This window comes from Acanthopagrus latus, chromosome 1 (assembly GCF_904848185.1).
Source record: "Acanthopagrus latus isolate v.2019 chromosome 1, fAcaLat1.1, whole genome shotgun sequence".
Lineage (NCBI taxonomy): Eukaryota > Metazoa > Chordata > Actinopteri > Spariformes > Sparidae > Acanthopagrus > Acanthopagrus latus.
This window is the reverse complement of record NC_051039.1, coordinates 27261059-27324816: the sequence shown is the minus strand read 5'-3', so window position 1 is coordinate 27324816 and position 63758 is coordinate 27261059. Positions and strand designations below refer to the sequence as shown.

At 41.8% G+C, this 63758-nt stretch overlaps 4 protein-coding genes and 2 non-coding genes across 9 annotated transcripts; 4 read left to right on the top strand and 2 right to left on the bottom strand.

The window, feature by feature from the left end:
- The first annotated feature begins 9457 nt into the window (after nucleotides 1-9457).
- Nucleotides 9458-27504, top strand: LOC119021443 (high affinity choline transporter 1-like). Of its 2 annotated transcripts, none has more exons than XM_037101748.1 (9): nucleotides 9458-9781; nucleotides 14967-15175; nucleotides 15367-15480; nucleotides 17126-17281; nucleotides 20810-20958; nucleotides 22278-22421; nucleotides 22948-23101; nucleotides 23299-23516; nucleotides 24171-27504. In XM_037101748.1, exons 2-9 carry the CDS (start codon nucleotides 14992-14994, stop codon nucleotides 24711-24713), a joined length of 1662 nt encoding a protein of 553 aa, XP_036957643.1. In that variant the 5' UTR covers nucleotides 9458-9781; nucleotides 14967-14991; the 3' UTR covers nucleotides 24714-27504. The 2 variants fall into 2 exon arrangements, with proteins under 2 accessions (XP_036957643.1, XP_036957651.1); XM_037101756.1 differs by lacking the exon at nucleotides 9458-9781 and adding an exon at nucleotides 13714-14376.
- Nucleotides 27505-36597: 9093 nt separating this feature from the next.
- On the top strand, nucleotides 36598-36671 carry trnai-aau. The gene has a single exon. It is a non-coding gene; the product is annotated as a tRNA-Ile (tRNA).
- A 311-nt stretch (nucleotides 36672-36982) lies between these two features.
- trnaq-cug lies at nucleotides 36983-37054 on the top strand. Its single transcript has one exon. It is a non-coding gene; the product is annotated as a tRNA-Gln (tRNA).
- Nucleotides 37055-37298: 244 nt separating this feature from the next.
- On the bottom strand, nucleotides 37299-42857 carry exosc9 (exosome component 9). The gene is made up of 12 exons (XM_037096460.1): nucleotides 42669-42857; nucleotides 42248-42342; nucleotides 41642-41761; nucleotides 41337-41439; nucleotides 41050-41187; nucleotides 40619-40701; nucleotides 39034-39166; nucleotides 38734-38822; nucleotides 38485-38631; nucleotides 38184-38362; nucleotides 37908-37986; nucleotides 37299-37772 (listed from the first exon to the last, which is right to left on the bottom strand). The coding sequence occupies exons 1-12, from the start codon at nucleotides 42732-42734 to the stop codon at nucleotides 37709-37711; spliced, it is 1296 nt and encodes a 431-aa protein (XP_036952355.1). The 5' UTR covers nucleotides 42735-42857; the 3' UTR covers nucleotides 37299-37708.
- Nucleotides 42858-43541: 684 nt separating this feature from the next.
- On the top strand, nucleotides 43542-53016 carry clgn (calmegin). 2 transcript variants are annotated; one of them, XM_037096438.1, is made up of 15 exons: nucleotides 43542-43760; nucleotides 46555-46827; nucleotides 46934-47007; nucleotides 47207-47265; nucleotides 47615-47756; nucleotides 47904-47985; nucleotides 48203-48395; nucleotides 48534-48723; nucleotides 48846-48959; nucleotides 49058-49214; nucleotides 49658-49873; nucleotides 50037-50153; nucleotides 50257-50407; nucleotides 50491-50651; nucleotides 51318-53016. In XM_037096438.1, the coding sequence occupies exons 2-15, from the start codon at nucleotides 46555-46557 to the stop codon at nucleotides 51390-51392; spliced, it is 2004 nt and encodes a 667-aa protein (XP_036952333.1). In that variant the 5' UTR covers nucleotides 43542-43760; the 3' UTR covers nucleotides 51393-53016. The 2 variants fall into 2 exon arrangements, with proteins under 2 accessions (XP_036952333.1, XP_036952342.1); XM_037096447.1 differs by having other exon boundaries at nucleotides 46473-46827.
- Nucleotides 53017-53106: 90 nt separating this feature from the next.
- scoca (short coiled-coil protein a) lies at nucleotides 53107-62864 on the bottom strand. Of its 2 annotated transcripts, none has more exons than XM_037096472.1 (4): nucleotides 62541-62864; nucleotides 56962-57033; nucleotides 56786-56866; nucleotides 53107-54893 (listed from the first exon to the last, which is right to left on the bottom strand). In XM_037096472.1, the coding sequence occupies exons 1-4, from the start codon at nucleotides 62602-62604 to the stop codon at nucleotides 54751-54753; spliced, it is 360 nt and encodes a 119-aa protein (XP_036952367.1). In that variant the 5' UTR covers nucleotides 62605-62864; the 3' UTR covers nucleotides 53107-54750. The 2 variants fall into 2 exon arrangements, with proteins under 2 accessions (XP_036952367.1, XP_036952376.1); XM_037096481.1 differs by lacking the exon at nucleotides 62541-62864 and adding an exon at nucleotides 58322-58600.
- Between the last annotated feature and the right edge of the window lie 894 nt (nucleotides 62865-63758).

The following is a 63758-nucleotide window of genomic DNA, read 5'->3' as shown; positions in this document are numbered from 1 at the left end:
CAAGGATGAAACCTACATACTTTGCTAACTTTTTCACAATGGGATTGATATTTTTTTTCTCTCTACTGGATGGATTACCAGGGATCATTCAAAAATTTGGGTCAACTATAGGATGAACTGTAATAAGTTTCGAAATCGTCTTATATTTCTGAAGCACCATTATCAGGCCAAAAATTGTCCAATATTGTGTGTTTAGTGCTGATGCTAACAAGGCAAACTGCAAATCTGAACATGATCAACATTATACCTGCCAAACACTGACGTGTCAGCATTGTCACTGTGACCATGTTAGAATATTGACGTTAGTATTCAGTTCAAAGGAAAGCCACTAGCATGGTTGTTAAGACCTTTCTTTTGGTTGTTTTCTTCAGTTTGACTATAGATTAAAAGCTAGATGAGCACACATTAGCTCAGTTGGTAGAGAAGGTGTCCGATGCACAGAGGCTTTGCCTTTGCCGCAGCAGCCTAGGGTTTCAAGTCTGGCCTGGGGCCATTTGCTGTGTGTCATCCCCCCTCTGTCTAATCCTGTTTCCTATCATCTCTCTGAGGCTGTCATATCAATAAAGCCATATAAAAGATTCAAAGGTAGAATCATTTGAGCAAAACAATAATTACACCATTGCATTTTGGAACAATTGGGTGGATACAGATTTTTTTTTTGCTTTTTCATTAACATTGAGAGATATTGCATTCCAGTTAATGGATGTCAAGTTCAATGGTGACAAAACATAGCTAAGACACAACACATGTCAATTCACAATCCACATTAATGGGTGCCAGTAATATACACTGTATATGTTTAATTTCATTTAATTCAATTATGTTTTAATTGAAATATTTGTGTGTTTAGCATGAGGGGGAACAACTAACACATTATGTAGAATCCTGTTTTGCAAAATAACAATAAATGAACCTCGATGTATGAGGGCGGCTGTAATAGAAGGAGTAAATGTGTCAGGTTGCCAGATTTTCATTCACAAGGACGCTCATTGTGTTTTTGTTGTGGTTTCAAATTCTACTGCCATGGAGATTAAATGTTGGATGACTTCTTAGGATTGCCAAGTACGTGCTGGTGCCATGTTATTGGGAATACACAGAGATGGCCATGTTAAAGCTACAGACTGCTTCATATCACTGGCTGACACGTACACATTTGTCCCCAATGTCAATAAAAGATCAGCCTCTCCAGGAAATAGCATTTAACAGTCTATTCAAGGTTAAAGAATTTTCACCACCATCTTCAAGCTAAATCTGATTGCAGCAGGTGCAGCTCATGTGTTGTTGCTGAACGTGTTGTTTCAATTTTTTGGATAGATAAATAATTAAATGATGAATAAAGGTTTTTTATGTTGATTTGGAGGAATGATGCGTAAATGACGCATCTTTTTATATTTTACAGATCTAGGAGTACTTCCATGAAGACTGCAGTCAACCATCGTGTACTTTGTGATATACGAAAAGGACTATGAATAATACTGTCACTATTATTCTAAAATGTAGAGTGGGCTTCATAATTATACAATAATTAAAATATATGATAATAAATAACTCCCAAAAGAGTGTAGTGTCAAAAACACACATGAAGTAGCAACTCAACATAGAACAGCGCTCAGAGGCCGCTCAGAGACCCTTAATCTCCTCAGAAATGCTTTGAGGTGTAATGATATTTGTATCTCTCGGTGGAGTGGATAAACAAGCTGAAACATCCTCTGTGGTGTGGTGCATCTTGTACATCTGATCTTGTTTCCCCTACATGTCAACAAACTTTGGCAGATACTGATCAGCATACCACACTCTAAATTTCTGCAGTAATCACCCTTCTCGACATTATTGCGTAACAACCCAGACGGCTCTCTCTGCATTCCCATCGTACTCTGAGGGCTGAAGAAAACATAGCTAGTCTTTCATATTTTCATAGTGGTTGCAGTGCATTGGTTATAGAGATATTTATATAAAGTATAGTCTAAACAACAATATATAGTCATATTTGGTGCTATCCTGTTAACATTTACTTTAAAATGTTGTAAATGTGGAATTTTAACAGAAAATAAGGGCCAGCTTATCTAATAAAGAGCTACATGGGACATGAAGTTGTATGCAGAAGTATAAGAGCCTTGCCTGTAGCTCCACTCAGGTCAGTGCTTGTATCCCCAACCATGTGAGTAAAATGCAAATATATCCCAGAGCTCCACCTTGTTATCATCTTAATCTAGAGTAACTGACAGATTTGCATGTTTCTAGCATTTCATGTTTCACATTTCTAGCTTCATATGGCTTGCCAGCAGGCAAGCAGAGTTATCCAAGTGGGATGCTTGTGCAGCCCACTGTACTAAATGAAAACCACGAGATCCTGGAAACTGTGGCACCACTTAGCATTGCTTCCAATTATGCCCACTCCTAAACATGGACTTCCCCGGAGGTCATGTGACCAACAGCTACATTGTAGAATCAGGTTAATTAACCTCTGAGTCACCTGAAGTACTACTTCAGTGTTCCAGTATGATGTCTGGAGGAACAAGGAAACAGATATCGTTGTCACCTACACAATCGGGGAAGAAACAGAAACTGGTTAACATGTTGGCTAATACTAGCATGGAACTCAATATGGAGGATGTTATCAGTTATCGGTTAGAGAAACAACAAAACGTGCTTAATTCTGTCGTGCACAAGGCGGTAAAATGAGCGCTATTCGAGATTAATAACTAGCTGTAGCATTTTCGCTCAGAACCTGGGACAGAGGGTAGCACTGTGCATGAGCTGGTATAATGGATGGACAAAATATAAAGGGAGAAACTTGGGAGATGAAAAAGTCAGTGCCTGTATCAGTGCCTACATAAAACTTGATCACAAGATGGCAGAAATGGAAGACAGATCTCTAATAATATACGCAACATCGGACTAACACAGGGCCGTGAGAGGAACGACCCAGTCTGCTTTCTCCTGTCATTGAAATAGACAGAGCTCACAGAATATATGGCAAAGGCACTAATCAGACCATGACTTCAGGTGGTCAAGGTACCAATACCGCCAGGCAATTCTTCAAGGTGCAAAAGAAGCACAGAAAAACTGACCAATCCAGGACACTTGGAGACTTCTACAGTTTAAAGTTGACTACAGCTCTTTCACCATACAGCGTCATCTGGCTTTTCTGGACGTACAGAGAGAGCTTGACGCCAAGGAAGTCCCAAAGGTTCTCATTGACCCTGCCACCCTAAAAGTGAACCACAAGGGAATGGTATTACATTCTTCAGAGATTAAGGCGCAGAAGCATTCTGCCAGGAGCTGTGTGATGCAAAGGTCAAGACCTCTGGACAATGACATGACACAGCACAACCAGACCTAGAACTGCAATCAGAGTCAGACCCACTGGAGTGACGGAGGAGAGGGATTTCATTTCTACATCCTACATCTTAATCACACTTTGCTCAATATGGTTTCAACTAATGGACTGCATTCAGAACTCTTCTCGATTGAATCAGTTAATTTGGCTGGTTGTACAGCCATGAAATCAATTGGACAAAGTCTTCTGTGCTTTTACTAATAATTGGATGGTAATCACATCCATGTGTGGTATGATACGGATCCAATTAAAAATGACTTTGGCATTACACCCCTCACTAAGCAAAATTATCAAAGATAACTCTGAGGCAATTCTAGCATTCAAAGTGACACTGCAGGTGGTCTACCCTCCCAGCATCACTACAAACAAGGATTTCTGTCATCAAATTCAATGTGTTTCCCTGCATTAACGTCCCCAGTGCAATGATCCCGCTGCCTCCACACATTACATTTTGGGAAAGGCTTGATTCACAGGTAAATATAGAACAATAAACAACCTAGGTTAAAATATTCCACTCTGCAATGCAACAAATGTAATGGTGGTCTGACGCTGCCTGACTTTTAAATGTATCACATGGCTTATCAGTTACACTCTTCATACCTTCGGGTAGCTACTCTGTATGAGTTTTGTACCTGTATTGAATGAATAGTGTCAATTACAAAACTGTATCACAAAAAAAGGACTTGCCCCATAGAACAACATCATAAAAGTGACTGAAACTGCTGACAGGATACTTCAAACAGCAAATAAGATCAATTAAGACACTTTCTGTTAAAAACCCTTTGAGCTTGGTCAGGGATGCCATCAAGTGTGGATGCCTTGCACAGAACAGTCCTGCAGTCCTATGCCTTTTGTACCTCCTCTGCTGGGTAGTTGCTACCTTCCCAGAGAGGAGCATGCACATGTTCAAGCATGTTACCACTGAACTAATGTAAACTGCTGCAGGTCTCCTGGCATTACTTTTGTCAGGTTACCTCCCAGGGTGTTGATCCCATGGATGAGTCATACAGCTCATCCAGGGCTTGATTGGTTTCAGCATGTGGGGGAATGCTTACTGCTGTGAGAGAGCCTTAAAAAAAGCATAAAATTGATCTCCAAAAATCTCATCGTTGACCATGAAGCTCACAGTTATGGAGTATGAGATTGAAGGATTGAGATTAATCTGTGGCAACAATAATAGTGTAGAGTACAGGGCAATAATGCACTCTTTTTTTCTCAATCATTCTTGAACAGCCTATGGAACTTATGTCAGATAGAACACATGCAACTGAGTGTTGAGGCTCATCCCTGTTCGACCATGCCTTACATTGTAACTCATATGTATGTCCCATCAGAGAAAATGTTTACCAAATGAGTGTAAAATAAAATAACTTTATTTAATTGTATTTTTCATTTTAGTTTTAACTCATCAGGATCCTGCCAACCACGCTGGACATTTCTTTTAACTACCCACAGCATGTACAAGTATTGACCTAACCTCCACCAACTGTTCAGGTGTGCAAGTGCGACAAATGCAGTTTTTGCCAAGTTGTCAGTGCATTAGAAGATGGCTGAATAAATAAAGCCTATCCCTGTAGAGTAGCAGCAGGGCCGTTTGCAGTGCATTTGTTTATTTGTGCTGTGTGTATTTGCAGTGCATTTCCTAAATGCTGTGCACATCATGTCATGTTGATGGGGATATTTTCCTAATTTGCTTGTGTTTTGTGTATTTGCATGTTTTTTCTTAAGTTGCAGCGCATTTGCCCCTTGTCAGCTACCATACTGAATCTGGTCACAATGGTTTGTCATGTAAAAAAATGTGGGTCACTAGAAAAAAAAAAAAAAAAGATTGGGAAATTGCTTTACAGGTAGCTATATGTATCGTTAATACTTTCATTCCACTGGAAACCAGTCCTGTCTGCAAGTATGAGGGATTAGACGGCAAGAGAAAGAGAAAGGCAGAGAGATAGAGTAGGACTGAACACACACACACACACACCCACACACACACACCCTCAAGACTTTCTGAGCTTTTATTGGTGCAGGACGACGACTCTAGAAGGAACAGCGTCCCAAATAAGATCTCAGTTAGAGCTCATTGCAAGTAAGGAAACTTAGAAGTCATTTCATAGTTGTAAAGTCTAAATACAATTTGTATGTAGTATTCTTTCCCCTGATAAAGTGATGGCTTGTACTGCAGAAAAAACAATGTCCTCTCACTCACTCAGCTTCAAACTGCTTAAGTTTCATCTCAACACTTTTGAGACTTTACTTACTTATTTCTTAAGTCACAGTTTTTGTTTGTGTGTGTTTCAGTTGTCCATGTCCCTCCTCCCCTTTCATCCACCAAGATGGAACAAAGTGGCGTAAGACATGAACAATGGGTTATACAATATCTAGTATTATGTGTCCACCATGGCGATACCGTCAACAGATACATGTCAGGTTGTGAACATCTTTAGCCTTCAGTAACCAACATGAGGTAGAGCCTTTGTAAAAGTAGAGCCCCTACACAGGAAAGAGTGTTGTCATCCGCAGACTTCAGGAGCCTGACGGACTGATTGCTGGAGGCGCAGCTGTTGGTGTACAGCAGAGGGCAAAGGATGTGGCCTTGGGGGAATCGGGTGTTGATGGTCTGGGTGTCTGACATTTTTCCCTGCCTCACACGCTGCCTCCTGTCAGACAAGACGTTGGTGATGATGGTTGAGGTTTTGAAGCATACATGTCACCACTGGGGTGTTAGAAATGTCTGTGAACACTGAAGACAGCTGATCAGCACAGTGCTTTAGTGTGGATTGAGAGACGGAGTCTGCCCGAGCTTCTTTGCAAGGGGTCGGCCTCGTAAAAACCATGTTAGTGTCCAGGATAGAGTGTCATTACCGTGGTAAAGCAGAATAGCGTGTTCACCCGGTTTGGCTTTGTACACCACACCCATCAATGCTGATGATCACTGTAGGACCGGCGTGTTTAACCTACTGTGGCAGAGACATGAACACAGGTAAGAGGCTGATTTCTCTGCGTAGCATTATGTGCGTCTTTTGTCCCAGTTTAGAACACACAGTAATGATTTGCACCGCATCCTGGTTGATTACTATTACTTCTGATACGTTGATGAGGACAAACAATCACTAGTATGTCCAGCATGCCAGTAGTGTAACAATAAAGCAGTTTGGTCACCAGGGATTCACAACACGTCATACACACACACACACACCACACAGTGACACTCCCACATCGCTGTAAAAGCCTGTCGTGTTTCGCCGCACCGCTGGATTTGGTCCGAACGCTGTGAGAAATGAGATAGTTTTCAATTCTGTGATCAATGTATGGTAGAGAACATAGGATGTGAGAGCAGAGGAGAAAGTGACATGAGGGGCAATTCCAATAAAACAGTGTCGTTTCTGGGCTTTCCTCCTCCAGTGAGTCGGCGTGTAGTTTAATGATAAAAGAATTCTGCGGAGGCAAGGCTGGGTGGAATGATAGAGCAGGCTTTACTGAAACAGAATCTTGAGCCCTGCGTCCGGATCAGAAGCGGCCGCTTTCTGATATTATCAAATTCATGGAAAAAGCTATCCCAAAATGCTTTGCCCTCACAACTCCTAGCCTTCGATCTTAGGAGACCTACCAAGTGCCACTCCCTCGTTCTTCCTGTGAGGCCTTTTTAGAGTCCCTTCTCCAGTACACACCCACTTCTTCTGATTGGTGCCTTTGCCAAATTATTCAATAGACTAAAAGAGGAGTTTGACCTGTGTTAGGCATCTTCCACCATTTGGCATGCTAGTCAACTTAGCTAAGCACTTTATCATCTGTTAACCTTTGAGTCCTTGCACTTGGAAGCCAACACCTGCACCTTCACTCACACAATGAAAATCAGTCAAAAAAATAAGTCATGATTGAATCCAAACTGAGTAAATCAGTCATGATTGAATCTAACCTAAGTAGCTCAGAATGTGTTGTCCTCTAGATACCTCAACAGCAAATGGTCACTGCCCTGGGAAAGGCAGTGTCAAAACAAACATCAGGTGGTCATCGTTTTGGGAAGGAGTAATTAACAACCATTGTAAAGTTTGTAACCACTGGGTTTACGTCAGAAACATTTAACAGAATGGGGAGAACACTTTGGGCTAAAATTCTTTGGAGAATTAGCAAATCTCCACCTCAACAAGGAGAATTTCCCTTACAGTGTACCATCATGGTGTCAGGTCTGTCTCTTTATCTCTTAAAGCTTTAGGTTTGTAAGCCCCTTCCAGACAGAACCAGAGTCACTGGCTGAGGACAGGTCTTGAAAAGTTTACAAGATATAAAATAACACGATTCCACTCCAGTAGAAGACTGATGCGGGATCACTGTCGCAACATTAATAAAGTTCTACGTCATGATTTACTATGGAGCCCACTGAACACACACTAACCCAGTTGCTGCATATTTGGTTATTTAGGTATATGCCTGTTTTCCTGAATATATTGATATTTACATCCGATTACGTGTTTAAGATTTTGAACATTGAAAATCCCACACAAAATCCAAAATGGCTGACTTCCTGTCAGGCAGACTTGGGTTGTTTGAGGAAAAGCAGTGAACACAGCCTTGACATATCACCTTTTTTATGTGTTGATATGGTGAACCTGATGTCAAGCATTTACGCATCAAACATTCCAGGACTTCCCAGTCATCATGGAGCTTACTGGTGGAAGACAGGGTGGTGATAACAGAATTCACTTGAGGACAACAATGTTTTGTTCTTTTCATCTATATAAAACAGGTTTCTGGTTTTTAATCTCATGAACTTTACCCACATATAAAACACCTGATAGATATATAGAGACACTGATCAGCCACAACATTATCGATCGATCCTCTTATTACAATGCAATTCTGCTTAGAAACCTTGGGCCCTGCCATTTACGTGGATGCCACTACACACACCACCCATTCAAATATGGTTGTATACCCCCTAATGGCAACAGCACTCCCTTACGGCAGTGCCTTGTTAGTTGTTGTTTTGTAGTCATTTAATTGCTCTCTATTCCTGCTACCAAGGTTTGTGTATTTGAGTTGAGCCGCCCTGAGAACATTGCTGTCTTGTTGCTCTGCTACGTTAGGCGGAGGCAAGAATTCACACATATGTCAGATTTCTTGAATGTGAAATGGCTCGGTCTTCCCCACCAGTGTGAGAATATGTGAAAACTGTCTGAAAGTATTTGGCACGAGGCCGTGTGTGACAAATATCTGGTATGTGGGTTCACCTGGCTCATACAAAGACGCCTTTATTGCAGTCCGTAGATCAAGGCAGCCTTTGACATCCTCATATGTTATATTTATATCGAGAAGGGAGCTCCTCTGCAAATAGTAGCACAACGCTTTTATATTTCTGTCTGTTTTTAACCAAACTCTTCTTCACTTCTGCCCCAATCTTTCTGCCTGGCTCTTCCCATGTCCCACTAAATGCTTGACACACTAAACCATATGGACAGAACAAGGAGAGCTTTGTGAAAGACCTGGGCAAGGAGTCAGTGGTGCGCACCCTCACAAGTACACACTCACAGAACTGAAGAAACAGAAAAACAGGCTCATATTTTTCTCCGTTGCAGGCATGGAAGGATCCTGGTGGCATCCGTCGTGCTGGCTGTACCGTCACTGTGAGGCACTGCAGGTATGTGTGACATAGAGCGCTGCGGTGAGTCCTGATAGCTGTTGAGTAGGCGTAGAGAAAAAGCAGAGTAGAGAAAAAAGTAGAGAAAAAGAGAGTTTTGATGGGAGCAGCAACAAAAAACACACACATAAAAAAAAAAAAAAGGGTAAGGAAGTTAAAGAGGAAAAAGGACAAAGAATGAGATGGTTGAGTTAGAGAGAGGCAGAGTTAGGGAGAGAAAGGGGGAGATGTTGATGAGCTGATCACGAGCAGCTGGGGTTGCCAGCACCGCCCCACAGTCAGTCATACTCATGTACACTGAGGCTAAACAGGGACTGGAACTGCCCCACATTCTGCACGCAGCTAATTGGCTGCAGACATCCCCACTGACACATTCCCCCAGCAGGTGGCACCAGTGCGGGGTGCCCGCTGCCATGTACCATACTAAACCCCTCCCACCCTTTGAGCTTTAAAAACCAGGCTACAGCTCAGGGCTGATTCTAGAGAGTTCCATCCTTCCTCATTTTACCTGCTTCGTTAGCGCTGAATCAACTCTGACTCCTCTACCTCTGCACTTTGTTAAAGACTTTTTAAAGAACACCTTTGAAATAGACACATTGGCCCTTTTGGTCTCAAGTTTGATTGACCAAGCGGTTGTTTTATTTCTCTTGCCATCCATCTCTTGGCAGTCTCTTTCACTCCCCAACACTGGATGAGTGTCGCATGCATCTCTCTCCTCCTGGACTGAATTTATCACCTGGCCTGTTCTGAATAGCCTCTATTGCCTCTTCACATCATCACTCAGAACTGATACGTACTGTTAACCCTAGGTATGTATTCAATCATTGAATATGCTCCTCTGCATCTACTGTGCTCAGTTTTTTTCTTTGTTGTCATTTGTTGTTTTTTTTTACTTGATATTCATCTTTTACTTAAAAGTACATAAGTGTTTCTATGTGTTTGCATTCATATTGTGTGTGTTTATTCTGTGAGAGCGCTGTTTTAAGGTTGTTCAGTCTGGGACACTAAGTGAGTGTCTAACTGCACACATGTCCTAGAAATAGCACTGAGGGGTACTGCTGTGGAGCCAAATGGCCACTTTTGGTTTATCTTTTGTGACTACAGCTGCCTATCTTTGTTTTCTGTATCATCCCTAGCAGTGGGGTTGATAAGCTGTAATTTTCCAATGCACGTGGTCAGAGAACAGAGAAGCAGTAGCGGCTGAGACAACTGTCAGGCGGAAGTTTTATTGTGATCGGACCAATGAAAACATCCTTTAATTGCATTATAATGATTAGATTTTACGTTAAAGAAAAAAAGAGTGTGGAAATGAGAAATCAGTTTCTATTAAGACTTATTGTAACATTGTATGACTGAATGGTCAGTGAGCGACTGTCCAATAAGGATTTTGTATGTTCTTCACAGGAGATAGGTAGTTCTGTATTCTGTCGGCTCTCAGTGATAAAAATGTGCTCAGCATTTGTTGCCGTGATTTCCTGGCAGTCCACATTACGTGGAATAAAAACCCTTGTGGTCAGAGAAAAAAAAAACTATGAAGTTACTTTTGTGCATTAGTGCCTGGAAGGCAGACCCACCTGGCTTCACCTTGACACCTCTTCATCACAGCCTCGCAGCTGCTCTTCTAAGAGATCAGCATTAATTTGTCCTCAAAGTGATTTGCCTTTGATGTCTATCTTGTGCACTTTGACAGGATTATTTGTTGCCCCTTCAGAATTAGAAATTGTGAAAGTCAATCTTTTTTGCTGTCTGTTATCCAACACTTGTGGCCACTAAGGCAGAAATCAAGTCATGATGATGTTTACTGAACTTTGCAGCAAGATTTTGTCGTAATTTTAAATATGCAGACTTTGCCAATATACGATGTTCTGAGTCCAGCGCCTTTCAAAACTCTCCTAGCAGCAGTAACTAATGCGTTGTGTACAGACTGCCATCTCGTAATTGCTGTTGTCCTGGTTGTTGTTCCATGTTTGGTTTCCCAGATATGTTGAACGTACCGTTGAGTTAATCTCTTAAGTGTTGCGGGACACAAAAGTCCAATTATCCACATTGAGACTAACAAAGAAGCAAATGACACAACCAGTTTTTTTTTTTTTTTTTTTTTTTTTTGAAAGTGCAAGACAACCTGCTCATATCTGGAGTGTAGCCAGGTCTACCTTAAGTCCTAAAGTATACGTGAGTGTACATGTGCACAGAGTTGTGTGTACATTTCTAGTGAAAGTACGCAGTTAAACCCAAGTCCGAGCTACCTGCAGGTGATAACATCCGCACTCCCCTCATCGCCAGATTACAGGGGGTTGGGATGGAGAAGAGGCAGGAGGCAAACAAACAGTTGTCAGTGGAGTCGGTATGAACGGAAAAGTACTGAGAGGCATGGAGATGAGGGGGTGTGTGAGAGGGTGAGTGTGTGAGAGCGGAAGGGGGGCGGGGGGTTCGTAGAAAGAGTGTTGTAGCAGTGCCAGTACGAAGACACACCTCTGCACTTGTATGAAAGAGAATACCACATGGACAGAGAGAGCGCTCATGTCCAAAGATACTGTGTCTGCTTTCTCACAGCCAAAGGTTACATTCAGTCCCTGACAGAAAGTCTTCAAATATCAACAGGTGGTGTCAAACCTGCAGCTACTGTCAGCTTTAGATCTATTCAAGCGTCATTGCACTGTGGGAGCACTCTCTCAGAGCTGGGTGCTGGGAATTAGTCCTTTAAATTCAGGGGACTGGAGTCTTTACATTGAGACTGCTTAAACATGAATAGGGTTCAAATAGTTTTGAAGCATTAGTTTATCATGTCATGCTGCTGATTAAGAACAATTATTATGTCGAATTGAAAACGAACCTTGAAGAACTGGCTGGGACATTGAAATCTTCCCCAACATAAGTAAAATACTGATGTTCGAATGCCATTTTTAAGTCAGAGGTGCATGCAAAAGGTTTCATAATTGTCTAAACTTCCACTTGAAAGAAACAGGAACAAGTTTTTGTAATCCACAGCTGGTCTGCTAGATTTGCTTGCTGACGTCTGCTGTCAAGCTGCTGCCAAAAGTTTTGATACGTAATATATGTAGACGATGAATTAGCTGCTCACCACACACTTAATGTTACATCATGCACACAGATATTTCTAAATCAAAAGCACCAAGAGTCTGACCCAGGCTTTAATAGGAACCGACCGGAGTCAAATCTAAACGATATTAGATGTTTGAATGACCTTGACTGCTGACGCCTGGGCAGCACCTGAGCTAACAGAAGTATAGTTTAGTTATATAGCCGTTCTTATCAAGTTGCCTAATTTTACTCCCATGCTTTTCATTTTGGTAGGATCATCCTGTTAGACATGAAATGAAAAAAAAAAGTAAAACTTAAGAGGGACTTAAGGTTTAGCCATGAATGGGATATTTTTTTGTCTTGTTTGTGGTATTTGTGTCGAAGGGGGTTTTCTGAGGGGGATTTTTTTTTCCTTTTGGTTTGCACCATGAAGAGAAAATCCTGTTGTCTCAGATGCAAATGTATTGCAAATATGTAGATATATTCAGACATGTCAGCCCCACCCTTGTGCGTGCTGTCTCAGTGACTGTGCTGTTCACACTTCAGGCTGTGTAGGAAGCGTGATGGAAAGTTACCAGGTGCTGAGTAAGCACATTTCCGAGGCGACATTCATAGAAACCTGATGCTGATACTTATAATTGGTTGCGTAATTCTTAAAGTGGCCCGGCTGATTAAAGTTGTTTTGAGTGTGCTTTCTATGAAAACCATGTTACTTGAGTGGCTTAGGTGGGAATAAACATTGAAGAAACCACATTTATTTGATTTTTTTTTTTTTTTTTAACCTTTTAGAACTTGACCTTTTAGAACTTGTGTATCAAATATTGTTTCAAGCCTCTTGTGTTCCCTTTGTCTAGTTCTATTCTGGTAAAATAATTATGATGCCAAAACATGATGATTATAGTTTTGGCTACAAAGGTGACTTAAGCTTGATTTATTTGGCCACACAAAATTCAGGCAAACCGAGCCCTGACTTGTACCTCTATTGTCACAAAAGTTTTTTTCTCAAGCATTACAGAAGCCGTCTTTAAACCCATTTTAAGAACTGTAGCTTAGTAATTTATTGATCTTGAATATGGCTCTGCTAGATGTTCCCTCCCCATCTGGCAGTGACAGTTAGTCCACTAAGCGCTGGTGGAGTAGCCTCTCCTTGGAGGTGAGTACTTTCAATTCCACTGGATATCAACTTAATATAGCTTCAACGGTGCTGCAGAAAAAACTGCATGATGCAAACAAGTTCATGTAAGTCACATCAGCCATAATAACGGAGCATATTTGATGTGTTCACTGCATTTAAAACCCACTTGTACGTGCCATCAGATCATTGTAGTCGAGATTATTTCCACTATCATGATGTTTTTCTCTCTCATTGTTCCCCTGTATGCTGCAGGACCACCTGCTATACGGTTTTTACAAAAAGCAGTTCTTTGTTTTTTCTCAACCCACATGGCTTGTGCCGCAAGATATCAGTCCTGTCATCTCACAAAAAAATGCAGCTTTAACAGCAATGTCTGGCATGTTAAGGTTGCACAATGTACATAAACACACGCTCACATATAGAACACAGATAAACGTGGGCCGCATGAGACACAGCCGGACAGGCTTTTGTCAACTTTGGCACAGAGCCGCCCCACCCCACCCCCCCCCCCCCCCCCCCCACCCCCCCATGCCTTCACATAAACACACACACACACACACACACATAAAAAAACACATTTGCCTCCTGCCAGTATTTTTCAGACCATTCCTTTCGCAAACACTTTCCTCTTCCTATTCTCCCAAGTGGATACACATACATTCTTTTTTTCCTCGAGTTTTATGAGTCGAGCCAAAGCCTCTTTTTTTCTTTTTTATAACATGTGTTTTTCACTCCATTCAGCAGGCGCCCTGTCTTTTTTTTCACCATGACAATGAAGGCTTTGTTTAAGATAAATGAGTTTCTGTCTATAATAAAGAAAACATTTCTCTAAGAAACTGCCCTACTGTGATATTTGAGATGGAAAACTTGTCTTGAGTCAATCACTTTTCCTTGACAGCAATAGCACAGTTGACACATATAGTCCATATATTCAATATTAGCCTTGTAAATGTGCAGAGTGGATGCAAGTAGGTGCAAACCAGCAGTTAAAGATTAACACTCAGTCAAAGGCTTTTCTCATCTTTTAATCCTTTTTTTAGAAACTCATCCGCCCAATGCACACTCACAGTAACCACACACACATAGACACACACATGTGTACGCACTAACGTGGCTCTGAGTTGTGTTCACTTCCCGATGTTTGGGGTCGAAACTAAGGCGGCCCAACCACTGAGGACGGGGGACAACATCTGTCCGCCATCTTTGTCAGTGCTGCCAAGTATTATGGTGAGACCCCTTTCGCCTCTCCGACTCTTCATCCTTCCATCCCTCACACCTTTGCCTTCTTTTTTCTTCCTCGCCCCTCCACTCCAGCTCTTCTCCTCACCCCATCGCCCCCGTCTGCCAAGCAAGCAGAGACAGGTCATCCGAGATGCTGCTGCTGCTCCTTTCTTTTATTTTTGTTCTTTCCACTGCAGCCTTTTCTTTTTTCACTTCACTTTCTTGAAGAAGACATACAGTTCCTACCTCTTCCACCCCTCTCAGCCTCCTCTGTTTATTGATCTGAATACATGCTACTGTTTTCTATCCATTTTTTTTTTATATATATATAATTTGCGCTTATAGCTTTCTGCGCATGTTGAACACTCTTTTTTTTTTGTGAGAACCACCTTAGATGACACTTAAAATTTGTGCAAACCTGCCTCCCCATCCCTCTTGTCCTGCAGTTCTACAAGTATTTTTTGCACAAAAAGTAAAGGAGATTGTATTGACATGTGATTCTGCATTCTGAACTATTGCAAACAGCATTTGCATATTTAATTTTCCAGCCGTTCGCACCTACAATCTTGATGGTTCTTAATTCTGTCTCTCAACAGGAAAGGCAAACAGACATAATTCAGGATGGCTCTCAATGTGCCGGGTCTGGTGGTGATGGCCGGATTCTACCTGGTGATCTTGGGCACGGGCATCTGGGCGTCTATGCGCTCCAAGAAGGAGGAGAAGAAGTGCAACGGAGACGGCATGGAGATAACATTACTGGCAGGACGCAACATCAACCTTCTAGTTGGCATCTTCACTCTCACTGGTAAAGCAGTCAGAGAGGTTCTGTCCTTTCTTTGAGCCCCTCTGTTGCATGTACATACGTGTTCTTGAAAAAGGCCGCAAGTGATAACAGACATATAGTGGTGTTTTGCTTGGAGAGGTCAGTGGAATGCACAAGCTAAACTGAGCTCCGCATCATGTTTCTAATGTGCATATGTGTTTATCTCCCCGCAGCTACATGGGTGGGTGGAGGCTTCATCCTCGGGATAGCTGAGGCAACATACAACCCCACACTAGGCGCTGTGTGGGCTCTCATGCCTGTGCCCTATGTCCTGACCTTCTTCTTAGGTAAGTCACACCAATGGACCCCAAGCTTTAGACTCTATTTTTTACAGAAAATCATTTAATTCCCACAAAGTTGTGTCAATTTCATCCCAATCGAATATATCTATTTTTCAAGGTATTGGTCTGAAGTTAGAAATTCCAGGATTGTGACCCTAACCCTAACAATAATTTAGAGACATATAATGCTCATTTTCAGGTTGATGATATTTTTGGGTTATTAATAGAACAGGTTTACATGCTTCATCAGTTTTGTCAGACTGTCCCGCACTGTATTCCCCCTCTGCCCCAAACACTCTGTTTTAACTCCTGTTTCTGTGACCTGTAACTTTTAAGAACCTGTACATGCGCAGGAACATATATAACACACTGAAGGAAAGGAAAAAACAAAAAAGCATAACAGGTCTCTTTTAGATAGACACACATGAGAGAGGCAACATTACATTTTGGGGCAGCTTGTCCCCATGTTGAGTGATCTTGTATTCAGGGCCTGAAATGAACACCAGTAAAAACAGGAATAAATAACTGTTGACAGGAAGATTAACTTGCCACACAAGCCGGTAACATTCAGACGCTGGAGAGCCCAAATACAGACTGAGGTTTTTTTTCCTGAAATCTTGTGAAGTGTAGTAAGTGTAGCAATAATGTCCTTTGCTTTACAAGTATTTCATTAATTTATGAAAGCACCTGTAGGATTAATGCTTTCATCATAACAGGATACAAGAATTTTTTTACAGTTGCTCAGTTCCAGGCAGTGCAACAGGAACCATTAATCATGGCAACAATGCACACAGAGAGGAAACACATTGATGGCAGAATATGTGCAGTGAATAGATATATATGATGTGAATAGTTCTGAGGTTGCAGGTCTGAGTTCTGTCCAGTGCATTAGGAGCATTCAGTTCAGTATAGGAGCTCTTATGGCAACAGGGGTGACCCGGGCCTGTTAAATGTTTTGACCGCTGTAGGATTATGAATCAAGTTATTCAAGGTTATTTTAGCTGCCCGGCTGAAGGTGTACTGAATCCATAATCAAAATGAGCTTCACAGACTTAAGTCTCAAACTTAAACGTTGTTGACCAGTAAGGTAGCTCCCACACCCCCAAGCCACATCTGACTCCACGCACCAGTAAAAGTGTCGCTCATGTTAAAAATAGGTCCATGAGAAATCAGTTCAGGATTGTAACTTGACGGAACAGGTGCAAAGGGTTCAGCCAGGACTGTGATTGCCTAGTCCTGAATTCACCAAACTGACCAACTCAGTGGTCCGTCTGTAAACATTTGCAACAGGTGAAATCAGAAGCTCATGATGTCACAATGTCCTGCATGGAGTGAGAGTAATGGGAACTGGAAACACCAAAGTCCCTCGTCAGGAAATATAACATTCCCCGCTCTGTTCGTGGCCATTGTTGGCCAAGTGAACACATGACTTCAGCTGGACGTGTTTATTGTGTTATCTGGAGGGAACACTTGTTTTTCATTTTGTTCACACGCACTTCTTCTTTCTCGCTCACCCTCTTCCCCTTCTCTCTTTTCCTTCTCTCTTGCGGTTTTCAAATGACAGAAATATAGCCACGTTTTGAAATTAATAACTTAATCGTTTCCAGATAGAGGTTCCGATCTGATCCCAATCCCTTCCCTCCTGCTCCAGGTGGCTTTTTCTTTGCCAAGCCTATGAGAGAGAACAGGTATGTGACCATGATGGACCCCTTCCAACAGAAGTATGGGAATGTTCTGAGCAGTGCGCTGATCTTCCCGGCACTAGTTGCTGATGTCCTGTGGGTGGCACGCACACTCGTCAGCCTGGGTGAGTAACATAACACTATAAAAGTGTCTGGCACTATAATGTGTGCCCACCCATTCTTGTCTAATCATGCAAGCTCCCACAGATCTGGGGACACAATGTGCACAATCTCTAGATTAGAAAGACAGCTGGTTGTTGATTGTCAGCACTTTTTTGGCGCCAACTCAGCTGTGTCAGCACTGTAGACTACTGCAAGAAAGCAGGTGAAAATAATTAAAGGGAAAACATTACGGCAACACAAACTACAGCTTTATAAGCAAACACTTTCTGACCATTTTCACACTATTTATAACCAAGCCATTATATTAGATTACATTTTATTTTCAGGTGGATCTGTTATTTTGCGCACACATTTCATTTTCCACAGTTCCTGTAGTTTAGTATATGAACGGTTACATAACAAGAAGTATATGAATATGAAGCAACAAGCAGAAAAACATGAAATTCACACAATATTTGTGAAAATGATTGACTATCAGCTAGTCCCCTCTTTTGAGTAGCTATTTTCCAAACACTGCACAACAAACGTAATCAGGCATGGCTGGACTGTCAAGCTTTGGAATTACACAAATGTGGAAGCATAGTCTATGTGGTGACATCAGAGAGATACTCTGTATATAAAGGATTATTTAAACCTTTGTTTTTTGGGTTTTTTTTTTGTTTTTTAAAAAGTGCAGTTAGCATGTCTGGCTAACTGCTAGCGAAAGTAATAACATCTAAAAGCCAAGGGGCGCATCTTCAAGCATATACATTCTGTAGAAGCTACTACACTTGACACTAGAAATACCATTATTTCTTTAACCTGTGAGTTTAATTGTGTGTGTGTGTGTGTGTGTGCAAGAGAGAGCATGGGCACTTTGATAGTGGATGCAAGTGTGCATGTGCTCTTCGGTGTAAATGTACGTTAAGAGAAAGAGTGAGTGTGTGTGTGTGTGTGTGTGTGTGTGTGTGTGTGTGTAAGTGTGTTTGCAGCATAATGTTTTCTTGAGTGTGTTTTTAACACTGTTTTCTTTTCCAGTGTTAGGGGGTTAAACATCGAGCAGCCTGTTGATTGTGAAAGGTGATCAATTATTCAAACCAGATTTTCTGTTGTTTGTGCCAGGGCAGTGATGACTGAAAGAGGTTAAAGTTACATGCTGAATTATAATTCCTTAGACTTTGGGGAAATCCGTGAAATCCATTGAGTGTGTTTGAGTCACCAGGTAGCAGTGCATGCTGTGCCGACGCTCCACAAAAGGACTGGTTGCCCGGCAGGAATGTTCCTGAGACGTTTCTGTCTGAAGCTTTTAAACCAATATAGAATCAGGGGACCCCTCACTCCTCAGTAAAACCCTCCTGTCGTTCTTTCTGGAACAGTCAAGAATACATCCCTAATGTGCGTTTGGTATCAAATGCACACACATACACACACACATTAAAACTTGACACTCGAGAGAGAGTGCGCCGAGAATTTGACCTACAGGGGTGTTGTTGCTGGGAGACTGTTTATGTGTGTGTATGTGTAGTATAAACTGAGCTTTATGCTTCACTGCTTGAGCGAGTGTGTGCAAGTGTGTGTGTCGTGGTTCAGTGCCAGAAAGGATTCACCTCTTCAAAAGAAAACCTCCTTCCATGTGCTGTGAGCTAGCTGCACACAGTCATGGTCAAAATTCTACCGTGAAGGAATCGGGTACAGGACGTAAGGTTGCAAATGGTGTTTGTCTGTGTGTGTGTGTGTGTGTGTCTGCTCACACGCACATTTATGGGTTTTGAAAGTAGGACAAGGATCTAAAAGCAACACAGCTTCTTGGCAGGTCTTTCCCTCTGTCCATCCCTGGGGGTGCCCAGTGTGTCCCAGAGGCCCCTGAATGTCATTTCACCTTTCCCCCTCCCTAAACTTAGCACCTACAGGAGCTGCACAGCTCAGCACAAAACAAAACACGTAAATTAGTCAGTTAGTAAAAAAGACGAAGATTATTTACGATACAGGGATCATGTCATGCCCGACCATAAGAAGTTACAGGACAAACAACAACTACAAAGCCCTGATGGATCTGGATTAGGATCCAGACAGATCAGGTTTAGATGTAGTTGAGATGGATTTCAGTTCACACATGGCATCAGAATGCATCTCGACTTACCACTTGTGATTGGAGATTGCTTCCCCAAACCTACGAAAAACAAGCAAAGCTTCTCTTATAACTGTTACATGATGAAAAAAATCTAAATAACAGTAATAAATCTGACTTAAATGTGAAAAGTGAGGAAACATACTGGAAACGTGTTCGTTGTTCGGTTCATTGTGTTCTTGTATTCATGTGCGTCACTGGCCACCTCTGAATGTGTTCCCTCCTGCATTTAGAGGTTATGTAACGAGATGCATGTTTGTGCCAAGTGTGAGCAGGTGATTAATGACTTTCTCCTCTACTATCTAGTTTTCTGAAGTGATGGGTGCAGAGGAAAGAGAAAAAGAGAAAAAAAAAGTATATATGTATATATTAGAAAACATTATAGCTGGGGAAAAAAGGTGACAAAAAGCTTCCAGGGTAACAGATCAGATTTCAAGAATGTTAAATACATGGAGTGGAAGCTCAAATTCAAACAGTCAAGAAGGGTAGACAGAAAGTTGACACAGGGTGGTTCAGGGGTGGCGGGGTCGGTAGGGGGTGAGAGGTCAGCGGGGTGGTGAGTGGCGATCGATGGTGCCGATCTGACACTTCTCTGTTTAAGGGCATTGTTGTGGTGTGGCTGCAGGCTGCGGCTGGGTGGACCCTGGCAATGTGGCAGAAGAGACGGTGAAGGTAGTGACGTTTTGCTTGCCTTGTTTGAGTAACAAGATTTATTTATTTATTTATTTTTATTGTTCACTTGTTTACATTTACTGATATAGTTGTTTTTTTTCTCACTTCATACATTTGTTTCACTACTTGAAGACACTTCTCTTTACCTTCTTCTTGATTTATTTCTTTATTAAAAGGGTGATAATTCATCCAAAGAGGGTGAAAAGGGAACATTTTGGTGTCACAATCAATAGGCTGCTTCTGTTTTTATGTTTAGTTTGTCATAAGTTTATCATTATCAATTTTACGTTGGCTTGTTGCTTTATATAAGCTCTTGGATGCTTTTTAAAGGTTTAAACCAAAGCCACCCATGTTTAATGATAACTTTATTCTGGAATTAGATGACGATAAGTGTAATATCATGCTTTTTTGTGTGTATTCTGTTTGTTGAAGTACATTTTTTTACTCTATACTAAATACTGCATTAAGACGTATGACCAGTGTAACAAGATGATGCCATTGCCTAGCTACTTGGTAAATCTTGAGAAAGAGTGGATGCATGCATATGTGTGTGTCTGTGTGAGAGAAAGAAAACTTTCAAAAGAGAGACTGAGAAGCTAATAAAACAATGAAACTAGAGTAAACTAGTCTCACAGTAAGCAGTGGCATGTACCTGTAGTAACTGACACTTATATGATGCCTGTAGAAAACATGCTGTAGACTCTGACTCTGTCAGTCCTCTGATGCTCATCACTCTGCTGTCTTGTTCCAGGTGGAACAATGAGTGTGATCCTGGACCTGTCCTACGTCTACTCCATCATCATCTCCTCAGTGGTGGCCATAATCTACACACTGCTGGGGGGGCTCTATTCTGTGGCCTACACAGATGTCATCCAGCTCATCCTCATCTTTATTAGTCTGGTGCGTAACTATCTATTGACCCGTTCACACAGCCGCCATTTTGAATATTTGGGTTGGGAAACTTAAGAGCTCTGGCTCTATTCTTCTATTAAATGATGGTCATCAATCATGACTCGTATCGGATTACTCACTCAACTACATCGCAGGAGAAAGTGGATGAAAGTATACAGCAGGATTAGATTTCAATATAGAGTCGAGCAACAGTGCCAGCAATGCTAGCTGATTAAATTACTTTCTAAATTAAAGCATGTAGCCTCCTAATTTCATTATCTTATTTGACAAATATGAAGTCTGTATGAAGTTTCCCTGACTCAGTGCTCAAAATGGCTTCCAACCAAGTGAGCAGTTAAGTCTGAGCAAAACACGTGCTTCTAGAAACTTGGTAACAACCTTCAGACCTGGTTTGTAACTTCTTTAATACACAAGCTAACACTGCAGCTAGCCAGGAACATACACAACAGCTCTCTTCCTTTAATTGTTTTATGTGTACTGTGTTGTTCACTTCCCCTGGCTTTGCATTCTCAAGAATGTGAATCATTTCGTTCAGTAAAAACTTATGTTTACAAAAAAAAAGGTAGAAAGCTTGTTTGGCCAGCTGTTAAATTCAAACTCTAAACAAATGGGGGGATGCATATCAACGGAATAACACTAACTGCTGCTAACTGTGGCTGCCGTTAGCTTGTTAACTCAGTTGATAGTGCAGGTAGCAATTTGCACTGGTAGCTCCGGGACCAGGGGAGTAAAAGTGTTTAGATAGCTAACACAGGATTACACAGAGGCTAGCTGGTTAGCATGCTAATTTCAAGAAATTACATCATTATGTCAAAACTGCCTTTTCTTCATATTCTGTTATTGATTTTACTTAATTATTGACTGAGTCAACTCATCTTGTTGTCCTTATAAACTTAGATAATGTAACTGACAAGCTAACCATCACCATGAGGTTAATTTATTAGCTGTTCCAGAGCTTTTGATAATTTCACGTGATCTTCATTAACAGCAGTTTGGCCTTGTCGTCATGGAATGCTTCTCTCCTCCATGATGTTGTAAGAAAACTGATAAAACTTCAGCAGCTGATATGTGATGTGATACCAAATGCACCTCGTGGTGAGATGGTTTTGTCAACTAAATACTGGTAATTCTGGATGAACGAGCTCACCATGATGTGGAGCTAAAAATGAGCGAATGAATACTGCTCAGAAACTGGAGCTTTAACTCCAGCTTGAGTTTCAGATTCCTTAATTCGCAGTGACTGACTGAAAACTTCCCCCACCGGGCCCATAATCAGATTAGCTGTGTTCTTGTGTTTGTGTATACAGTGGGTGTGTGTTCCCTTCATGATGACAAACCCCCACTCTTTGGACATCTCACTAACTGCCTACAACGAGACCTTCCAGGCTCCCTGGGTTGGCAAGGTGGAGCTAAATGAGGCCGGCAAGTGGTTTGACGACTTCATGCTGCTGGTGAGTGGAGTGGAAGAGATCATTGTTCACACAGAGACAGCTCTAAATGTTGTGTATTACACAGCCTCTGCAGTATTTACAAGGGTGTAACAGTGCACACAGTTTTAGGGCCACGTTCATTACATTTTCGGTAGGTACCGTAATGAACCCATACGCTGAAGCATCAACACCACATGAGCTCGACTAACAGGGCAAAGCCAGTTTGCTACAGCTGATAGACAACAACTGGTGCACTGCCAGGACTTTTATGGGTAAAACTCACACTCTCCAATTCCTGTTTGACACATGAGTGGAGTGGACATAAATAGACTAATTTGACCGTAATTGTTTGGGCACAGCCTTCCAAGAAAGGTGCATACTGAAACATCCTGTTCTAAACAGCCTGGGACAAATAAACGTATCGTTGCACCCCTAGTATTTGCACTAGAATTTAATAACAACGGCCAAGTCATAAGGGGATTGCTTCTCCTCGTCCTGTCCTGACTGATTCCAGTCATGACTGATCTGAGCTGTGTGTTTATTCCAGGCTCTGGGTGGTTTGGCCTACCAGGCGTTCTACCAACGAATCCTGTCCGCCTCATCTTACAGCCAGGCTCAAGTGACCTGCTTCGCCTCCTCAGCCTTCTGCCTGGTGCTGGGTATCCCCTCTGTGCTCATCGGCGCTGTGGCTGCATCAACAGGTACACACACTTATTTTGCAATGTGTATTTCTAAAGTCAGCTTTCTTGTGCTTCGTGTGGGAGCTGGCCCTAGGATTACGCATGTATATCTGAATTTATCATTTTTTGTGTCATTTCACTGAATAAAGCTGTGTTTATCAGAGTTCCCTGAGTTCTCTAACGTTACTCTTAATCCACATATTCGCCTGTTCTTCCAGACTGGAACTCAACCAGCTATGGATTGCCCACCCCTTATGAGCGCGACCAGGCAGGCTCCATCCTACCCATTGCTCTGCAGTACCTCACACCCACCTACATCTCTGTCATTGGCATTGGAGCTGTCGCTGCTGCTGTCATGTCCTCCATGGACTCTGCTCTTCTGTCCTCGGCCTCATTGTTTTCCTCAAATATCTATAAGAACATTATCAGGAAGCAGGTGAGAATTTTGAAGAAACATATCAGTGGTGTGTATATCCAGAGAGGATTGCAATCGATATGGGCAGTAACTGAAGAAACAGTGAAAGACAGTATAAAAGATTCAAAGCAGCTTTTTTCAGCTGTTTTCCTGTGGTATGGTGTGTCCGGCCGTGAGCTCCTCTCTCGTTTTCCAAGGTGCTGCACAACCATGCGGCTGATTGCCTGGTTCTGTCTGAATGAGGCCTCAACACTGTGATGGAATGAATGCAATATCATCATCTCCCTTTCAGCACCTTAAATCTGATTTAATCAACACTAATAATCTGCCAAGCATCCTAGTAAAGACCCCTCACCGCAGGACACACTCAGCTCAGAGACTCTGTCACTACATTGTACTCACAGTATAAGTTGCAGGCAGCAACAAAGTAGCTATTGACTTTACAATACTGTACATGTTGCCCACTCTTTCAGAATAAATCGTGTTTATGATGAGGCTCTCTTGTAACAATGATCTATTTCATAATTTCACCCCAAGGGAATGTTCTGTATAATGAGCCACCTCACAGTATAGTGCTGGTACTGTGTGCGCAACAGATGTTCTAAGTTTCTCACACTGTAGGTGCAAAATTAACTCGCTTTGCGGTTCTTGTTGTCATTCTCTCCACTCCCTCAGGCATCGGACCGTGAGATGCAGTGGGTGATCCGTATCTCAGTGGTGGTGGTGGGTCTGGCTGGCACTGCCCTCACCTTCCTGGACAGCAGTGTCCTGGTCTTCTGGCTTGTGGGCGTGGACATGTCCTACACCATCATGTTCCCTCAGCTGGTCTGCATCCTCTTCTTCAAGGTGTCCAATGGCTACGGCGCCACTGTGGGCTACGTGATGGGGATCATCATGAGGGTCCTGAGCGGCGAGCCACTCATCGGCCTCGCGCCAGCCATCAAGTTCCCCGGCTGTCGGCTGGACGCGGAGGGAAAGCTCACTCAGTACTTCCCCTTCCGTACCACCATCATGATCATTTCGCTCTTATCCATTCTGCTCTTCTCCTGGCTAGCATCCATCATTTTCAACAAGGGTCTGCTGTCTGAGCGATGGGATGTGTTCAAAATCAGACGCACGCAGAAACCGACACCCAAAGCCGAGAGTGACAAGAGGACCAACTCGGACAGCGAGGAAGGCGCCGCGGCCAAACAGCTACTGGACACCACCAGCTGCTGAAGAGGCTCAGGGAGGATGGAGAGAGAGAAGATGGCGCAGGCTGGAGGCGGGCACGTTTGTTCTTCTGCCAAGCAGGAGTTCACAGTGGGGAACAAGGACAAAGGCTGGACATTATAAACAGATTGTGTTCAGTAACAGTGAATTTGTGGTGATGACATTTATATCAGCAGAGGGCAATCTGAGCTCTCTGCCACCGTCCTTCATCAGTTCTCTTCACCAAAGAATACTGTAAAAATAGGCTCCCTGGCTAGTTTACATTAGCAAATAAGCTATTATCCAACATAGCATACAATTAAATATGTTTACATACATAAAGGCCCAGGATAAAATGCCAGAGATCCAGCTGCATTCACATCACACATCACTGTAATGGAAGCAGTCCATACAAAGAACTAGGTTTCAACTGTCAAAGCCATTCAAATTCATTAAAAGTGTAAAATAATATAACTTATACCTCTCACTGATTCAGTACTACTCAACAAAGGTCAGACTTGTATTTTTAAACATTAAGATTACTTTTTGACAAGACTCTACAACTGGACTTCATCCCAAAGAAACAAACAATGCAACAGAATAATGAAACATGTTTATAAATCACAATTTGTAATTACTCATTGGATTTTACTGTTTGTAAGAGAGAGTGTATGAGACTTGCATCGCATAGCTTCACAGAAAACAGGAATGCAACAAGCCTTGTGCTTTATCCTTTACCAAATCATTGTTAATCACCTTGACCCGGGTGTGTCTGGTACAGTACAGGGAGCGCACTGAGCTCCTCTCTCAGTGTGAACCTCTGTCCATGATCAGCAGCCATGCGCAGCACACCTAGAACAAAGACATGCCGCCCAAAGAACAAGCGCACGCTCTGCACTGTTCCATGGTGCATTTGTAAAGACATTTTCATTGTTTAACTTGTTTTTTGACTCTAATCTCATAATTTCCGTCTCTAGTCGATTTGCTGCCTCAAGCTTTGTGACACAGCGACGATTCAGTTTCCTCTTGGCTTGTGGGTTGATTTTTAGATAATCGATTTTGATCGTCTAGGTTATTACTTCCATATACAATCATTGATTATACACAAGTGCAATTATATTTTGAAATGACAGAATGCTCTATTTTGTGATCACCAAACTGCTTGGCTGTGTATTTATCATTCATTTCCTATCTGCAGTAGTCCACATATCTTAGATGTAAAGATTCATACTTGCATAATATTTTTAATAAAGTTTTCATAGATCCCTCATACTGCCCTGTAGACCGGCAAGTTTAATACTGTTTTCTTTTACTTCACTGTGACAAAGTCTGAATCCACCCAGCTATGAGCGACTTTCGTTTCCAGTGGCAACTTTGTCATGCAAGCAATATTGAAAATCACAAACCGCAACACTACTTGCGGTGAGGTGACAGAGGTGACACAAGCACTATTTTACTCGATATTTTTGTCCTAAGGAGTATTTTATGTCGTGAACAGCAGCAGGAAGAGACAAAACTGCAGACCTCAGTCTCCCAGCATGCCGCAGTTAATGTAAGCCCATTCCCCTTCTGCTGCAATCTACTCACATTACATTTAACTGAATGTAGCAGTTTTCTGCAACTGCACGGAGAGAAAGAATGCCAGACATATCCCTCGTTTTTCTTCTCCATCTGTCAGTGTGAGATTTGTGCCTTTCAGTGACTTTTTACTGTATAGTTTTGTTTTTGTTAAATACTGTAGTGCAAAGCTGTAGTTTACAGTGGGATCACTTTGATTCTGAGAATTTGCATTTACGTTTCACAACAGTGCAAGTTTTTACTTTCTTTAATAATACAATTTTATTATAAAACATTTTAATAATCCTCTTGTTTTTTAATGTATGTATTGTTGTACTGAGCCTATGTAGTAGTTTGTTGTGCACAGAGATTCCTGCCTTCCTCTATCATACAGTTACCTTTAATATCACTGGAAAATGGTTTTACTCCACAGACGGTGGTCATTTGCTGTCCATCATAAAATGGGTGTATACTAAAGCGTTTGAATACCTCATTAACTGGTATTGTGGACTTTAAGCACACAAAACTCTAATTCTAACTTCCGTCTGAAGCATACTGTATGAATGTTGTTTTCCAAAGAGTGGTCGCACAAAACAAACTGTGTCTCCAAACAAGACACATGCAGGACACAATGCATCCATCTTTTTATATAGTGATTGTGATTTCTACCTGTATTATACTCTTGTACTGTACAGTTCTAATCATGATTTGTATATTTACACTTTTTATTTTTTACCAAAAAGCATTGAGTTTTAGACGAAAAATGTGAATGTGTATTTTCACGTTAGCAACATTTAAAGTAAAATAAATTCACCTTCACTTTTGCAGAACATGAAATGTAATTTCACCTTCACACATTCAAATATCTGTTCACTTGTGTCAGCAGTGGTTTCGAACAGGAAATGAGTAGTGGCCATGTAGAATAAACTCTCCAGACATGATCTGATGGAAGAAAACTTCCCGGTGGTCATCTGTGCAATTTTGTCATTTCTGAGGGGAAATGTTTTGTTTTTCATGCGGGATTGGTCAAACATTATCTATGAAAGTACTGGAAAGTTCTTTTTGTATTATATTTCCCCCTAATATGTATTTGGTTTTATACTATTATGCATGTTGGTTGTCAGAAACTGTGTTGTTTGTATACTGAACTTTTGTGAAGGCTGTTCTCTCTTGCCTCTTGGCAAGGCCCTACTTTGTAATCAATTAATGTAAATCCCCATGGGGTGATGTTCTGTCAGAATAAAGGTTGAAAGCAAATGATTGTCTTCGCTGTTGAAATCACCTTGTGGATCATGAAACACGTGAGAGCCTTCCAAGAAATGTGTTTGAGAGGAAGATTTTTTTTCCAAAGCAGAAGGATGGACTTTACTGATTAATGTTTGGTAAGCTGCTCAAAGCTACAGGCAATAAATACAGAATACAATAGCTAGACTGAAAAAAAAAAACACACAATGATTTTAAAAGTAGTACACAAAATGCCTTAAATAATAAGTTCACCCAAAAATGAAAATTCTGTAATTAACCACTCACCACTGTGAAACTCAGGTTTCATTGTCCACGAAACATTTTATGTTTTGTTTCCAGCTGCCTACGATACAGCATTTAGAATTACCATGACCTGGATGACTGAGGACCTTCATCAACATGATGGTCAATAGATGACGTGAGCATGCAACAGTTCAGACCCACTGCTCTAAAATGAAGACTTGATCAAGCACTGACATCAGCATTCTATCACAGGCAGAGCATATACAGAGATATTGGAGTATTTGAGTTTGTATGACGACGATGACATATTGTCTACTTTTAGAAAGACTAAAATGAAAATTGAAAATACAATAGAAGAAAACAAAGACAAAAAAAGCTGCTGACAATGTAGTATCCAGGAGGATTCTGTGAAGAGCAGTCAAGTTTCACTGCTTCATTATTTTTGTCTTGTTTTCAGGAAAAAGATTACTGCTACCTTTAGCAGCGCTGATACTTGTAGTAAAAGTTAAAGTAAGGAAGCAAGTAAAGTTAATCTCTGTAACCACTAGATCTGCCCAGTGGTGACTGATCATATGAGACAGGTTTTCAGGTGCGTTAGCATGATGTACTGAGGTCATTTCTGAAATTGCACTAAAATGCTCATCTGGACGGAGAACACTATGTTTACTGTTTCAAAAAAAAACCTTTACGTGGTCACAAGGTCACAATAGACTATAATTAAAATGCATTAAAATGCATTTGAAAATACACATTAGATAGAATAATAACAAATACAATTTGTGCATTAGCAGGAGATTTCAATTAGTTTCACCTTGACTGGAGCTCTCAAGTCACCCAAATATTATGTATTGCACACTGGTAGAGCAACAGAGACCATCCTCACCTACAGCCCACAGCCCTCTCTTTATTACTGTTGTAGCTGACTGGGAGGCCAAAGTGTTCCCAAACAATTTGGTAATTCCTGCACATGTTGCTAATGGTCTCCAGCAGTTTCCTGCCAGCACTTGCCAGCCACACACTGTTACACGTGATGCCTGTAATGTGACCATTCAACACAAACATATGAAGCTATACAGCCCAGCTATTCAAGTTTGTTTAGTTTGGCTGTACAAAAATGTTGACAGGTAACATGTCTGCAAAACACTGACACTGACATTCGCACAATGCCTGTCCTATCATGCCCACATCATATGTTTTTGACCTGACTTTCATATCAGGAGGATCAGAATTCAGAGCGAAGGCGGTGGAGCTGCACACAAAACTGCAAACACAGTGAACACAGCAATATAATAATTGAACCCAAAGAACCATAAGGTTGGAGCTTAAAGAAATTGTAAAGTTTCAACACATTGCAGAAAGATACACTGACAACATTCTGGCGTCTGGGTTGGGTGGAACACCTCTCTCGCTCTCTCTGTCTGGCAGCCTGCCAGCTGCTGTCAAACTCTGACACAATCCTCCAGCCAACAATGGATTTCTGATATTTCCCTGAATAATAATATAAAACTACTGATCCGTGAGTTTTACATTTCAGAAGTGTGTTGACACCATTTCTAGCTTCAAAAAGGAATGACTGAATGAATGATTCTGGAGCACACAGTGTTTAATAGAAATCCAGTGAACTTACAAAGGGAAAGTATTTTAGATATCAGTTTCAGTATCTCTGCTCTCTTCTTGTAGGATTTCCAAGATTTTTTTGTTTTGTTTTGTTTTTTTTATCCATGCAGCTTTTCTGTGGTTGCCAATGTTTGCCAGTCTGTCTGTAAACCACTTTGGTCCAAACATAAATATCTCTACAATTATCAGATAGATTTTGGTTTGGAAATTCATGGTTCCCAGATGATATACCCTAATAATCATGGCAATCACCGTTTGGCAGCATCAGCTGTTTTTTCTTGCATGAGAGAAATATCTCAACAGCAGTTGGAAAGTCTGACTGAAGTTACTCACAGACCTTCCATCTAGATCCATCAACCTTTTCTCTGATTTATTACATATACATCCAGAACTAATTCCCTTTCTATCTAATTTACATTCTCCTCAGCCTCGGCTGTGCATAGTGCTAATTAGCCAATGTTAGCATGTCCACCAGAGCAGTCTGTTGGCAACATTTCAAAGACCAGCAATCATTTCTTCACTGTGAAAGCATGCAATACATGGCACTATGCAAATGTCAGGTCTGTAACAGTTTCATATGCCGCAAGTTAGCCACAAGCAAAACTCACCAGTTTTGCAAACGCACTACACCTATTTGCTACTGTGACAATGCACATCACTGCTGTGGGATTAATCAAGTAGCCTTGGAACAAGAAACACATTTCCTTTTTTTCAAAGTCATCTTTATTGCAAAAAAAATGAGGTTTACAATTAAGCAGTGGCTTACAGAAATATATATATATATATATATATATATATATATATATATATATATATATATATATATATATATATATATATATATATATATATATATATAATGTATAATGTAATAATAATAATGTAATTATATATGTAATATGTATATAATGTAATAATGAATGAACATATAAAATACAAACAAGGAAGAAAAACACTTCCCAGACTGTTAACTTCCTTCTTTTCTGACAGATTTCCCCTTGGTCCCTATCAGGCCAATGACATCTGTTTATCTGACTGACAGAGGAGCCTCGTAGGTTCGGATCTGAAACATCACATCACATCACATGATCGGCTGCTGCAATCAGTGTGTCTGTGAATGAATCAAGATTCTATCATTATATTGCCTTTTTCTTGCTCAAAATGTGTTCAGAAACACATTTTTTGGACTGTTTGGCCATAATACAAGATCATTCATGACTGAAACTTGAACTGAAACTAAGGACTGGCCCAACTTGTATGCATCACTCAGATTTATGTCTCACTTTAAGCTGTTTTGACTAGACTTTTTAGACTTTTATTCATCCCACATCGGGGAAATTCACGAGATTAGGAAGATGGAGACGGTTGAGGTGGTTGTTGCTTCATCTAGTTGATAAAGATGGAGAAGATAAGGGTAAACAGACTGCAGTTTCCAAGAAATATACTAGAACAGTGATAATTGTTAATTGTTTTAGCTCTGGTCTCCAACGTGTTGGAATTTAAGGAAAAGTGAACAGGGTTAAAGTGCTGATTTTCAGCTTGAAAGGATAGACATTTACGGCAAATACTCATGAGAAGATTGATACTGCTCCCCCTAAGCTACCGCATCAGCATTAAAACTGTCATTAAGGGCAAACAGCCAGCACTGTGGGTTTTCTGCAAAATAAACTGATGAGGTCTGTGAAGAACTGGTGGGCAGATTATGTTGCCTTTGGACAGAACCCAGCTCTGCAGTGATAACACTGTCTGTGCGCCTTTCTGACTTTCTGCCAACTATCTTTATCTTCAGACATACAGAGTATTCTCCACAATGGAAGTGTGAAAATAACATTTCAGTTTCATTAAGATCACCACTGGATAAACTTCAAGTTGTAGCCAACCTGTGTACGAAACCAAATGAATCTGTGTGCTTCTGAAAAAGCCTGGTGCTGGTGGCATATGCTTCAGTTTAAGTATCTAATGAATCATGAGAGAGGTCTGTCTTACATGCTGACACGCCGCTGTGGAGTACAGACTCCAATACATATGTTTTGTAGATGTGCACTGATATTTTTAGAGTTAATTTACATCTTTTCATATTGAACACTTATGTTAGCTTGAAGGTGGTTGAATGCTAACATTAGCTGTTATCTACCAGTAGCTAATGGGTACTCACATATGTTCTACCTTCAGATTTTCACTATCTGTTGTCCCCTCAGGTGCTGATCAATGAGGAAACTGTTAAACAATAACACTTTATCTGATTCCCTACAGTTACATAACTTGAAAACCTAGAACGCAGCAGCATAACATTATACCAGTATTTGAGCTTCCCACTGTGAACATACAGCAGAGAAAAATAGCAGCTGTGTGACTATGGTCTGTTTGGGAGGAAAGAGAGATATTTTGGTCAGAGTTTCCCATTTTCTTCATTCCCCTGCCGCAAAAAACATCTGTGCACCTCCCTGCTTAGCTGAGCTATAGTTTCATAGTTTAGTACTTTGAGAGATTTAAGGTGATTGAAAACAGACCTCATGCTAGATCTGTGTAATCCTGTTTAGTTCTCATTCCGATGAAACACACCATTGTCTTTGTCATACAACAGTAGATTGTTTCTGTGGTGTACTGGCTGACTTATGGTTCCTGTGATGGGGACAGTTCCAGATTCAAGGGTCATGGGTAGGGTGTTAAAGATTTCATGAGTCTCAGTCTGAGGAATGAAGCTGCTCTGTAGTCTGGTGGTACGGTAGCAGATACCTCTGCATCTGTCGTCCTATGGCAGCAGGGTGAACGGACCGTGGATGGGTGGGTGTCGTCTTTTAGTATCTTTAGGGCTCTGAGCAGACATCTCACCTCACTGATATCACTGATGCTCAAACCATGCAAGATTATGATGTTTCCTCACAGAATGCTTTCTATATTCTATTCATATATTATATTCAGACGTAGGGACCTCTACCTCTACAGTAAGTTCATTCTATATGAGAATAAACCACAGCTTGGCATTGTTGAATGAATCAGTTATATCAATATACTCATGTATAGAAAAGCAACAGACCTGTCATGTTCAAATCAGTCAGAACCTTGACTAAATCATTACCTCCACTGACACAAAGACCAGCACTCTGACGGGTGGCCATTAACACCACAAACTATTAATACAGTTGCTAAAGTGCAAATGTTCTCACAGGACCAAGTTTCGTTTTATCACTTGTGATGCAACAGTTTGAGTCTGAGACTAAACAACCAGCTGTGTTGTGTAGCCGCACCATGCAGCGCCTACGTGATTTTGTTAAGGACTGAAAAGTGTAATGAAACCATGCGAGCGACTGAACCTGACAGTCACTGTGTTGTTTGTTGTTGGTTGGTTCATCCCTCGTGGGTTCACTGCTTTTCTCATGGTAAAATCAAATATATGAGAAGTGATCTCTTGTTAAAGGAACAACACGCAGCGCTGCGGAGGAAAAAGACCACACACTTACTTCCTTGTCACTGTAATTATAACAGGTGGATCCATCATCAAACAGCGCTAATTAGGTGGACGGAGCTCATGTTTCAAAGCAAAGGATACTGTTGCTTTTATTTATAGCAGTTCCCTTGAGAATTGGCATATCACAGCAGATAGTTCCCCTGAAAAGCAAATGTCACATCATTCAAATATTATTTCCAGGAACAGTCCTGGTTAGAGTTTAAGATGAGCAAATCAAACAGTAACCGTTTTTAACTACGTGATGTCCTGTATGGTTTTCCACCATTTATCTCTAATGCACCTCAGCTTCATTTGTGTTTTGTCATGATCGCTGAGAAGTGCACGTTACGTACCCATTCTGTGTACTCGCACTGTGATTATGTTAATTTTTTTTCCATTACCATGCTACTCCCTCGGCGTGGCACAACTCAACTTGATGTAGCTAATGTCTGTTCATGCTGAGTCACAGCCACTATATCACTGTGCTATTTTTATTTCTCTATTAGCAAAGGTCAGACAACATCCCCTTTGTGGACCAGACAGCTATGAGAAAACAACTCTCACCTCTAGCTTTCTGCTTTTTACTCTGCTCTGCCCTCTAGTCCTCTGATCTGGCAACATTTCCTTCATTTCTTTAGTAACCTGTCTCAGTGACACCCCTGTTTTCTTGTTTTAACTTTCCACAAAATCTTTGGTTTCCATTCATTTCATTACGATTAGTGCATCACAGCTGCCTTCACCTCTGCATTTATTGTTGTCACTGAATGGAAACCAGAGGCAGCACACAAGGAGGGAAAATATGTAAGACTACAAAACACAGATGACTGTAATCCATTATAGCATTGGTCCAATTATGATTATCATTACTGCTTTCCCTCGACAGCCTTTTAAATGTCTAGTGTTGGTGATTTAGTGGCATCTAACCGAACACCCCCTCAGCTAACCTTCACTTACAGTACCTGCTGTAACCACACAAAAATAAAATTAAAAAATGTGTTTGATTTGTCTGTTCAGGGCCACACAGCGGACTCTGTGGAGGGGGACCCACCAAAGATGTTACATTAAAAGCTGGACACATTGTTGGAGGTGGAGCCCCATTCATTCCTATGAAAGCAGCTCAGTAGCGCATGAAACCAGAATGGCTCGAATTCCCAGCTATAGAATAACCTGGATCTTCTGCGCTCCGCCAATCTCACTGCCGCATCTTCCACAGTCTCCATATATGATGTTTGTCAGTTTAAAAGTTAATTTAGCTACATATACATGGCTGTCACCTTGGCACACAAAAGATAGGAAAAAAGGTCCGTTCATATTGACAGCTGCAGTCATGCTTAAGGAGGCTCATTCTAAGGTCACAAAATACAACTATTCTCAGTTTCAGATGGTTATCCACTGATCAAAACATGGCTAAGAATTTTATTTAAAACTTCTGCCAGTGGTCTCTTCAAATGTGTCCCCTTAACTGGGCTTTTAAAAGTACAAACCACAACCATAATCCCTTACAGCAATGAAGCACACTGTAATGACTCTTAAATGATGCACCGCAGTGGCCATCATGGCTCCAGTAACAACACAAATTATCCATTGAGTGGTCAAATAACGACTCTGATCTCCCACGGCATCGCTGTAGGTAATTTAATATACTAAGTAAGCAACTGTGGCTTTGTGTGTGGGACTGTTGATGGCAGTGACAGTCCCTGCCTGTCCAGTACTTTTCCACTGACTTGGCTGCCTGCGTGTGTGTGCGTTTAAGTGTGTTCCTGTGTGAAGAAAGTAGCTGTGCCTGCGGTACCTTATCAGCCAACCAGGAGGGGAAGACAAAAAAAAACACATGAACTACTGAACTCTTGGGGATGAGAGAGGTTTAGGCAGGATTAAACAGAAGTTTATGAGAAAGAATAAGACAGCATTACAAAGCAGTTAGACATGTGTTTATGTTAACACTGGCTCATCCAAGGGTGCTTGAAGTGGGTTTAACAAAAATGTGAAGTGAACGGCATAGGTGCGGCTTAGTAAGAGTATGTGGCTCTGTCATAACAAGTTCTGCTCTGAGGGCAAATCTGAACGTGAACACCTGATTCCTCGCAATAACAAATGCACAAACAATGATGATGAAGGTACACCTGACTTCTGGGAATCAAGCAGGTGCCACATTTTTCTTGTGTAATCAGGTTTCAAAGGAGCTTCACTTCTGTGTTTTACATGTGAGATCTAGATAGGATTAGATAGGATTTGCTTTATAGGCTGAACTGCTTGTTTTGTTGGAATTGTGTATTGCTCCACCAGTAAGCAAACAGGAGACCTTTCTTAGACTGGCCCATGCTTTAGAAAACTGCGATGCCACTCCTCTGCACACAGCCACACACAGACTGTCACGAACATATTTGTGCACATGCTAACACACCATGACTTGCCCTGGTAGAGCTGAGATGTTTGTTGACGATGCACTGACCTGATAAGAGTCCGCCTATACAAGAAAACCTGCAGGCTTGTGTGTGCTCATGTGTGTGCTTGTGTGTGTGCACGTGTGTGTGCTCTAACATATGCCCGTCTCATCCCACAGTGAATAACTACAAATTAATAGATGTTGAAATATAAACAAAACCTGTGTTGTATTAACACAGAAATGTGTCCTTAGTAGGCAAAATATTGAGATTTCCACATTTGACTTTGTCCACCCAAGACCCATTTTGGTTCCAAGTGTGGACATTTCCCATGAAAACTTGAGAATGTTCAACCTTAGCCACCTTCAGACCAGCAGTAGACCTTTCATTAAACAGCATTTGAGAGGCAATACAGCAGTTGTGTGACCACAAGGAAGATCCACAGCTGGTTCTGATCACAGCACAACCTGAGCAGTAACAGTTGACACGCTTGAACAGCCTTTTGCATGCAGTATACTTTCACACATTTAAGAGAATAACAATAAACACTGCATGAATACATAATGCACTCTGCTTGCTAGTTATCTGGTGTTGCAGCTGTTATTTATTGCGTAGCATCTACAAAGAACTGAAAACTAATTTGACTAAAACACATGTATGACACCAGTCACCAGTGATTAAGACCAGATTAAAAATATAAAAGAAATTAAAAACATTATCATAAAAAATACAGCTGTATAGAATCAAAGCCTGTGTATCAGTGTATGTGAATGTAATGCATCAGAAGGTATGACAACTTGAATACCAGTGTGTGTTTTTGAAATTCTTACTGCGGTGCGTCATTTATTCTTTTCAGTCCTTTTCAGTCAGTCATTGTCTGGTTGGGTGTGTATGTCCTATCTATGAAGTGGATTCATGTAGAAAATATTTGAAAGATTTTTGTCAGGGATTTACTGGTGTGCTGTGCAGTAACCCCCAGTCAGAGGGATTAGAAGTCTTCTGTGAACAGTGTTGCACTTTTACACAGTCCCGGACGGAATACAGTGTGTAGTTATTTGATTTGGCATGAGTTCAATATAATCATGGTATTAGACAGGTTATAAAGCAGAAGCCACTTTATGGCTTTAATTATTTCAGTTGATGTTGAGCCTTAGATGTACATAAGTACCATATTCCAAAACAAATTTAAAGTAAATGCAATCAAAACCCAAAAAGAAAACAGCCTTAGACATGTGAACTTGAGACAGTAGTGAGAGACTGCAGGAGCACTATTTGAGGTCAGAGAAGTGTTATCTCATTGTGCTTTGCTATTGTATCCTGTCATGGCAGTGGCTTTTATTTTTGACAGTAAATAGTCTTTAACAGTAAATAGTGTCACTGTCGGTATTTCTCCAGTAACCGAGCTATACGTTTCCATGGCCGGTTAGCTCAGTTGGTTAGAGCGTGGTGCTAATAACGCCAAGGTCGCGGGTTCGATCCCCGTACGGGCCAATTGCACTTTTATGTACATCTCTACCGTCATTGTATCGGACACTTTCGTTGTCAATACAAACCCACGTTCGATGCAATTCAGCACATTCATACAATATACTACATGATAACTGACGTTAGTAATTTAATCAATATAGCAAAAACAACTACTGTTTGAAAAAAAATGTGTGCTATCTCTGTCATTGAGGTATACCAGTTTTAGTAGGTAATTATCATAAATAAAAAATAGCCCATATCATTATTATGTGTCCCGACTCAATCCGATTACTCCACATTTCATAAACTGAACAATCTTCCTCAGGATCAACGGTGGTTCCATGGTGTAATGGTTAGCACTCTGGACTCTGAATCCAGCGATCCGAGTTCAAATCTCGGTGGAACCTATCTTTTACTCGCTCTACGTGTGTGAATACGTTTCAGAGATCATTAATCCTCTACATGTTTTACTGAGTGACAGAAGCTACATTGGATTATTGTATATTTCATAAGTTTTAACAGGACTATTTGAAATTCAAGAAACCTTTCTGGCATCATGGCCACAACTTATAGAGAAATAGTAGTCCCTCCGTACGTATTTTCAATACATTCTGTGATTCTTTGGATTCAAATATAAAACTTACAAACACAAACATTTACATATTTTCTTTTTATTTAAGATTCACTCTCACCACCACAGATCACATTTTTACTTACAAATTTATACCACCGTGCAAACTGAAATGTTCAAATGTCCGCTAAATATCCAACGGTGGTTGAGAATATTTTATTTTGTCACACCCATCACTTTTACATTCTTTCACTGTTAGAAAAGCTATGTTACAATTCGTTCTCTGTACATCTGTAGGTGCAGTCTGCTTTTAAATGAATACAAATGATTCCAAACAGTTTAACAGGAGTAAACTTCATGTTCACAGAGTGTAAATCCAAAACTTGTAAGCGTCTCTGTCCTGTCACCTCTCTTCAGTCCAAACTCTCAGTCATGTAGGCGCACAGCTGCAGATGTCTGTGACAGCAGGGACCTCTAGTGGATCCTGCATTCATTTCTTCTGCTTTTTCTTTGATGCTGCTGCCCCCTTCTGATGGGAACTGGGTCCTGTATGCCTGACAGGACAAAAAAAAAGATGAAAGCGTAAATCACCATCTTTAACTCTGATCTTTACCTTTGTGTAAAGGGCAAAAATTTCCTTTTTGTTGAACAGAATTTCCTGTACATACAAGTACTGCTGGTGCACCTACTTGGGAGCTTTGTCTGGTGTCTCTGGATGAAGTATGACCACTTCCTCTTCTTCACTGTCTGATATCTCGACCACATCCTCTGTGAATCCAAACCATTTCCCAATTTATGCTTTTGAATTTACAGTAAAAAAATACTGAAGGACTAAGGATAACCTGAGATTACATAACATCTGAATCTGTTTCTCGTCTTTTGCATCGATTCGAGTAGACAATGACTGGATTTTCATCTTTGGGTGAACATTTCTTTTAATATTGAAAAAAAGAAATAATATTAACCTTGTTTGCTCTCCTCTTTTTCATGCTGCCCCACTTCCATCTTTGTTTCTTTTACTTCCTCGTCTTCACCACTGTTGTCACTCTCTTCCTCTTCGTCCTCCTCTTCCAGTCCCCAGGTGTTCTGAGGCCCCTGCCCAACCTGACCCACACCTGGGACGGGCACCACAGGGGAAGGCACCCTGGTAGGTATGGTTAAGGAGCCACAATGGATTAAATAAGGCAACGTGACAGACAGACAAGAGGCAAGGACACATTCTTGTGGATGATGCTGTGGTTGTTATTCAGGCTCCACAAAGGATACGTCTGAGACGGGGCCTCGGCTTTCTGAACGATGTCGTTGGCTCTGTCCGTCACCTCCGTCATCTCCACGGGAGTCTCGTCCATTTTCAGGGCTGTGATTCGCTCTTGAGGCATGGACTCCGCAAAACCACACCTACCACCCGCCTTCCTGGAAAACGTGAAAACACGGAGTTCATAGAACATAGAGACAAAACCAGGAGCTCAAGTAGTGATAAATATAAAAGTGTGGTGATGTGATGTTAGTGCTCACCTTGCTTTCTTGTCGTTCTCCAGGGCTTTGCTGATGAGTTCTGTGATTTCAGACACTTTGACGCTGGCTATTTTACTGCATCTCATAACCTTCAACAACACACACAAAAAGTGAACAACAGATAAACTCTGATGGTGTTTATTATTTTGTTAGTTGTGGTTCTGTTCAACCTGTGGGTGTTATGGAGAGCAGCGATATAATTGATTGTGAAGCTCCACAGCGCTTCGGGTGATCATTTCCTTTGAGATACTCGATCTCAGTGGCTTCAGACCCTTGCAACATCATCTACACTCCATTCACCTGCTCTTTCAGCAACATGATGCCCCCGCTGGACTGGATGGAGCAGATCTCTCTGTGTTTGTTCATGGCGATCATCAGCAGGCCATCCATCACCCGCTCCTCCCGCTCACAGGGGTCCACCAGCAGGTAGGTTCTGCAGAGCGAACGGAGAGAGTACAGAAGAGACGAAGAGTCGGTGGGCGGAAGGATAATGTTCATCCAAAGACTGGCACGCTTTCATTTGTCTGTTACATACTTTACTTAAAATTGTTCTTTATTTTATACTCAGTTTATGAGGTACACTAATATGTATAGTGTTTAATTTGTTGGGAATTTATTTTTACAGGTTGCACGTTATTACTGTAAAGAAAACTGCCTCTTGCACCTTATGTTCCACTTACCTTTATTCTTCAATACCTCAGCTTTAATTTTATTTACCGCAGTATTTCATTTTATTTCATAACTACTAGCATTTTATTTTATGTAGTACATTATTGTTTTTTGTATATTGTATGCAGTACTTGATTGTTTCTATATTTGCCATTTTACAGGTACTGATTCAACAGTATGATCAGTCTCTGAAGATGCAGTTTGTGGTGTAACAGAATTGTTTAGCATTATAGTGACATGGGTGTCCATTATTTTGTCCACCCTATTTATATTAATGAAAGAAGGCTGGAAAACAGAACAGCACTGTTCAGTGAATCAAAGTTCAACAGCACCACTGACTAAATCCTCCTCCATGATCGTACAGCCCTGTCAAAAACATACAGAATCCATTATTGCAGTGGGAGAAAAATCTACAGGCCGGATGACGTAAGGATGAGGGCACAGTGATAACTGATCTATGAGAGCTTATATCTCTCATGCTCTTTGTAAAGCGGTGCAGACTGTCTACAGAACAGACGCTCAACAAACCAAAACAGAGCCGACTATTTGTGTTAAACTTGTCGGGTGGCCTTCGATCAATCTATGATACCGTCTGCTATGCATTTTCTTTCCGTCCCTCAGTTGACCAGAGGTGAGAAGCTCCGCAGTAACTTTTCCATTCCTTGTTGTTAACCACGTATGGGAGGGATGCTTCCTGAGCTGTGGATATGATCTGAACGTTGGCGCAAGCAGACGTGCGGTTCTTTTTTATTCCTCCGTGATCATGTCAGCGCAAGTCATCGGTGGCTCTGTCTTCTTCATCTCACCTGAATGGTCAAGCGAGGTGAAATTCCAGAACAATCCCATTCAAATCAGTCTCCATTTGATACTGATTCATAAAATCGCAAGCACAATCTTGTGTCTTTTCCTGTGTCAGAATCTGAATTTAAGACCAACCAGGTGTCAAATGAGGGTAGGATTTTTTGTTGACTAAAAACTTGAATTTACTTCCTAATATGAAAATATTATATTATATTATATTATATTATATTATATTACTTTAGTTCTCAGAGAATTTTTTTTTTTATATAAGTAATACTGGTTACTGAATCATCCCTAACGGAATCAAATCAGGAAATCAGTGGCAACACCCAGCTCTACCACCAAATAAATATCTGAATGTTTTAGTATTTATCATAAAATGTATTCTGTCCTTCACGTTAATGCGGTTCCTCACCCTTGTTGGAAGAAGGAGAAGCTGACACTGATGGGCATGTGGTATATGCTCAGAGGAATGGGGTCCCTCTCCTCTGGACTGTACTAAAGGAGCACAAAAAAACACTAAATTACAAACCAACATAACATATAAAGGAAATGTGAAACTGTTCAGACTTGAATAAAAAATAGAAACACTGAATTACAACATGGGGTTGGAAAATATGAACCAAAAGTTCACATCACTCTAGTTTTGGTCTGTATTTCTCTCACTTTATGTATTGTTTGAAATATATCCATTATACAGTTATAAGTTGAGCAGGAAAGTTCCTTCATTATATACTCCAAGTGTCATCACAGAAACTCGCACAACAGAGCAGCCTGGTGCTCAGAGCATTTCCCAATAGATTCAATGAAGCAGAAAACACCACCTGCTGTCTGCTGCTGACTCACCACGGTGACTTCGTCTCCCTGGATGCCGACATCAGGCCGCCTGAAGTGGCACAGAGCGGTGATGGCAGCAATGCTGGCAGCATCCATCAGGTTCCCATCATGATTCAACATGTGTACGTCCACTCTGATCTGCCACACCTGAGCGCAGACACACACACACACACACACACACACACACACACACACACACACACACACATTCTGTCACCACGCTTTTTTCTTGTGTGTGTGTGTGTGTGTGTGTGTGTGTGTGTGTGTGTGTGTGTGTGTGTGTGTATGTTCTCTACCTTTTCTCCAGACACCACACACAGGGACTCGGTATCAATGCACTTGGAATTCCTCAAGCATCTCTCCAGCTGTCTGTTTAGCTTCACTGACAACTCAGACTGCCTGGAGAACAAGGAAACCCCACGGATGATTTACACTCACTGCACAGGCAGTTTGACTAAATGTAAGACATCTCAGACGCAGTCCTGCTCCAACACGTCCCCCAACAGCAATTCATGATGTGATGAGAAATGAACCAGAGGGAATACGCTGCACGTTATCTGTCGGATGTATTGGTACAGATGAACATAGAGTTCTCTCTCACCTGCCCTGTTCAAACGTTGGCGAGGCCATGGGTGACAGCTCGATGTTGAAGAACATGATTCCCTCGTTGGGTCGACTCTCTTTAGGAGCCACCAGCTCACACGACACCTGGGCCATGACCCTGTAGAGTGCAACACATTCATGTTTCATTATCACAAAAAAGCTTTTTACAAGATGTCTCATCTCTGTGCAGTTCACAGGTTTGACTCAGACTCTGCCCAACATCAGCGCCTTGTCTGCCCGGCTCTCCTGCTGTTGGCCTCCTCAGCCCCACTGACCCACCGAAAGGTCCGTCTTCACTAACTGCTGTGTGAAGACCATAACATTTCACTTTCCCAACATATTCAAAGATTGAAATATTGTCAGGCTAAATTCTAAGATAGATATGTGTGGAATGATGCACAAGACATCTTGAACTCATCAGACAGAATGGTGCACACATAAAACGACATCTTAGATCTGCATATTCAGATTAATCACCATATATGATCCCTCAGAGGGAAAAACATAAAGCTAAACGATGTCAATAAAGCATGACGATTCATATTAATGGGGTTATTAAGTATAAAAAAGCAACGATTTGACAGATATACGGGAATATATTTACCTGGTTTTCCCCAGCTCCACAAAGCAGCATCCGTAGTCAGTCCCAAACGTGATCTTCATCTTTCTGTAGTCATACGTCTGTCGGCCGTCCAGCCGCTGCAGGGGGACGACAGGTCAAACTCACAAGCACACCACAAAATATTTGTTTTTTTACATATAACTCATATCTTCGGGCATGGACAGCAAGGCACAAAACCATGGACCAAGTTTTTTAATCGTCCATTTACAATGACTGGAGCCCGCCAAGTGTTTTTGGAACAGTCCTTCTCCCGGTTACTGGATGAGAAATATCCTTTATTATGCAATATTTAGAATAAGTTAGCAGCAGCTGTCCATATACTAACACTTAAGTTTCCCTTTTAGTCGATACCTGTGGTTCGTTTAGCACAGAGGTTGGACACCATGCTCAGAAACCAGCTCACCTTTTTCTCTTCGATGGCTTTGAGCAAAAAGTCCCGCTCACAGTTCGCCAGCGGTGTGTCCTTCATTGTTCGGGCTTTGGAGTGGTTGCAGTTTGAAAGGTTTTAATACTTGTAATTCAGAATTGCGGCGCCACTACTCCAACAGGCATGTGGTCACCGTCAATATTTTCTGAACTCTACACCGGAAGTGTTAAAGATGAGTCTTTTTTTTTGTTTGTTTTTTTTTGTTATTGACTTATTTCAAGTTAATATAAACGAGTCATAATATTAATGTTATTAATCATTAATAGGTATATGTACCTATTATGAACAAAATCTTCATTTGCACTGTGCCAGTGGGCCATTTTTGTCACAGTTTATTTTAAAAAAGCTTTTATTTTGTAAGGGTGCGCTTCAGATGCATTAAGGTACTCCTCCTAAGATCGTACTTTTGGCATTTCCTATTAGTAAATAGTCACACCGAGTACCAGTATTTTGAGAGGATTCTGAATTACGAGTGCGCATGTTGTTTTTTTATGTTGTTGCTCTTGTTGGGACACTTACAAGATGCAGATCCTGTGGCTAAAATAATTTTGAGTGGATGTATTTTCGAAGTCATTTGGGAAACTGCCATTTTGTCTTGTGCGTCGTGCATATGTTTTTAAAACAGACACCATTTCACCACAACAAAATTATGCTCGATAACAAGTATAGAACTTACAGTTTTACTGGTGGGATACATGTTCAGGACATTTCAGTAGCAAAGGTTATTAATTTAAAACCTCGGGAATGTCTCAGAAAATCAACTTGGTTTTATTTCTTACGACTGTCACTGGCACGTGAATGCACCGATCATGCTCCCATCCACACGAAGTGCGCATGCCCGTTTCCAGTGACACGCTCTCGCTCATCACCCTAGCACCGTTATCCGGGCCAAGCTGTCATATACGTCCCGTCCTCTCCAGCCGACAACCGTGTTATTCCCAACCATACTCGGCGGGCCTCGGTACTATTCTCAGAGGGTGAAACGCACAAGACACTCCCTCTGTTTTTTTAACGTGGAGAAGCAGCTTTTATCGAGGATTTTTCTCCGCAAGCACAAGAAGGCTCAAGGTTTGTTTGTGCACTCATTCATTCTCTGCATCCCTCCCTGTGCGACATCACTGCTAATTTAGCATGCTAACCATTGCTATCCACTCATTTCTCAAGTCCGCAAGACATTTCAGGCAACCCTTAACTTAAAAAGAAAAAAAAAACTAAACTTTTGTGTGTTTTAACGACAGGGCATGTTTAGTAAATTGAGGGCATGTATAGATGAGTTTGTCTTGTGTTATGCTAACGTTTGCCGATGTGATGGCGCGCCGTCCAGATAGCTATCTAGCTAGCTAGCGGAGCAGGTGCTGCAGCCAGAGCCTTTCACTATAAAAGAGTTTGGACATTGCAGAGTTCGGTGGCAGCCATGTTAGCTCCACAACCCTTTCCTATGACCTTTTTATTTGTACTTCCGAGATCTGCTCAGTTAGAAGCGTGTGTTAGGATTAAAATAAGAGCTTCTTGGCAATGGTGACCGTCAACCAGAGGCTTGTCAGGGGTGTTACACCAGTAACAGTAGACTTCAGCTATAACTGTGTTACAAAGGAGGACTGCAGATTAATGTGAAATAGAATTATGTGATGGAGCTCACATCCAGACTGAATAGCGAGTCAATTTTGTTAGACAAGTTGGAGATTGGCCTGTCTAATCACACACTGTGGCTCATTTGTCTGCACTTGGCCGGTAATGGTGAGCTTGTGTTAATGGATGTGAGGTTAAAGCGACTTGTCACAGCCAGTGGCAACTGTTTACAGATACTGTACCCTGACCTCGGCCACAACCTAATTAACTCTCCAAAGGAGAGACGATATGTTACTGTTGAATCCACTGCAGGAAAGATGCTGTCAAGATGTCACTGCAATTCATTGTTTGCTAGATCTGAATGGCCACAGTTGAAATAAATATGGCAGAGAGCGAAACTGGATTTTGCTCAGGTTTATCTAAAATTGATGTACTAACCTTTTCCACTCCATCTCATACATAGAGCTCTATGGTTGACCTAGTTCACTAGTTCTCTGGTGTATGTTAAAGATGTGTCATGTCGGGCAGTAATGCTGTAGGGTATCATGCATTCAGCCAGTAAAAGGCTGTTCTCAAGCAGTTCATTTTACCCTCAAGATTACATGATGTGCACACTGCCAAAGCAATGGCCACTGCTGTTTTAGTAAAAGTCAAGGTAGATAGAAGACCTCTGTCATGTAAACACAGCTGAACATCCATCAAGTACTATGCCACCTGGTTTGGTATTTTATGGACAGAAATAAAAGGCACTACTATCAATTTGACAGTCTAATATCTTGATTGGATTCTGTGCAGCAAAAAGCAACAGCTCAAAGAAATTGAATTAAACAACTTAATCAGTCTTAGTTTTATTGGACATATACATGTTTTTATATTCTCAGATCAGAATAGATGTTTTGAGTCCTCTCTTTCTGCATAGGATAGGCCAGGGTTTCTTTCAAAGCTGCATTGTATTCAGCCTAAAGATGCAACTAAATGAGCAGCATCTTGAGATGAGATGGCTCTGAAGAGCGCCTCCCGTTCATCATCCCTCCCTCATGCTTATCAGAATCCTTTTGATCCTGCTGTGCTCTGATGTTAGCAAATAGAACAACAGCAGTATGGGAATCAAAGTTAATTAGGTATTAATGAAAGCGTGCCGCTGTGCTGTCTGCAGTGATGCTTTTCAATTCCTGCTGTTCGCAACGAGAGCGAGCAGGTGTGGCCTGATCAATAAGAGGTCAATGAAGCTATTGTTTGGTGTAACACATATCTGAATTGCATCATTAGTCAGCAGAGTATCACCAGAGATACAAACGTATTACGGGACACACACAAAGATTCTAATCTGGCACATTTGCTGTACCACCAAGTATCACCATTTTTTTTTGATAAACGAATAATCGTTTCAGTAATCATATCTACCAAGAAGGATATGTTTTCAACCATGTCCATCTATTTAATTTAAAGGTAATAATGTCTTGGAAACTTAGACGGAGGATGGGTGGAACTTGGATCTAGATGAGTAAATCAGTGTGGAAATAATTAAAGAATAATAAAGAAAGGGTCTTTGGGTTTTTGGAGTTTGTGATGAGCATTTCCTTCTTTTTTTCTCTTTTTTTACATTTTATAGACTAATCGATTAATCGTGAAATTCAATCAACAGAATAATCGATAATGAAAATGATTAGTTGCCATTATTGAGTTAGTTGCAACCCTAGTTTGCCGCTACAAATTTGGACCAGTAAGGAAGTTTTATATATATCATATTGTAAATCATGACATGATGTTCATGTTGTAAAACATAAAAGTTATCTGTATGTGACAGATTTAAAAGCACAGCTGACCTGAGGATTTATCTGGTGGGGATGTATTACAGCGGAGAAGGGACAGGTGAACATTTTTCTGAAAATAGTGCGAAAAACGCAATATAAGGATGCAATGTGAGGACACGGAACATTAATCAAGTATCAGTGTGTACTAATGTGACCTCAATCTCTTTTGTTTTTTCTGTAACTCAACCTCTCATCCCTCTTTCCTTTTACGTACTTGTGATTGCTATTTTTATCATTGATGCCCCCCCGCAATGACACACACACACACACACACACACACACACACACACCATTGCTCTCCATAAATAACTATCCATCCATCTCTCTCACACCTGCTGTCTCTTACCCTCCCCCATCCTCCCGTGCCACGCCTTCCTCACTGTGCTGCTCACACCAGGCTTATCTCTGCCACCCTTATCTCACACTCTCTCCCCCCCCCTGCTATCACCACACCCCCGTCCTCACTGTACCCTCTACAGATGAAGCTGGACAGGGGTTGGATGTGGCGCGTGCTGCTCCTGTCCTCCCTGGCTGTAGCGGCTGTGGCAGCCCAGGACAACCAGTTGGAGGTGGATCTTTCCAACATGGATGAGGATTTGGGCTTGGACGAGGAGGAATTAAAGGTGCTGATGGCAGAAGAGGAGGAGGAGGAAGAGGAGGAGGAGGAGGCAACGGTGATGGATGAAGACCACTCTGATGAGACAGACACAGCAAGTGGGAAGTCTGGAACAGATGCAGATGTCTCCTTCCAGGTCAGGAATAGGTCATAGGTTAAGTAAACGTTACATGAGAAACCGAGGCAGCAAAGCTAGTAAACTGTACTGTATCACTGTCTAATTTCTGCTTTTTGTCCCCCAGGTAACTTACAAGACTCCTGTCCCCACTGGAGACGTCCACTTTGCAGAGACGTTTGACGATGGGTCACTGGACAGGTATAGCCTGAAAAATTTACCACCAAGTGCTGCTGAAAAAAAGTGCAGCGTAAATGTTTGATGCATGTTTGGATACATGAGCCTGCAAGGGTACTGAATGACCGGGATAAACTGACACCATCAGTGGCTGTAGTGTGTGTTTGTGGATGTTCACCTTTCTGTGAGGATACTCAGTGTTTTGTGATGTTGATGTTCACAGATGGCAGCTATCAAAGACAGTGAAGGGGGATGCAGATGATGAAATCGCCAAATATGATGGTTTGTTGCATTATTTCTCTTTTTGCTAATCCTGACATACATATCATCGCAACAACTTGGCTGTTTAATTTTTTTCATTTATGACGCAAATAAGAAATGTATTACAAACATAGGTCGCATATTAATAGTGTTGGCCACCATTCATATTTATGATGTCATAACGCCTCAGCTCGAGACACTGAAACAGTGTTTGTGATGTTATGTTGACTACTCTAAAGCTGTGTTAAGCTCTGAGTCCCTGCACACACACAGGCACACTAACCCAAACTATTATCAAAAGTCATATCAGTGACCCTAAAAGAAAACCCAGGTTATTAAATGTGAGCGCCTCTCCTGTCTCTTGCCTTAGGTAAGTGGTCTGTGGAGCAGCTGAAGGAGAACAAAGTTCCAGGAGACCAGGGTCTGGTGCTCAAGTCCCGGGCCAAACACCATGCGATCGCAGCAATGATGGACAAACCCTTCATCTTCCAGGATGAACCTCTGGTCTTACAGTGAGTTCAAACTTGCACATTTACAATCTTGTTCCCGAGATAGTTAGTGGGTGTATAAGTTAAATCTGTTATTTGCGTAAAGTTAAAACCTTGTAAAATGAATGTGACAAAGACTTGTTTAATTGTTTTGGTGTGATCTGTTTGCAGGTATGAGGTGAATTTCCAGGAAGGCATCGACTGTGGTGGAGCATACGTCAAACTGCTTACAGACACTGAAGACGTCAATCTGGTTGGTTTGCATGTTGTCACTCCACATTACTCCACTTATAATATGTCTGTTTTCACAAGTATGTTACAGTACAATCAGTATCTTTGTTAGTATTGTGGACACAGAATCCAAAACCTCTTGAGTATTCCTCCGCTGTCTTGATTATGTGTGGTAGAACTGGGTAAACGTTGTCTGCCTTTAAACTAAACAGACTTACTCCAATGACTCTGCACCATAGGAGCAATTCCAGGATCGTACACCTTACACCATCATGTTTGGACCAGACAAGTGTGGTGAGGACTACAAGCTACACTTCATCTTCCGCCACCAGAATCCTCTCAACAAAGACCTGGAGGAGAAGCACGCCAAGAGGCCCGATGTTGATCTCAAGAAGTTCTACACTGACAAGAAGACTCACCTCTACACTTTGGGTACAGTCTTGGAAAAGAACAGATGTGTTTTTATGTGTATCTAAAATGTGTCCCACACACCGCACAGAAGCATAACTTCAGTTTTACATAACAGCATATGTCTGTTTTTTTCAAATGTACATTTGGCCTTGTTTTCAGTCCTAAACCCAGACAACAGCTACGAAATGTTGATAGACCAATCCAGCGTGAGCCGTGGCAATCTGCTTTACGATGTGGTTCCTCCAGTCAACCCACCCAAAGAGATAGATGATCCAAATGATTCCAAGCCGGACGACTGGGATGAGAGGGCCAAGATACCCGACCCCGAGGCTGTCAAGCCCGATGACTGGTGATTATAACATCCATACTAGATTTTGTCACCGATGGGACATATTTAAATGTGAGGGCCTCGGAGACCTCATCATCAATAACAAATGTGTGTGTGTGTGTGTGTGTGTGTGTGTGTGTCAGGGATGAAGATGCTCCAGCAAAAATTGAGGACCCTGACGCTCTGAAGCCAGAGGGCTGGCTGGACGACGAAGCAGAGTTTGTCCCTGACCCGAATGCTGAGAAACCAGAAGACTGGTAAATAAAACCATTCATCACTCAAACAAGCTGCATGTGACAATTACAGTATCTGCAGTGAGGAAATGATCAGCCTGACTGCTCTCCTCTGTGTGCAGGGATGAGGAGATGGATGGAGAGTGGGAAGCCCCACAGATTCCTAACCCAGCCTGTGAGACGGCTCCTGGCTGTGGGGAGTGGAAGCGTCCCAAGATCAACAACCCTCAGTACAAGGGCAAGTGGAAAGCCCCTCTGGTGGACAATCCCAACTATCAGGTAACTGTAACCAGGCTAAAAACATGCTACAAAATATTTACTTCACAACTCCCACATACTATCGCTACTCCATAATTATTGTATTAGTTTAGCAAGCACAACTTTCTGTAATGTTTTATGTTTCGTGGTTCAAGTGTTTAAGTTATTTGCTTAGTATTTTTTTAACTATGTAATTTTAATTATATTATTATAAGTAATTAGATTGTAATCTAATAATTATAATAACCAAATGTAATATAATCTTTATTATTTTTCTAATACATAATATAAACTGTCACACATTATTATTACTATAATATATTTTAATAATTTTTAGGTTTAGTATTTCATACTCTAGAAAAGTTTGATCACTTGATACATCGGTCAGAAAACTCCAACAGCGTTTGCTGTTGTTAGTCTGGAAACCGTCTTGTGACGTCTTCTTTCCAATTGTTTCTCCCAAGGGAGTCTGGAAGCCGCGTAAGATCAGCAACCCGGAGTATTTTGAGGACCTGCAGCCGTTCAGGATGGCACCTTTCAAGGCTGTGGGCTTGGAGTTGTGGTCCATGACCTCAGATATCTACTTTGACAACTTCATTATCACCTCCCACAAGGAGGTGGCTGACCGCTGGGCCTCTGACAGCTGGGGGCTCAAGAAACTGGTGGCCAGCGCTAACGAGGTCAGTGTGATGCTTTGTAAGGTCAATGGGAACATAGAGCAGCAACATAACAGGCACTTCCATTGTCACTACATGCATTTAATTGACCACAGGGCTGTCTGAGTCTGTGAGGGAAAGACTCACGAAAGCTCACTATTTGCTCTCTGGTCCCTTGCCTCACCAGCCAGGGATTTTCGCTCAGCTCATGTTGGCAGCAGAGGAACGACCGTGGCTCTGGGTGATCTACATACTGACAGTCGGCCTGCCTGTAGGACTGACTGTGCTCTTCTGCTGGCCGAAGGTACTTTGCACCTATTGAGTGTGTTTATTGTATGATTTCTGCAGAAGCAAAGCAGAAAACCTCCTAAACCTGACTGTGATCCCGTTTCCTGTTTGTGTCCTAGAAATCAGAGGACGACTACGTGTACAAGAAGGTGGATGTCCCCCGAGCTGATGTAGAAGAGGAGGAAGAGGAGGATGAAGAAGAAGAGGAGGAGGCAGCAGCAGATAAGGAAGACAAAGCAGCTGAGGAAACAGAGGGAGCAGCAGCTGCGGGTTAGAGGGTCAAACACAGGACATCACACACTGTTCTGATAATGCTGTATTGTACCTCACCTTTACTCTCCTTCTCTCAAAAGCCACAGAAGAAGCTGAGGAGGAAGAGGAGGAAGATGAGGAAGAAGAAGAGGAGGAGGAGGAGGAAGATGGAGGTGATGAGAGAGGTGACAATCTAGAAGGGGAAGAGGAGGAAGAGGAAGAAGAGGAAAGCAAGGCTCCTGAGAGAACAATAGAGGATGAGGTTGGTGTCTGTGACACACACAGCAGCATGAGCCCCTGTGCACACATCCACTGCACTGTTGCCAGATAGGAGATGTTAAACTATCATACCAGAGGCTTGAAATGATGGTATTTTGGGGAAAATGACTGCACACAATTCATATCCACGAGAACAAGCATCATGCATCATCACACATATTTTCATTAAATACAGAACAAGTCTTGAGAAAGTTCAAACTCCAAGTCGCTCTGAATGAGTGTTGAGCGGTGGAAGAGAGCATGACAGCTGTGATTCACATTGAGCATTATGGACCACAATAAGCATGATTGGCTGGAAAGAGGTTGTGTGAGACCTGTGAAACCATATTTTGGTGTCATGATCATGTCAGGAAGTGACTTGAAACAACACTGTGATATTTATGTATTTATATATTATGTGGACCATGACAGCAGTTAGAGCAGCTGTGATACGTCACACTGTCTGTGAGAGTCAGTCTGTAAGTTGTAAAACTGTGAAGTGGCAGCCATACTTGTTTTTACACACATGATAGCAAGTGTTTTTTTCCTCATGCTTACCTCTGGCTGCTTGTTTTCACCTGCAGTCACTTGACGATCATGTATTCCACTCCACATGATTTAAATGGAGTCTTTTTCTTGTTTGTAATTTCATGTCAATTCTGTCCTGCAGCTGAAGGAGGGAGGAGACGCCACTGAAGAGAGCCACAAACAAGCTGTGAGAAAGAGGAGGGTACGGAAAGACTGAGGAGGTGAACCCCCACGCCTGTTGTCTCCTTTCTCCCCCGATGGCGGAGGAGGTGGAAGGGCTGTCTCTGCTGCTGCTCCCCCCAACTCCGAGCAGAGCGGCATGTATTTCCTCCAGACCACCTGGTAGCCTGCAGTCACCCCGGCTGCCCCATCCGCGTCTCCTCCATGCCTCGGCTTCACCCATCACAGGTCCATAGTCTCCCAAACCACATCCTGTATCCCCTCCCCCTTTTCCTCGTCTCATCTCTCGCTCCTGTCTGCTCATTGAAATCAGTTGAATCCCCTGGAGATTTTGTGCATTTAGCTGTTTTTTTCCTCTGCCACCCTGAGCTTTCACTCTTCATCCTTGTTCTCTTCTCTAAGCCATCGCTGTCGAAATGTCTGTCAGCCTAAAAAAAGCAGCCACTTCCACCTCTGATCCTGTTCACCCCGTTTCTGCTGTCAGTCTCAATATATGCCATCATACTACTACAGTTTTAAAAGAAGTTGGGGTGCTGTGGTTCTTCTCACTCCGCGTGTTGCAGGTGTTAAACTCATGGTAACTATATAAATGACTACATTAAATATCTTCTCTTTGTACAGTATAGAACATAGGTTGAGAAGGATTGCAGTTTTTATATACACAGCGTCCCAAGTTTTTTTGAATTGAGTTTGTGGGTCCAGCAGTGTGTCTCCTCTGAGAGTGAAGGCAGCAGAGAGCATGTGCACTGCTGTCGACTCCAGATGTTCATTACAGCATATCACAGGGGCTGCATCTCCAGACTTGTTTTAGAGAACTTGTTCGAGGACACAGTTTGAAGTCCCTTCCTTGTTTGAAACAGGTCGGTTTTCATGAACAGGCCAGCAGGAGAGGACACCAGGCTGCGAGGACAGGCTGTTGGAGGTGTTCCTGTAGTGTCAGGACATTTCAGCTGATTAAGCCGCCTCAGCTTAGGTTTAAAAGTTTACCTCTTTAAAAAGATGGGATGGATGTTCAGTTTAGATTTTAGGTAGTTTGTAAGGAGCATCAGTTACTTCTGTGTGTTTTTTTACTAAGTTATAGTAGTTTAAGAATTAAGGATTAGCACTGAGAACCCCATTTATCAGTTTGTTTGGAATTTGTTTTATGCCAGTACGAATGAAAACTTAATGCAGTGTTTTGAGTGACTTGAGGCAGTTTTCTTCAATATATGTCAGTGATGTGCTTCTTCTGAGCCTAGGTAAAGTTAACTCTGATGAGCCTAGGTAAAGTTAACTCTGATGAGCCTAGGTAAAGTTAACTCTGACAGTGCTTTCAGCAAAAAATAGGTGATTTTAAATGCCTTGGCCACCAGTCGTCAGCGAGACAGTTTAAATATGTGGGTTTCTGCAGCTGGAATTAAATCTGTGAAGTGTCTCATGCAGTCAGTTCACAGCACTGCTTTCCCAGAATATATCTAGACTAGCTGGAGTTCACATCCAAGATTGTCGCCTGGGGAAGATGTTTAAGCTAATTTATTTGTTTTATATTATTGTTTCAAGCTTTTGTAGTTCATGCTCTTGCCAGATGCTGGCAGGTACCCCTGTTTACATTTGTTTGCTAATTGTAAATTGCTCTTGAAAGTCAAATTATTTAATAAAAAACACAAGTCTGATCAAATGCAGCACATTATTTCCTTCATTTTGATTCATTTCTCCTGCTGTCTGACAGATGTAAGGTTGTGCAGGTGACAGAAGACCCAGAGAGACAACAATCTTTATCTTTGATTTTTATTAAAACAAAAATGTTAAAAGGCAGAAGGTGCAGGATGTCCACACACTGACAGTTGGTACCAGGGTGTGTGTAGGTAGGGCATATTCAGCATGCCAGGAAAAAAATTAAATGACCTACTACTGTACAACTGTTAAAAATATCAAAATAACCTCAATAAATTACAGCATATACAGTGTTTATAGCCTCCCCTAATATAACCAATCCCTCCTTTTCAGACATCAATTACTGCTTTCCAGACTTTAAACTTTTACTTAAAGGGAATACAAATTTGTTCAGATTACTTGACTTTTTCATCTTCCACCCTCAATCCTTTTGTCTTGCACTGTTGGAGGACACCCCCTCCAGTCTGCTGAGGACATCAGCATGTTTTACGGTCAAACCCCTCCTCTAGCAGGCCTGGCTGAGTGAATCAATAGCACTCAAGGCCTCTTTACTGCATCTGGTCGTACAGTTAAAGGGGAAAGCATCTCTTTCTTCCTCCCTCACCCCCTCCTCGTGTCATTTGGCCCATTCAGTCCCCTGCCACTGTTGCAGGACACTGCAGGATAAGGACACATGTTGTAATAATGCAGGGTTTGTCTCTGAAGGAGCCCTGCTTCATTTACGACCCTGTCATTTCCATTGTTAAATCTCACCTTACAATTTGGGCCACAACACTCATTAATGACATGATGAATTGAAAGCGTTGGAAATACTACAGAAAGAATGCATTATGTCATTATGGAAAATGAACCACTTGCAATAAAAACATCACTGATGTTAGTTTAAACCTACACTTCTATGGAGTGCTGTGCTTTTACTTTAACTTGCCGAGTTCTCAATGTTACCTTAATGTATCCAATATCCACCTCCTGTTGTTACAGCTTTATACAGTCTGCAATCCACTGATTATTGGTTTCATAAGACATATTAAACTGTCAAAGAAAAAGAAACCCATTCTAGAGATGTATTTTCATACATGCGATTATTATTCTCAGTAATACTGTTCAGTTTACCATCTTTTAAACTGAGTACTGCCGTGCTTTACATATACATGATGACATCCAAGACCTGCCAAAAACTCAGATCCAGCTGACATAGAAAATACTTTACAAAAAATAAATAATGAAATAAAGCAGTGTTGAAAATGACGTTCATGGTCAAATCATATTTGTAATGCTCTCACCCACTAACAGGTCAGTTTGAGGCAGGAACACTGTGAGAAAGATGGGTAAAACCACGGAAAATCAGAGTGGTCTTCAAGCAGGCAAAACAGCTAAGAATTATTTTACAGATACTACTTTGACAGAGAGCATTAGGAAAGAAACTCAAGGTACAAATGACCCTTAACCACAAACTGATCCTAGTTCGGTTTTGGTGTCAGTGATTAAAGGGTGAAGTCTACCTCATCTGTAGTGTGAAGAGGAAGCCGCTGCAAAACAGACCTGGGTCAGACTGACATGAAATTGCCTCCTGCAGAACAGGGTCAGTTACTGTTTATTCATTAATAAATTGTTAGTTTGGACTCAGGTATGTGCGCTAAATGGTTACAAAAAAGCACCCAGGTCTGCTGAGAAACCAACCCCTCTCCAAGTTTCCATGGTGGGTTTCCTCTCCCAGCTTGTCTGGGACTTCAGCTCATCTCTCACTTCCGTTTGCTCTTGGTGTCAGTGGTCTGGAAGACGCTGGATGCTGACATGAGGTTCTCGATGTACTGGCCGAGGACCTGGTTCTCAGACTTCAGCTTCAGGTTCTCTTCCTTGACTGCATCGACCCGCGCAGACAAGTCTGGAACAAAAATGAAAAATGGGAAGCTAAAACAAAGAATTCAATAAATAAAATCCAGTTTGCCTTGTCTTTAAATGTTCCCTGCTGACTTGAGCACTATAGTGCTAATGAGCAATGTTCAACAATCATGTCCCTATTTTGTTTCTTCCTCATGCAAATGTAATGTCTTTGATGTTGAGACATTCAGCAACACACCAGAAAAGGTAATAAAAAAAAATGAAATGGCTGCCAGCAACCAAACAGAGGGCTGTCTATTATACAGCTTTTATTTGATTCATTACAATTTTTGTTTGTACACAAGAGTGAAAATGTCCACATTTTGAAAAATGAGTTAAGGTCATGTAGAAAAAAAGGCAACCTTTTGTCGACATGTAATGCAGACGATAGCTGGCTGCATTAGCTGTTCTGATTGCCACATGAACCGCAACCACTATCATAAAGGGACATACCAAAAATACACCACTTTCACACTGGACAAGAAGCCCACTAACTCACTAATATCTGGCTTTAGTCTTCAGTGTGAATGTGAACAATGAGCATTTACTCCTGGGTCAAATGACTCTGCAGTAGTCATTTACAGTAGCTCAGTGCCTGCAGCACTTGAAAATCATTCAGTCAGCACCAAATTTGAAAGTGAGACTGTAGTAAAAGTAACCACAGTTGAACACTGTCAGTAGCTTCCATGTCACTATAAGAGCCTCACCAGCAGCCCTAGCAATAAAAGTGTGTGGAACTCTCAACAGAAATGAGAAAGAGGCAAGATGACTCACTCCTTACTGCTTCTGTCATCAGCTCTGGAAAAAGTATATCTCCAATTCACTGTTATATTAAGACTTTATCAAATAAGTCTAACATCACCTGGATGTTTTGTAACAAGGTATATGTCTCTCTGCATCCTACTGTTTTCGATGACGAACATGACACACAAGAAAATATGAACAGAAAGGCCAACACATCTCATGTCCATGGAAAAAGAAGTAATTTGCCAATTTTAGTCAGTTTACCTGCGTTTAATAAACCTGCATACACACCATAACTTGGGTGTAAAGTGGTTTAATATGCACTTTCTGTTTGTGTCTGCTAACAAGGTATTACTATGAGAGGAGAGGCCATGGGACTCAAGGGATCAGTGTGCAACTGTATTCAGTCTGTCCATATCTGCTGGGGAGCTAATGCTGACTTACCAGCTGTCTGCAGGTCTGTGTCTAATGTCAAGGACTATAAACAGCAGGCACAGATGAATTGGTGTCAAGATTTTCCTGCCCTTTTTCTTTCTGACTGAACTGGATGTCTTTCAGGGATAACCTCAATAAAGTAAAAGGAGTATCAAGAATGTTTTATGTAACGTGCTGGAAAAGTATCTTCTATGCATTGGACAAAGCCACGTGCTTATGTGTTTCACAGTATTTCTGAATGTAGAAAAGAGATGTGGGGAGAGTGTAAGAGAGGTAGAGAGAGTGCATTAGCACAGGTCTATATCAAGGCAGCAGAGTGGCTGAGATGATGAACAACAGAGAGAGAAGAGCAGCAGCACGGAGAGCAAGTAAGCATCCACTGTCTTAAAACTGCATGCTCAGAGGAGCATGACAGACGCACTGTATGCTTTGGTGGCGAGGAATAAGAACAAGTACAGTGTTTGGGGTCTGATTTAATCTGGTTTGTATCAGACAGAAAGACAAAGGCTTAGACACAAGTGGGTAAATGTTTTGTTACAGTTTGGTGCAATTTTTATGCTTCATGAACAGGTTTCTGCAGGTCAAGTGAAACATTCTAATCTCAAAGGACTTTGAAAATAAACTAACACACAATTAACATTGGGAGTAATTTCTCACCCTGGCGTAGACACAGTAACCATAAACGTGTGTTTGAGCGATGTGTGTGTGAGGTGTTACCTTCCAGTGTGTGCTGAAGTTCCAAAACCTGATTTATTAACCTCGTCTTCTCCTCCATCTCCACCTGGTTCTCCATATCGCCTGAAACACAGAAACACGCACGCACAATTACAACACATTATTTCATAATTATTACATGTTGCAACCCTCAGGCAGTTACATGTACGCAGACGTACCATCTATGTCGCAGTTCATGATGAAAAGCTCGTTCTCCTGTTTAGAATACAGGGCTGCAGTTCCACTGTCCACTGTACAAGAAAAAGAAGAAGACAACAGACACTGAGCTCAGTAAGGCAGACATGCTAATGAGAACACAATGGTTACTGTTGTGCCTTTCTTAGATAGGATTGATGAAGATACGACAGGAAAGGGGAAGAGACAGGGGATGACATGCAGCAAAGGGAAATGATTTTTCCTAAGAATATTTTGTTTTATTTCTCAAAAGGTGTTTCCATTTTTTACATTGGGTAAGTTGGTCCCTGTGTACATACATGCGTAGGGTATAATGGAACTGGTGTAAAAAAAAAATATATTATTACTATAGCACATCAGTATTTATCGTGATCAGCTTCACAATATATTGCACATAATTCCTATGATTGCCCGCTGTGTCTGGAGGTGAACCTGACAGCTGTGTACAGAGTTCAGGTCTGATATCAGGCAGCCGGATGGGAGCAGACACCGCACCCAGGAGCATGGTGGGAAATGATGCTGCTTGCTGCCGACCTGCAAAAGTACCACTGAAAGGTCTGGTATGAGACAAACACTCCTTCATGGGTAGATTTTATTGTGTCTGTCTACTTTCCAACACTGTCGTGTATATTGACTGTACAAACACAAATACACAAGAGCCAACGCCAAAGTCCAGCGAGTCCAGCACACCTGATCTCTCATTCGGAGCCACACTGTTATTACTGGACAGCCAACCTGTTAGCGACTACTTCTAATCGTTTTAGGATTCTTTTTCATCCTGGCTCTTGCTTGCTCATCATTTCACCGTTGAGATGGAGATTTTCCGTCTCCATTGCGAATTATTGGTCCACTGTTAGCTTGGCTCCAGAACATATCCCCAAAACGTGTCCGCATCGCTACTAAAGCTGTAAATACGTCGTGGCATCTATTATGACACTATGGCTGATAAAGGTAGAGGCTGTCATTAACGTTTTATGGCAAAAAAATGTGCGGAGCAGGGGACGTGTCCGTTAATGGACGCGTGTGCATTAGCCGTGTAAGCTAACTACCCCTGTGGCTAACGTTAGCTGCAACGGAGCTGCAACACAACCGAATTTATTACGTTATTTCCGCAGAAAATGCAAGGTTACTGTCTCAACCACAACTCGACCGTGTAGTCAGTCTCACACAGAAGCGACACTGATAAATACATTAGCGTGAAGTACTGCTAACAGTTCCAAGCTAACTGCTGCTGCTAGCTAGCTTGAGCTTCAAACGGGGAACACAAAGCTGCTGTGATTTAGCTTCTCAAAAGGTGCAGTTACACGAACAGCTAGCGTTAGCTCACGTCGGCGATTAACTCACCTAAAGCAAGAAATGTCTTTCTTCTCTAACGGAGCTGCACTGTAAACAGACTACAGGCTGTGAGCTGCTGATGATGAGGAGGAGGAGGAGGATGATGGTAACAGGGACTTCACCCATCAACGTCGTCACCACCACGTCACTGAGTGTACGTGACCACACTGGCCGACAGGGGGAGCAACTACTGCACAGCCATCACATACACACTCTCTCTGGTACACACACGCTTGCTGCAGTGCTAACAGATGCTCAGGCCTTCAGTCATTCCCCCTGGTAACAGATCACATGCACATGCAGACAGTCAGAGCAGCAGTTGGCAGTGAAAACCTGACCAGCAGTGTCATCCCCACCAGACCTTAGTGTGTGTGTGTGTGTGTGCGTGCGTGTGTGTGTGTGCGTGCGAGCTCTCTTTTTGTCCATCTGTCTGCATGAGTGCATGGAGTGTTTGCCGGTCGGTGTGAACATTAATATATACATGTCTGTGTGTGGTTTCCTTGCAGCCTCTGCGCTGCGTCTTTCTTCGCTCTGAGGAGTCCATATGCTGCTGCTAGTTAGCCAAAGCAAACCCTGGGGACACTGCTGCTACAGCCAATAAGCCTTCCATGACCAGTCTACTCTCTCTCCATCTTGTTCTCACTCTCTCCTCTGCTCTCCGGCTCTGTGTGTGCGTGCCTGTGTGTGTTTCCCTAACCCCTGTGCGATATCACTGCTTGAAAGTGCCAAACCCGTCGTACCCCCGGCTACCATCATTTGTAAATATGCTCTTTCCATCTATTGCTCAGTGACTATTTTTTCAGTGACAAAGCTCTGGGTAAACACATAAGAAATCCAGGCTTTAATCAGTACACAAGTCATGATTTTAGGGTCTTTTCTAAACTCCCAGTCCTCAGTGTGGACTACACCTCTACAGCTCTGGTATTTAGGAAAGCAACCAATGAGATTTGTTTTAATCCCAGCTGCTGGAGGTCAGACCAGTCAGCTATGGAGTGTAGGTACAGGTAGGACATGCTGCTTGCAGTTTGACCAGATGAACTCAACCTAAGGTCAACTCACTCATTATCGATGAAATGAACAGACTGTGAGATATTGAGACATGTTTAAAAAATAGTTTTTAATAAGTATAGCCTAATGCAAGGCTATGCAAAGTGGGGCCCATGGGTAAAGGTCAACCTGCCATAATGTTAGATTTGTCCCATCAGATTAAATCCCTGCTTATGCAGTTTTTTGTAAGGTAATATGGTCTAGGATCTATTATCATTCATTATTGCTCATAATCTGAACACGACAGGCAGAGTGACACTTTGTGCAGGAAAACAGCCAGTCAAGAAAACCTGAGCTCCTTGCACCATCTTTGGTCTTGGGCCCCTTTGCTTCTAGCCCATAGTTGAATATGAAGTTTAGTCCTGGCCCTGCGAGGAGAAACGTTTGGCCGCTCCCGGTCAATTGCAAAGGTTGCTATTGCTGTGGTCTATGGCAAACTACACAACAGTATCTAAAGCACAGTGGCATAGTGGTTAGACCCTGCTGCCTCAGAACAAAGGGTTACATTCCAGGCCTGTCTGCATCTTTTCCCCGAGCTTGCGTGAGAGGAGATTAGTTTGCTGTTTGTGAGATGAAAACTGTTTTGTTCTTCAAAAAGAAGATGCTGTCTTAAAACTGTGAACTCACCAAAGCAACAAGGCATTTTAACTCGAAATCCAGTGGTAAGGTTGGTTAATTATCTTCAGTTAACATTAACTTTTTTTAATTCAGTTGTTTCTTTTTTGTCTGATTTAATGGAATTAATATTGGACATGGTTAATGGCTGGGCAGACTGACCTGCACTTGTTCTTCCTACAGCGGATGTGATACTGGTGTTGTTCGACTGATGTTGCAGTTGTGGATGTGGTGCAACATGGATGACTGTTACACGTGTGATTAATGGTATTGTGCGTTTTATGTTATATTCATATTGTTGCCTCTGTAGTTGCCTAAGTTTTGCCCTATTGATGCAACATTAAGCAATTTATTTCCCCTCCTCATTATCCTTGCCTGAGCCTTCAAGTCCCCACCACGTCTCAGCACAAGGTGATACCCTTTGTCCTGCTTTAAAGTGGCTATATTTCTATTTTAATGACAATGACAAAGGGAAAACAGTGTGAAAGGAGTCTCTTACAGTGATGAACCTGCAGAGGAGTATCAGCTGAATCTTCAGCTGTGCTCTACAGAGCTTTACAGTGAGATTCAGCTCATTGTTTAGCTGTCAGGCCAGCAACTTTACTCTTCTAGTTCACCCTCACTGCTCTCGTAGTTTTGTTTTCAGCTGTGGTAGGCAGCTGTCTTCGAATTTGACATTTGAAGGGTTCATTTGCAAAACACATATCTCAGTTTTATTCATTTTTCTAAATCATGTTTTGTGTGCACTCCAGGGTGTATCAATCAAACTGATGTTGGGCTGTTTGATAAAACATCTCAAAATATTTTGATTTTAATAAATCACCTTTTTGCCTGAACACTGCAGGGGATATCAATCAAACTGTTCTTGGTTTAAAGAACGGCATTAATCTGTTTTTGCAAATAAACTTTTCATTTTCATTTTTTAAAATCATTTATTTATATCTTAAGCAAAGCCCAGCGATGGCCTGATGAGTGGGCTGATATCTGGGGACAGACCTTTCAGTCACGTCTTACAGTGTTTACATGAGAGGATGTGACATGAGGCATCAACAGGACATTCTGGCTGCTAGGGCCAAAGTTGACTTTTTAACAGTGCTGGCCCAGGGCCCCAGATTCACTGTGTCAGTAGATTACATTTGGAAAATTCTAAATAGGTTAGGGAACAAGTGCAACTATGGCAAGTCCTGTAATGTTACTGAATCTTGTGGCCCTGTGTTGCACAGGCCCAAGTCTTTCACCTGCATCATCTTCTGTTTTCCAAATGTGGTGCAGAAATTCTTGTTACAGGCACCAAACACTGATTATGGTCAAGACTCCTGTCATTCCTAAATTCCTCTGTGACTAAATAGTTTGGTTGCAAAAGGGAAAGCTCACCCTAGAATCAAAAATAACTATTCATCCATCTGGATTGTTTTGGTGTTTTGGAGATATCAGTCATAGAGATGCCTGTCAGATATAATGGAACTTGATGTCACTCAGCCAAAAAAAGAAAAGAAAAAGAAAACAGTGAAAAACTCAACAGCAATGTCTCCTGACAGACCTCGCCGTGAGCAGTTTCATGTGGGAACTATTTTCTTTCTCCTTAACTGTATCAGCCAATTGTGTCGCAGAAGGAAGTGACATCTACTCCTTGATGATAGGCTTGTGCGTGTGAAAGGGCCGGATGTACATATTAATGGCGTCCTCCTTTGCTGAGCTGTACCATTAACTCACTTAGTGAGCTAGCCTCTCCTCCATGAGTAGATGCTCCTGGGCTGTGACGCCGAAATAAAATAGGTCCTATTTGAAACTGCCCACAACAAGGTCTGTGGATTACCTTGGCTAACTGGGTCATGATTTCTGTCAAGAGACATTGCCATAGAGTTTTTCAGGTGTATTTTTGTATTGGTCGCTTTGAGCACCACAAGCTGAGTGCCATCTAGTTCCATTCTATCCAGAGTGAGCAGACATGTCTATGGCTGTTATTTCCAGAGCTCTGCAACTCACACCAAAACTATCTAGATGGGTAAAAACCACTGCAGGTAACAGGTAACAGTGTTTTGGATGTTTGGGGATGAACAGTTCACCCCAGAGGTGTCGGCGAGTAACACATCTCAATATCAATAGTAGAGGAAAAGTGTCAATCAGATATGCATTGACAAGGCTTCTGTAGGAGCCACACCTCAGACCTGTCATGGCACAACAAACCAACACAACCACTCCCGCACTTTAACAGACTTTGTTTCTGCCTCATCGCCCTTTGTTCCACCACATTCTTTTAACAACTGTTTTAACTGTCTGTCATGTGTACTGTTGTTTACTACAGAATGAGGTACACTGTTTTGTGAGGAGTAAGGCCTTCTAGTGCCATTTTCTCCATGTAAACCCATAAAATAGAATTTGAATACATTTAAGAAGACAGGTAGAAGTTTAGAAACTCCTCATTGTGGTTTTGAGAGATCTTATCAAACTTTGAGAATGATTGGTTGCAGATAACAGAGAAATGTACCTGAAACAAAGGCCAGAAAAGGACTAACTTTGAAAAATAATAACTATAATAACTTCTGAATCGTCCCCTGAGGCTTACCTGTGTCGTCTGCCAGAGAGATGTTAGTGAACGTCCCGTCATCCTCATCCACCTCGGCCTCCATGACCTGACTCTCCTTCCCTTCCTCCAGCTTGGCTCCCTCTTTGTTTTTCAGCTCACAGAGTCATTCATTGGTGTCTGAGCCGTCCAGCAGTTGACACTTTCTCTCTTTCTCCCTTTAAACTTTGTTTCCCCTCTCGCTCTCTCTCTTCCTGTCTTTTGGCCCTGCCTCCACACACACCTGCTGCCTGAATCATTCACAGCTCGTCACGGCTACCTGCCCTACCTGACTGGATGCTCAGGTTTCAGCGCTATCATGCGAATGGGTCGCCATGGCGACCACTGGACACAAAACATGACACGGACCGACCCAGCAGGAAAACTATCAGGGTTCAATGTTTCAGTCCCAGACTGCTCACCTGACAGAAAGCTGTAAAGACAGTGCACACACACACACACACACACACACACACACACACACACACAAACACACAAACACACAGGACTGGAGGCACACTCGGTCACACATTAACCTGAAAAGAAAGAGTGTGCTGTTAATGGTTGTGTAAATACAGCCAGGTGTCCAATCCTTCTCTCTTATCTGCTGTTTGTCGTCCTGTTTTGCTGAAACGCCACAACACATTAAGTCTCCTATAAAATAATCACTTATTTGCCATAATTATTCATATTATTTTCGCTCAGTCACTGAGCCGAAATGACAATGGAGGACATGAATGGGAAACCAGTGCTAATAGATGTGTGGGAGCAGCCTGCACTCTGGTGGTTAATGCTGAACACTGCATCCCAGCGACGGGCCACAGAGACTCCATGTCCCCCCTGAGAGCAGCCTGCAGTGACGCTGCACTTTACACACACAGTGAATGTTCAGCAGTGAAGGTCCGGAGCTTGTTCAAGTGAAGCCACTGATATTAGACGGCATGATGGTAAAGATTTTTCCGCAAGTGAAAGAAATAGGTAAACCTGTGATCCTCAGCATATTATGCAGCAACTCTGGGCAAAAAATACAAACCTCTGGCTGTACCGTAAGGCATTGACAAAATGCAGAAGAAAAACTAAATGTGAGAGTTCAGTCTTGATTTTCAAAGAAGCTTTACAACAACAAAAAACTAACATCCAATCCAGTCCCACCAAACAGTGTGCTGTGTGCTGAACTAGGTTAGGTTTAGGAAAAGTTGACATTGCAGTACGTACATCCCC

Coding starts and splice junctions, on each gene's coding strand:
- scoca (XM_037096472.1), bottom strand. CDS start 62,604: ATGGAGGCCGAGGTGGATGAGGATGACGGGACGTTCACTAACATCTCT. Junction 56,867..56,961: donor CATGAACTGCGACATAGATG/GTACGTCTGCGT, acceptor TCTGTGTTTCAG/GCGATATGGAGAACCAGGTG. Junction 54,894..56,785: donor ACTTCAGCACACACTGGAAG/GTAACACCTCAC, acceptor TTTTTGTTCCAG/ACTTGTCTGCGCGGGTCGAT.
- LOC119021443 (XM_037101748.1), top strand. CDS start 14,992: ATGGCTCTCAATGTGCCGGGTCTGGTGGTGATGGCCGGATTCTACCTG. Junction 20,959..22,277: donor TCCTCATCTTTATTAGTCTG/GTGCGTAACTAT, acceptor TTGTGTATACAG/TGGGTGTGTGTTCCCTTCAT. Junction 22,422..22,947: donor TTGACGACTTCATGCTGCTG/GTGAGTGGAGTG, acceptor TGTTTATTCCAG/GCTCTGGGTGGTTTGGCCTA.
- clgn (XM_037096438.1), top strand. CDS start 46,555: ATGAAGCTGGACAGGGGTTGGATGTGGCGCGTGCTGCTCCTGTCCTCC. Junction 50,154..50,256: donor TGCTCTTCTGCTGGCCGAAG/GTACTTTGCACC, acceptor TTTGTGTCCTAG/AAATCAGAGGACGACTACGT. Junction 50,408..50,490: donor AGAGGGAGCAGCAGCTGCGG/GTTAGAGGGTCA, acceptor TTCTCTCAAAAG/CCACAGAAGAAGCTGAGGAG.
- exosc9 (XM_037096460.1), bottom strand. CDS start 42,734: ATGAAGGACACACCGCTGGCGAACTGTGAGCGGGACTTTTTGCTCAAA. Junction 40,702..41,049: donor AGGGAGACGAAGTCACCGTG/GTGAGTCAGCAG, acceptor GTGCTCCTTTAG/TACAGTCCAGAGGAGAGGGA. Junction 37,987..38,183: donor AAAAGAGGAGAGCAAACAAG/GTTAATATTATT, acceptor TTGGATTCACAG/AGGATGTGGTCGAGATATCA.